The 72,089-nt window shown below is 32.8% G+C and overlaps 1 protein-coding gene across 5 annotated transcripts; it reads right to left on the bottom strand.

Moving 5' to 3' along the window:
- Nucleotides 1-47,906: 47,906 nt before the first annotated feature.
- On the bottom strand, nucleotides 47,907-60,675 carry LOC149556331 (uncharacterized). 5 transcript variants are annotated; one of them, XM_089830594.1, is made up of 5 exons: nucleotides 60,250-60,675; nucleotides 59,792-59,890; nucleotides 53,349-53,494; nucleotides 53,195-53,288; nucleotides 47,907-49,101 (listed from the first exon to the last, which is right to left on the bottom strand). In XM_089830594.1, the coding sequence occupies exon 5, from the start codon at nucleotides 48,677-48,679 to the stop codon at nucleotides 47,990-47,992; it is 690 nt and encodes a 229-aa protein (XP_089686720.1). In that variant the 5' UTR covers nucleotides 48,680-49,101; nucleotides 53,195-53,288; nucleotides 53,349-53,494; nucleotides 59,792-59,890; nucleotides 60,250-60,675; the 3' UTR covers nucleotides 47,907-47,989. The 5 variants fall into 5 exon arrangements, with proteins under 5 accessions (XP_089686720.1, XP_089686719.1, XP_089686722.1 ...); XM_089830593.1 differs by having other exon boundaries at nucleotides 53,195-53,494; XM_089830596.1 differs by having other exon boundaries at nucleotides 47,907-49,011; nucleotides 53,195-53,494.
- Nucleotides 60,676-72,089: the final 11,414 nt, after the last annotated feature.

Here is a 72,089-nt window from a genome sequence, read left to right as displayed (position 1 = left end):
ATATGCCATCTTTGAAAACCTATCAACAACCACAAAATAGAATCATGTCTATCCTTTGTCCTCGGTAATCCAAGAATAAAGTCCATGCTGACATGATTTCATAGATTCTTTGGTATAGGTAATGGTTGATATAACCCTATATTATACTTCACTCCTTTCATCATTTGACATACTCTACAACTTTGTACAAACTTCTTCACATCTTGCTGCAACTATGGCCAGTAGTAATTCTAAACAACCAAAGCAATGGTCTTATCTTAGCCAAAATGTCTAGCCAATCCTCTGCTATGCTTATCCCTGATGAAATTCTCTCTCATTGAACTTATAGGAATGTACAACTAGCTTCCTTTGAACAACATAATATCCCAGATAATGAAACCAACTACTTCATCCTTTCAAGTGTAATAGGTTCTATACAAGCCTTCCATGCTTCACCAAAGTTAGGATCATCTAGATACAAAGTACTAAGTTCCTTGAACCCAACCACCTCTATTTGCATTGTTGTTAGCAAAATTGGTCATCTACTAAGAGCATCTACAACTTTTTTAGAATTCCAACTCTTGTGTTTCAAAACAAATGTATAGCTTTGCAAAAACTCAACCCACTTCAAATGCATTTGGTTTAATATTTAGTATAAAAAACAAGCTCCTTAGGAAGAAGATAATGCCTTTTTTCTTCAATGCTTGAACTATAGCATAAAATTCCTAATCATAAATAAAATATTTTATTTTTCATAATTCAACTTCTCACTGAAATAAGAAATAGGTCTACCTTTTTGGTTCATAATAGCTACTATTGCAGTACCACTAGCATCATAGTCTAGCTGAAACACCTTGTTAAAATTAGGAAGTGATAAAACTGGTTGCTTAGTAATTTTCTATTTCAATAGATTAAAACTCTTACTTGCTCCTACAATACACTTAAAATCTTTCCTATCCCCTCTCATTATTTTAGTCAAAGGTCCACAAATATTGCTAAAACCTCTTATGAACTTTATGTAAAAACTAGCTAGTCCATGAAAAGATCTTACCTATATCACAGTCCTTGGAGTAGGCCATTCAAGGATAGCCTTCACTTTCTTGGGTCTATTTTTAGACCTTTTTCTGAGATTACAAATCCCATGTACACCAAATCCTTCCTTACAAAAATGCACTTCTTCAAGATTATCAACAAAGTTTATTTCCTCAACTTATCAAACACCTTATGAATATGGATCAAGTGCTCCTCTAATGTCTTACTAAAGATCAAAATATCATCTAGGTAAAAATGAAAAACTTACCCAGAACATCCTTTAGTATGTCATTCACGATTTGCATGAAAGTGCTCAGTGCATTGGTTAGCCCAAAAGTTATGACTAACCACTCATATAGTCCTTCTTTGGTCTGAAAGCAATCTTCCATTCATCACCTTCTTTGATAGGAATCTGATGGTACCCACTCTTTAGATCTATTTTGTGAAATACTCAACCCCACTCAAATAGTCCATAATATCATCCATCCTTGGCAATGGAAATCTATACTTGATTGTGATCTTATTGATAGCACAAGAATCTATGCACATCCTCCATTATCCATTATTCTTTGCTGCTAGTATGACTGGTACAACACATGGACTCAAACTCTCTCAAATCAACCCCGTTTGCAACAACTCATGAACCTGTCTATTCAACTCTTCACTTTTTGCTAGTGTCATTTTGTGTGTTGCCTTGTTTGGAAAATTGGCTCCTAGAACCAAATCCATCTGGTGAATGATCTTCATCATTGGGGTCAATCCATCAGGTACATTATTTGATACAATATTAGAAAACTCTCCTAACATATCTACAACTTCTGTAGGCATCTCCTCTACTTCTTTACTATCTTTTGGAATTATAGAAAAACACATATGCTCACACTTCATACCTTTGAGAAACTCTTTTCCATCAATAAAACATATTCTGGCAGCACTACATACCTTTTCTTCTTTCTCCTTCAATGGCTTCAACTTGTGTTTCACTCCATCCTTGGTCAAAGTAAAAGTATTTTCTCACCCACTGTGTACAACATGCCTGTCAAAATACCACAGCCTACCCAACAACATATGACATATGTCCATAAGTATGATATCACATAGAACCTCATCCTGGTATCTTCCAATCTTGAACTTCACTGAGCACTACTCATTGACAATGACCTTCTGGTCATCTTGCACCCAAGCAATAGAATATGGACACAGGTGTTTCTACCTCTTCACCTTCAACTTGGTGACCATAATTTCTAACACTAGATCATTAGTACTTTCACCATTAATGATTACATCACAACACTTATCTTCACATCTACACTTTGTGCGAAACAAGTTTCTTCTTTGATCAGGTTCATTCTAACCACTTAGAAAGACTCTTCTGTTAACTAGGATTTCTCCTCTTTCAACATCTTCAAAATGTGAGGATCTGGCATCTTCATCAACATGTGCAACTCTGACCTGGCCTTTTTTTCTTTGATCTATCCTTCCTTGAAATTGGGTACATTCAAATGCTCTATGCCCTTCTTCTCTGCAACAAAAACATTGACCACATAAGCCTCCTCTTTTAGATCCTTTTCCTCTGCCTCTACCTCTTTGATCTCTATTGTTCTGATCATGGAAATTATTGGAATTGTTTCCCCTCTGGTTCTATCTACTACTTCCAGCCTCATCCTTATTGTTCTAATCATCATTACAACCACCATAAGATCATCCACCAGATCTTCCACTATGACCTCTTCCACTATTCTTGTTGTCAAAATTCTTTCTTAGTTTCTCCTTAACTCTTAAGGAAAATTGGTATACCTCCTCAATACTATTCATTTGAACTAGACTCAACTCATCCTGAATACCTGACATTAATCCATTAAGATGATGGGGTACTTTCTCCTTATCAGCTTCTGTATGGCCAATTCTAATGAGAACTTGGTAGAACTCTTGAATAGATTTTCCTACTTTCTTCAACCCTTGCATCTTCTTCAATAGATCAAACTCATAATCAACAAGAATGAATTGTCACCTAAGTTTAGCTATCATCCACTCAAATCTAGTGATTTTGTCCTTTCCCTTTCTATTTCATTCCAACTGAACCTCCTGCCACCAGATCTTTGCATGTCCCTTCAGTTTTTTCCTTCACAAAATTGACCCTATTAGGATCATCAATATCTTAATACTTAAAGTACGCCTCTAGTTCATTAATCCAATTGATCAACTCCTCTAGGTTAAGATTTCTAAAAAATGTGGGAACTTCAAACTTAGGTCTTTTTTCAATCTTGGAGATGACCCTAAAAAGCCTCTCTTCCTCTGGGTTTAGAATTGCCTCTGCTTCAACATTTTCTTCTACATCATCCTCATCCTCACTTTCATCTCTTACAAAAAGATTTATTCCTCTACACATTTGTTCTTCCAATGCTTGCATATGTCTTTGGAGGGCTTGAAAACCCTCAAGTGTAACACCTATAGCTCTTTTGCCACACTCTCTTCATAGAGGCATTTTCATGCTTCTACTAAAACCCTAGTGCAAATTACCTAACAATCAACAAACTGTCTACACGCTCAGCCCAAACCATGATCCTAGTGCAACCTACCTCACGGTCGACAATCTATCCACACACTCAAGAACTCTAGCTCTGATACCACTTGATGAAAGGTGCTCCCCTTAATACCATAAACACATAATAGAAACAAAGAAACAATAGAAAATGCAAGAATAAAATATGGACTTCTTATTTGCACTGCAAATGCATAATTATAGAATTCATAAGTACAATATGCTAACCTACATGGGCACCTTCACTATAGTAATTAGCAAGACTAAGCTATGAACTACCACCTAGAGCTTTCTTAAACAATGTTTAGGATTTTCTAAAATAGGTAATTTTATGCCACTTGGGAAGGTTCTAGACATTGAAACTTAATACCTAGGGCTGGTAGACCCTAACAATACATATAGAGTTGGCCAAATACATCTTTGAAAATTATTTTAGATATTTTGGGTAGCCCAACTTTGAAAGACCATAACTCATGTAGCATCGCTCTGATTAGCCATTATAACCACTTTTTGGAAATGCTAGCTCCTGATCTATATGCTTGGAATGACACAAGCATCCTTCTGATGAGTTTTTAGACCTCATTCAGGCACTCTAAGGCCTCTAATGGTGAGCCTAAAGATTTTTTTTGCAAATATTTCTATCAAAAATTTGCAATAGCTTCACTGATACTTAAGCTAGAGTAATGAGATTTTTATTGTAGGATTATAACTCTAAAATAAACCTCCATATAGAAAAAGAGAACATTTTGAGCTTGTATGACAAACTTACTAAATAATAGCAAGTTCCCATAAATAATAACCACCGTATCTAATAGTCCTTATCAAAATAGAAAAGATAGAAAATAAAATATTTTTGGGTCATGCAAGATTGCTCTTACACCTAGGATACTCCTGCATCACAAAATATTAACATAGTCTAATGTGTGCTAAGGCTCTATTCTGTATAAGAAGAAATATAAAAGTTTTGTTAGATTGTCAACACTATTGAAATGTTTATACAACCAAACATATCCACATTGGTTGGAAGCATACTCAAGTTCATAGAAAATCTTAAAGTGGAACCCTATCATCATGGTATGATTGAATAATGAAATGCTTATTAATAAAGACCTAAACCATATTCAACATGTGCCTTTTCACATAAGGCACTGGGACACAGGGCCCATAACTTATTATGCATGTATTGGAGCCCTGAGAGCACAATTTTGCACTTCAACTACACTTGGTAAAGTATTCTTGGGGTTAACATCTTTTATGCATATTAATTGTCCAGAATATCATTCTATTCTAAATATTAGAGGTTATGATATATTTCAAAGTAGGAAGGACTTGTGAATTTGAAACCCTTGATCCATAATCGAAGTATGTCCAGTATATTCCAAGTTTTCCTTTTTGTGCAAATTAGCAATATCCAGTATTGAGCACTCTCGAAGCTAATCATGAATGTTGAAAAGATCCAATTTGAAATGCATGGGATGAACAAATCAGATTACATTGAACTCACACATTTGAGACACACTATGTCACTTCTATGGGCATGTCAGTAGAGAGATTTCACAACTCAAGTGTCAAATGGGAGTAGCAACCAACAATCGAAAAAGAAAGGCACTAGATGTGAATAAAGTTTGAATGATAATATTAGCATCAAAATAATCAACTTCATTTAAAAATTAATAGGAATAAAGAAGGATAAAAATCTACAAATGTTTATTAATTATTTGTTAGAGGTAGACCCTTTGAAATATATAGAGACAATACTAGCAATTCGTGAGCCTTAGAAGAATTGAAGCACTCAGGCAAAGTTAAAGTTTATGGGGATAAATCTTGAAGATGATAGGTACAAAACTTATAATCAAGAGACATAAGAGTGATTTTCACATAGAGCACCAAGTGTTGAGGTACGTGTGCTAATGGCATCAAGATGTAAGACTCAAGCCTTGTTAGAAGATGTGCAAATAGATCTCAACGACACCTGTCTAGATTTAAATACCATCCCTAGATTTTATTTTAAAAAATTATGTTTCTAATGTTTAATTAAAAATGGGTTAGCCTCTAAAATGATACTTTGAAAAATTCACTTCTCATTACTAAGAAGGGAGGAAAGATGTAATCTCCAAGATTCAATTTTGTAACTGAAAAGCTACGAGACCAATCAAGATAAATATGCAAAAGAAAGAGGAGCAAAGGATTCCTCTTTTCATGAGGAGGGGAGTCCTGGTTGGTTATGCTATTATGAGATATTATATGCTATAGAAGAGCAAGAGCATAGTTTGCAATCAAGTCAAGGTAGTTTTTTATTGTAATCAAAGCTATTAGTTTTAACCTAGTTTTTAAAAAAAGTTTTCTGCAATTATTATGAACTATCAGTAATATTAAAAAATTGTATGATTTCTAGTTGAATGAAAGTTCCATTGTTTCGAAGATGGTGTGCTTTGAATTGATCTTTTTCTTGATCTATGTGTGGATTAAGGCTAAGTACTAGACACATTCTATTACTGATTTCATTTATTGCAAAAGTTTTCTTGTGCTTATCCATTTCTTGATCTTTCTAAATGTGTATGCGGGTGGAAGGACTATGGGTTTCCATTGTCATATGTGCAGATTGCTTCATTTCATTTATGTTATACTTATTCAGCCCCTATCCAAGACTAGTGAGGGTAGCATTTTATTTCAGGTTAAAATCATCTTTTAATCTCATTCTTTGTATTTATAATTGGGGAGTTGTACCCTGTAAAATTTAGAGGGTGCTTGCACAATCTCATTGCAATGTAACTCAACTATTGGTTTTGTTTTGTCTTTGGATTGGTTTTGGGTTTGAAGAGTTAAACCAAGTGATTTATTATGCAAAGAAATTTTTTTTTACCAACACAACCTATGATAAATTATAATATCTTATCATTTCTATATAGTGGAAAAGAGTTTTGGTCCATACACTTAAGCATTAATGAGACCCTGCTAAAGGTACTCCTAATGTGAAAGTTGATGCAGATCTCAAGAAATTTGTGTGAGAATATAATAGATTCACATTCACTCCACAAGTCATATGATCAACTTAAGGATCTACACTTATAATAATCTTTGAATTTAGATAAAGGTAGCCATCATCAAACTCCAATGTTATTAATGAGAATGAAACTCTAGCTTTGCTAATGTGAATGGCTTAGCACATAGATTTCATTAAAACCACAACATTTGTATGAAGAGTTTGATATAATTATTATATATTGTACACCATTAATGTTTCATCTATACTATAGATTTGCAGTGTCTAGAAAAAAAAAGTCATGTAACTCAAATATGATGAATTCTCTTACTAAGTGTGCCCTACTGCTAATTGTATAACACTGTGCTAATGTCTATTTATAATCTTCTTCAATCGATGTTTATTGAAATACATTGAACTTTTTTCATCAATCAATAATAAAAATATACTCCAAATGTAACTTACTTCCCTCATGTTTTCATAGACATGATGATTGACTTATACCTTCTATGGTCTGTGCTTTCCTTCTATACATGGTATGTCAGTTTGTGATTTAGTTTGATACTTTCAAACTATGTATTATCTGATGCTCCATCCATGTGACATGCCTTGAACTTGGAACTTGTAGTATATCATCCATATATTATGATGGCACGAAAGATTTTTATATTATATTTCTAGAGTCATTCTCAAGGATCAAGTCTAATTATAGTCGCATGTCCAACATTAGCATCATAATAGAAAATTATAATCTCTGCCATTTTCTATCTTTATTTTCTTAAAAAAAACCATTTGCAAGTAGGCTTGGATACCATGTTGAGTAACATGGGTCAATTTCTAAAAATGTACTAACATAGCCAATGTAATTGGTGTGTTCTAAATATGGTTTTGAATCTCATATAAATATTAGAGGAGACATGGCTCATCAAGAGACATGTCTCTAAGGTTTAATAATCATATAATTACTATAATTTTTTGTATAATATATATGTATTATATATAATATAATTTAATATATATTATATACTATAATGTATATATAATAATATATAAGTATATATAGGAAATGATGATTTACCAATAATGACAATGTATCTCAAATCAAATTAATTCAACTGAAGCTACAAATATAATAATTGTGATGTGATCATTAATGGTGGAAGTAATAACAATATGGTGTCAGAAAATATGGTTGCAAATTTAAAGCCGATGAGGCAGAAAATTCCATGCCAATACTATATTGCCTAGGTACAAGATGACCACAAGTTCATGGTCAACGAGAAATGCTTAGAGAAGTTCAAGATTGGAAGGTACCGGAATGAGGTGCTATGTGATATCATACCCTATGGACATAAGTCATATGTTGTTGGGTAGGTCATGGTAGTTTGATAGACGTTTTGTACATGATAAGCATACAAATACCTACACTTTGACAAAGGATGAAATGAAGCATAAGATAAAGTCATTGAAAGATATAGATGAAAACGTATATAGTGCTGCTAGAGTGTTGGGTGATGCGACGCGCTCCCCTGCCCACAGGTGGTTAATTATGTGGTGTTCCATGTTCACTAACAGTCATGGCTTTTGGTGCAACGGCAAATGGGCCCTACAATTGGTATCAGAGCCTGGTTTTGGCTTGGTCATGGGTTCAAATCTCCCCGGTGCCTTCCCAACCCGCATAAGCACCTAGTATGCGCGTCGAGGGGGAGATTGTTGGGTGATGAGACGCGCTCCCCTGCCCACAGGTGGTTAATTATGTGGTGTTCCATGTTCACTAACAGTCATGGCTTTTGGTGCAACGACAAATGGGCCCCACATAGAGTATGTTTTTTTGGTGGAAAGAATTTCCTACAGGGTATGAGACATGAGCATATGTGTTTTTCTATAATTCCAAAAGATGGTAAATAAGAAGTAGAAGAGGTTCTTGTAGAAGTTGCAAATTTGTTGGAAGAGTTTTTGGATATTATATTTGATAATGTACCAGATCGATTACCCTTGATAAGGAAGATTAGTCACCATACGAATTTGATTCTAGGGGAAAGTTTTTCAAACAAGATAGCATACATAATGAAACCAATAGAAAGTGAGCAGTTAAAAAAACAAGTACATGAGTTGTTGTAGAAGAGGTTGATTCAAGAGAGTTTGAGTCCATGTATTGTACCAACATTATTAGCACCTAAGAATAATTAAGAATAGTGGATGTGTATACATTATAGAGCTATCAACAAGATTGCAATCAAGTACAATTTTTTATTACTATAGGTGGATGATATAATGGACTATTTGAGCAGAGTTGTGCATTTCTCAAAGCTAGATATGAAGATTGGGTACAATCAAATTAACATCATAGAAGGATATGAGTGGAAGAATGCAATCAAGATAATGGAAGGATTATACAAGTGGTTAGTGATGCCTTTTTGGGATAACCAATACACCAAGCACTTTCACTTGGCTCATGATTGAGGTACTCAAGGAGTTTCTAGGTGCGTTTGTAGTTGTTTATCTAGATGGTTTTTTAATCTTTAGTAAGACATTAGAGGAGAATTTGGTGCACATTCATAATGTGTTTGATAAGTTGAGGGAAAAAAATTTGCTGATAAATTTGACAAAGTTGTTGGAAATCTTTAGAATAACTTAGGGAGGGGGGGGAGGGGGGGGGGGGGGGGGGGGGGGGGGGGGGGCGGGGCGGGGCGGCGAGGGGTGAATCAATTATCCAAGGTCCAGATGTACAAATAAAACTTTTCAATTCTTAGTAGACCTGTATCCATAAAACCTTGTTATGCATGCATCCATTAAATCATACAATACTTAAACTTTGTAGGTTACTATCCTAGGTCAAAACAACTTTGTATAAATGTAAACATGAAAATTCAATAACACATTTTGACACAAGGATTTTACCTGAAAACCCAATTTGGGAAAAATCACCAGTAACATGCTACCTATGAAAGGCCAACCCTATTAAAGGTTACAATACACACTGTTAAATGTGACCTGAATAGAGGATTTCAATCACCTTGTTAGGAGTGAGCCCTATTAGAGGACTTCATACCATTCACTTGAAATTTCACTAGGTTAAAAGATTTAAAAATGACTGTTAGGTCAACCTTAATCCAAAGGATTTACCTTAGACTAATACAATGATTAGAAAGTAACAGTAAGGATTGATCTGATTAAAAAATACAACTCACTTGCAGATTACAAATCTCTATTTTAATCCTCCATTTTGCTTAGCTTTCATACACTTCAGATCTAATAGCTTGTTCACCCTTCAAGCATTCATACTCTTAAGCCTTCCTTCTTTGCATGCTAATTGTAGCCTCTTTTGTTCAACCGCTGAATGAAGCAATGCCCTAGACTCATTGTCTTCCTTAGGCTCTTGCACATGCCAACCTTTTCTTTTGACCATCTCTCTCTATAAATAGAGATTTAAGATCTTTTGCCTCTTAACCATAATTATTCATTTTAGGGTTAGGTAGGATATAATGAATCTACCCACTTTTCTATTTGGTTCTTCTAGAAACTTCTTCTATAATCTTCCTTGAACTTTCCACAAAATAGTTTATGTTGAATTTTGTTCTACCAGATCATCATAGTTATCTTACACACACTGCACACAATTTAAGAAAATAAAACAGTCAGCTTAGATTCATAAAATATTTGATTTAACTTGGCTTCCACACTTTTCTTCCACTCGGCCAACATTAGTTCACTCAAAAAACAATAAAGTTTATTGATACTCAACATCAACTAAACTTTACTTGACTTACACTATGTTCACTTAACATACATTGAATCTTCACTTTTCTTGACTCTAACTACTTTTCTACTTAGCTTGCACTAACTTTGCTCGGCACCTACTATGCACTCAGTCAAGCTTGGCAGACACAATTCTTCTTACTTGTTCATTTAGAATTAATTAGTGTAGCCAACCTCTGTAGCCTTAAGTAGATAAATAATAAATTATATCATCACTATCTTAACTAATCTTTGTACTCCTTTTTCATACCATAACTCAACCTTTCCTCTAGGTGTTCTTGTTATCGCATTTGATCAAATCATCTTTATCAATCACACAAATGATAGTAATCAAATTAACTAAGAATTTTTCTTACCAACAAGTAGCAGGTTTGGCATTGATGACAAAAAAGTGATTGAAGCACATCCTCATACTTGCATCAATCTTTTCTCAATAGAAGTGTAGTATTATGAGGGAGTTGGTGTACCTAGCATTTGTGGTTTCAGAAAAAGGTCTAAAAATAGGCTCTAAGAAAGTGAAGGTTACCCTTGAATGACCTACTCCAAGGAGTGAGACTGAGGCAACACCTTTTCATTACCTGACTAGTTTTTACAAAAAATTTATTAGAGGAATTATTAGTATTTGTGGACCCTTGACTAAAACAATGAGAGAGGATATGAAATAATTTAAGTGGTCTATAGGAGAATATAAGAGTTTTAATATTTTGAAATAGAAAGTTATAGAAAAGACTATTTTAGCACTTACATATTTTAATAAGGTGTTTTGAGTAGACTGTGATGCTAGTGGTACTGCAATAAGAGTTTTTTTGAGCCAAGAAGGTAGACCTATTGCTTATTTTAGTGAGAAGTTGAATGATGCCAAAATAGAGATTTAAGATCTTTTGTTGCTTAACCAAAATCAATTAATTTTAAGGTTAGGTAGGATACAATGAATTTGCCCACCTTTCCATTTGGTTTCCTCTAGAAATTTCTTCTACAATCTTCCTTGAATTTGACACAAAATAGTTTATGTTGAATTTTGTGCCACCAAATCATCATAGTCATCTTCCACATGCTTCACATAATTTAAGAAAACAAAATAGTCAGCTCAGATTCGTCAAATCTTTGATTTAACATGAATATTGGCACTTGACATCAATATGTTTTCACTTGAATTTCATACTATTCTTCCACTCGACCAACACTAGTTCACTCAACAAACACTAAATTTTACTGATGCTTGACATCAACTAAACTTTACTTGGCTTACACTATGTTCACTCAACATACACTGAATCTTCACTTTGCTTGGCTCCAACTAATTTTCTACTCTGCTCGCACTAACTTTTCTCGGCACCTACTATGCACTTAATCAAGCTTGGCAAACACAATTCTTCTTACTTGTTTGTTTAGACTTAATTAGTGTATCCAACCTTTGTAGCCTTAAATAGATAAACAATACACTATATAGTCAATGTCTTAACTAATTTTTTTACTCCTTTTCATACCATAACTCAACCTTTCCTTTAGGTGCTCTTGTTATCTCATTTGATGAAATCCCCTTCATCAATCACACAAATGATATTACTCAAATCAACTAAGCAGTTGTCTTACCAGCAAGTAGCAGGTTTGACATCAGTGAAAAAACAATTATTGAAACACATCCTCATACTTGTATCACTCTTTCTCAATAAAAGTGTAGTATTATTAGGGAGTTGGTGTACCTAGGATTTGTGGTTCAAAAAAAAGGTCTAAAAATGGGCTCTAAGAAAGTGAAGGTTATCCTTGAATGACCTACTCCAAGGAGTGAGACGAAGGCAACAACTTTTCATGGCCTGACTAGTTTTTACATAAATTTATTAGAGGTTTTAGTAGTAATTGTGGACCCTTGACTAAAACAATGAGAGTAGATATGAAATAATTTAAGTGGTCTATAGGATAATATAAGAGTTTTAATATGTTGAAATAGAAAGTTATGGAGAAGCCTATTTTAGCACTTATATATTGTAATAAGGTGTTTCAAATAAACTATGATGCTAGTGGTATTGCAATAGGAGTTGTTTTGAGCCAAGAAGGTAGACTTGTTGCTTATTTAGTGAGAAGTTGAATGATGCCAAAATGAAGTATTATGTTTATGATCAAAAATTGTATGCTATAGTTTATGCATTGAAGAAGTGGAGACACTATCTTCTTCTTAACGAGTTTTTTTTGTATATCGACCATCAATCTTTGCAATATTTGAATAGTCAAGGAAAATTAAACTAAAGGCATTTGAAATGGGTTGAGTTTTTGTAGAGTTATACATTAGCTTTGAAAAAAAAGACTGGGAAGTCTAATAGAATTGAAGATTCTTGTAGTAGGAGAAAACTTTTATTGGAAAAATTGTAGATTTAAGTGGTTGGGTTCAAGAAACTCAAGAACTTGTATTTGAAGGATCTTGATTTTGGTGAAGCTTGGAAAGCTTGTGCAAAATCTATTACACTTGACAAGACTAAGTGGTTGGATCTCATAATCCAAGATAACATGTTGTTTAAAGGAAGTGAGTCGTGCATTCCAGGAAGTTCTATGAAAGAGAATCTCATCAAGGAGAAGCATAGTGGAGGATTGGATGGACATTTTGGTATAGATAAGACCATTACTTTTGGTTTACCAAGGACACAATGATGAAATGATTCAATATTTATGGTGCATGATAGATTCTCAAAGATGACACATTTCATTCCCTCCAAGAAGACTAGTGTTGTTGCTAATGTGGCATAATTATTTTTAGAGAAGTGGTGATACTACATTATTTTCCAAAGAGCATAGTTTCATCTGAAGATACCAAGTTTGTTGGGTTTTTCTAGCATACACTATGGAAGAAATTGAAGATGGGTTTGAAATTCAATTAATCACATCATCCATAGACTAATGGATAGACAAATGGGATGAACAAGAGTTTGAGGAACTTGTTGATGCAAGGAGAGTTTGAAGAGATAACACCATAGGCACACCTAACTATCCAATCACTTTTCTAAGTAACACAATGGAAACAAATGACATGAAGAACACCAAGGAGAGAAGGAACTTTGAAATGATTTATTAATCCATCAAATTATTGTATAAATACCCATTTGTAAGGCCTTTTGGGTTATGACCAACAAAATACAACTTCAAAATCCATGATCCAACTTCAAATTTTCTATTCTAGGTTCTCTAAGTTATATCTAACCTAAACCTAAACACCCTTATTTATACTTCCCGAAATGGCTTAGAAAAGATTCTAGATCATTACATAATAGAAAGGCCAATATTAAAATGGTCTACACACATCCCAAGACAAGATCTAGATATTAAATTAATGATCTAAATTAATTACATAAGTTGACTCAAACTAAGAACCAATCATAGAAAAACTCAGTCAAAGAAGGAATCAAACATCAATAAATATTAGGCTCAATCAACACATGAGGAGCACTTGGCCAACATTGTATAGCTTGGCCACTACTCAATAGCTTGGCTACTACTAGATCGCTCGGCTAATACTAGATAGCTACAATCACTCAGCCATCACTAGCTATAGTAACTTGACCAATATTGAACAACTCAACATCAACAACTTGGAAACCATTGGCACTTGGCTCCAACATGCAAAATGAATAAAAATGAGCATGATAGCAAGGCAACCTAGGACACTCAAGAATCAAACAACCAAGGTTGAAAGAAATGATTCTCCTAAATCATTGAGATGTCACAACATGATTTGAATTCAACTCCAATTGAGAAATCCACAATGCATAATAAATAGGTCAAATAATCCATTTTACCAAATATTCATGGTAGTCCTTTCCTCTCATCATTTTACCAACTCTCCCATCCAATATCTATTTAACCTCTTCAACCTACTTCTTAGGATAATCATCAGGTGCAACATTTTCATTATCTAAGTCATGATACTCATATAAATCAACAACATTGAATATAAGAGATATATCCATGTCATCAGGTAACTCAACTTCATAAGCATTACCTCTGTTAAATTTTTTCAGGATCTTACAAAGTCCAAACTTTTTCATTTTTACCTTATTGTATGTTCCAACATGAAATATTCCTCTCTTCAAATGAACCATCACCTCATCACCAACTTTAAAAGCATGATGTCTCCTAGACTTATCAACACTCTCCTTATACTTTTAAGTACTTTGTTTCAACTTCAACTTCACTTCCTCAAGAAAAGACTTCATAAAACCAACAAATTATTTCCCTTCAATACTTCTCTTCTCTTCACCAACAACATCTCTCAAATCTGGCAGCCCTCTAGATCGCATTCTAGTAACAATCTCAAAAGGGTATTTTTCTTGTACTCCTATTTACATAATTATTATATGAAAACTCAGCTTGTACTAGTACTAATTACTCAGTTTATCTCCAACTAAACATCTCAACAAATTACCCAAGCTTCTATTCACAACCTTTGTCTGTCCTACTATCTATGGATCTAAATCTCAACTCAATACCCATCTTCTTCCACAAAGTCCTCCAAAAGTAACCAACAAACTTACTATCTCTATTAGAAATAATACTTTTTGTTAATCCATGCAATCTAAAAATCTCTTTGAATAAAATCTTAGCAACATGCACAATATTTGATGTCTTCTTACATGGTATGAAATGTGCCATTTTATAAAATCTATCTGTAATGCCCACCCATAATTTTCTTTTATGTTCTGATTGCCAAATTCTTTTAGGCCGATTTTGTGCATTGATTAGTTTTAGAGATATTGGATTTACAGTATTATGATATTATTTCATGACTTGAATTAGTTGCGTATTAGTGATGATTACTTGGTTGACTTTATTTCACATGTTTTCTAATGACTATGGTTACTAGTGCATTAATGATGCTTTAATGATTCGTAGTTAATAAATGAGATTTCTTTCATAGTGATGTGAGTTGATGTTGTTCATGATGACTATTTCATATTCATAATGATGCATTGTTATACTTGAGCATTTGATGTTTGACTTGTGATTATTATGATACTTACCCCATACTTGCATGTGTATGATGCACATGTTTATTTTATATTTCTGTTTGATGTATTTGATGTGGTTAAGGGAGGGAGTCATAGTCACCTGCTAGTCAAGATCTACATGATGTACCACTCCTTGCCATTGTTTGTTTAGTTTAGATATATCTATATACATGTACATGTTCATCTTTTATGCAGGATGTAGGTACCAAGCATTGACTTCCTTGAATTGCCAGGATAAGCGTGCCCAATTACAAATGCTCTAATGGTAAGAATGGGAAGATAATGACTAGGTCCAATCTTAGACATAGCCTAAATACTTATCCCGCAAGGAGGTCTCGTAAGAGACTGTTTACCCTTTTAAAACCTATGAGTTTATCTTTGTCTATGTTATTGATTTTGAGCTTTGGTCTGTTTTGGTAATGTTGCTTTTATGTGGATTTCACTACGTGATTTATTCAGTAAATAATTTAATTACAATATTTTGGTTAATCATATAATATTAAGAATTATTAAATATTGTTTGATTAAAAAGAAAATATTAAAGCATGATAATATTTAATTAACTTAAAAACTAATTAAATATGTGCTTAAATTTAAAAGTCTTAATTTAGAAAATTTGTTAAAGAGAAATTAGAATATGATGATATTTAATTAATTATAAATTAATTAAATATGTACTTTAGTTTAAAAGCTTTAATTTAAAAATCTAATTTGAGAAGTTGGACAAAAAATAATTAAAATATATTTATTTACTATAATTATTTATTTAATAATAATTAAATTAGAGTTGCATTTAAACAATGAGCTTTGATTATTATTATTAATTTTTTTGTAATAAACTATGCTTTAATTAGTGCTTGCATTAATAAATAAAAAGGAAGAAAATAAAATATAAAATAATGATACTTAAAGATAAAGTTATGGTTCTAATTTAGGCATAATTATATTTATTTTATTTTATTATTATTATTTAGAAGTTTTTTTTTAAATAATATTATTAGTTGAATTAATAAATATATTATTAAAACGTCTCGTGAATTTATTAAATAAAAGAATTCATGTAAAGATAAAATTATAGTCTAATTTTGGGCGTGAAAATATTAATTTAATTTAATAATAATATATTTAGGAGTTCTTTTTTAAATAAATGCTAAATATTATTACTATTTAAGTTAATAAATATTATATTAAAAAACTCTTCAAAAATTAATAAGAGAGAGTAAGCAATTATTTAATAAAGTTTATTTTAATTAAATTGCATAAAGTGTATGCATAAAATTAAAATATAATAAATTAAATTAAAGGGAGAAAGCTAATTAATTTAATAAAGATATTCTAATTAAATATCTAAAAAGTTGTGCATGAAAAAGTAAAAGATAACAAGTAATAAACAATAATGATCAGTGAGTTCCCTCTCATGATTGCACAATCAGAGCCCCAATTTAGGAGAGAACTTTTTATTAGAAATTTAGAGCTCATTTTGCAATTACATAGGTTTTGGGAGCAAAAATTTAGAATTAGATCAAAAGAATTGTTGAAAGTTTCAAGGGTTTGGATTTGCGTGCATTTACAGATTGTCTCAGATTTTAGCTGTGGTTTTGAGCTAAGGTTTGAAAACCTATTCTAAAATTCTATTGAAAAATCTGTCTATTTCGTGTCGTCATGGGTGCTTGGATTATGCTTATTAATTTATTGTATTAATTTTGGATGAAGAATTATGTTGTGAATTTTGAAAAGGAGAATTTATTAATCAAGATAACTTGATTGCAAAAAAAATTGTAGAAAATTATTATGACTGTATTCTTTTAAAAACCCCTTTAGATAATATAGGGAATATTTGATTATGGAAATTTAGAAGAAAATAATAAATTGAACAATTAGGATTTCAACTTTAAATTTGTCATTAGAGCCATCAGATTATCATGAATTTTTTAAATATAGATAAATATTCTTCTTACATCTAAAATAATTTAATTGCAAAATTTATTGTAAAAAAAGAAAGATTAATTGAGAGGAAAACATGTTGTAGCTAAACTTATGCATGCATGTGAAAACAAACATACTAAAAATAGAAGCCAAATATAGTATAGTTGCATGCATGTGAAAACAAATATACTAAAAATAGAAGCCAAGTATAGTATAGTTGCATGCATGTGAAAACAAATATGCTAAAAGTAGAAGTCAAGTATAGTATAGTTGCATGCATGTGAAAACAAATATGCTAAAAATAGAAGACTAAGTATAGTATGCTTGCATGATTTGAGAGATCAAAGACATGCGAAAATATTAATTGCATGTTTATTTTTATTTTATAAAAATATAATTTAATTTTTAGATTTATTTATTTAATAATAATAAATAATTTATTAATTTCTGAAATTAAATAAATATTATTCCTTTAGTTAAAGGGAATGCTAGTATTAGTAATTTTTTAAGATTAGTTAAACTCTTAGTTGCATATAAATGATTTTATATTTATTAATGCAAGAGGGAGGTTAATAAATGAATATTTAAAATTTTATTATATTTTAAGAGAAGTGTGGTAGAGTTGATTTTGCAATCTTTTAGTTAATAACTATTTGACTTTATGAGAGAAATTATAAATAATTAAATTAAATTTATAATTTTATCTCTAGTTACATTATGAATTAAAGAAAAATTAAATATTAATATTAGACTTAAATAGAAGTCATATTAATATTTTAGAAATTGAAATTAATATCAATATTTAAATATAATAATATACATTTGTGTTATTAATTAAATCATTTATGATTTAAGATTATTTAAATTAATAATATGATAATATTGCATGATATTTTATATGCACAAAAAGATTAGATATTTAAATGCTTATTGTTTTAAATAAGTATATTACCATAACAATTTATATTAGCATGTATATTCTTACTTTATTTCTAAACACGTCCTTATAACCCAAACTAAACAAGAAAAATTGATGGAATTAAATCATGTGGCTAAAAACTATGTGTTTTCTAATATTCTATTTATAGTCTTGTGATGTTTATTTTCATGATTTTTTTTTTCTTTGTCGATTGTTTAGTTGGCCAAGTTAGGATGTGAACTAGAGGCATTTTTGAGATTTCTTTTAAGGTTATTTAATGGGATGTCATGATGAACTTTATGATTTGAATTGAGATTTATGTTTTATGACCTTTATGCTATTGAGCATTTATGAGAACTTGGGTTTTGAGAACCAATGTTATTTTTGGGTTGCTTGTTAAGGAACCGAATTTGATCAATATTGCTCCTATGGTATGGGACACTATTGTGGTTAGTGATTTTTGGGGGGTTGTTTAGGTACATATCCTTGGGAGTGGCTTATAGTAGGGGTCTGGGACCCAAAGTGGTTAGTGCCAGGGTAACTTATTGTAAGTTATGTAATAAGTGATAATCTAGTAATTAATATTTTGGGGAAACACATTAAAAAGATAAGTTAGAGATATTTGCCCCACTCTTGCCTTGAGTGCTTGTATAGAATAAGGATATGAATGGGATGACAGTATGACTGGTTTGCCTTGTCTTCTTGAAAGGGTTTTCTGGTTCTGCATGTGTCACGTTGAGGGTCTAAGGTTCAGAGTAACCAGTCCAGGGTAACTCAATGCGTGAGGGTCCAGGGTCTATTGAGATATCAGTCCAAGGTAACTCAAGTAGTTTGAAATGTGATGACACTCCCTAGAATGTAGCCTGAGTCTCCTCCATAGTCTTTTTTTGTATTTTCCTCTAGTGGTGTTGTTATTGGTGATGTACTTATTGTTGGATGTATTTAATGTGGGTTTTTTTTTCACTTTCATTGATGGTGATTGGTGATTTATGGTTGATGTACTTTTGACATGTGGCTTTTGTCTTGAGGTGGATATCTTTCATTGGATTTATCTTATGATCTTGGTATTCAATTTATACTTGGTTCATGTATGATGTTTGGTTATGTGGTGTTGGTATTGGATTGTGTGTTCTTTCTTTTTGGACTATCTTATCTTCTTGAGTAGTATGTGTTACCTTTGAGGTAGTTTTGGCTATTAGGGATTCCTTTCATAGGAATGTTTTATGATTGATTATTCATATGAGGATCGTTCATTACCTTCCTTGCATGGTGGGAGTGAAAGCTTGATTAGGTAACCACATGGTCGGAAGGTAGTGTCTTCTTACCATTTGGGTCCCCCTCACATTACCAGTTGTTGGATGTTCATTGCAGGAGATGTACCTTTATCATTCTTATTTCTTATCTTAGATACTTCTTTTTAGTTTATGTAATAATGCTATTATGTATTCTGACATATTGTATCTATTCTCACATACCCTATGACATATGCAGTGGATGTTATTTATTGGATGTACTTTCATTGTATTAGTTATACTTATGTATTTTCTTATGTGATTATGTATTTGTTATTTCTTTATGATCACGAGACATTGTACTTGAGACTTAAACTAATTAATATCAACTTCTTAACATAACTCAACGTGAAGGAACCCATGAGGAAATGAAATTGTATCTATAATTGATTACATGTTCTTAATGTGTATGTATATATTGCTTCCACTTTATTGTTTTTGATTAAGTAAAATAGGTTTTACAGGGATTCTGAAACCCAAAAGTTTACATCATAATAGAAAGAAAATTAAAAAGTCCAGCTAACAAGAGACTGCTGCTAAAAGCCAAAAACCAACAAAAGGCCTGAGGCCAGGAGGCAAACGCTAGAAACCAAAACAAAGAAAAAAACCAAATGTGAAGAAGACTATTGGTTGTCCTTCTCTAGGTCCTATATAGTTTCTTTTAACTTAAAAATAAAATTGTTCAATAAACATTGTAACATGTTAGATTTATTTCTCTTGGGTTCCCGAGCGAGGCATTACACTATCCACAACAACAAATATTGAATCATACCCTCTTATTGTCTTAGATAATCTAAGAATAAAATCCATAATGATGTCACTCCAAGGTTTCTTAAGAATAGAAATAGATGTATACAATCCAGTATTTTGACTTACTAATAAGTAGGAGATAATTTCCATAGCAAGCCAAATTGTGATCTATTGGTATCAGGATTTAACTATGTGATTTTGAGTCAAACTCATCGACCCATGTTTCACAAGTAGTGATTCAACATGAATCCATCTCTCATGAGAATAAATGGAACACTTAGCATATAAGTGATGCTCACAAGGGTGAAGCACCAGGACTTTCCAAGAGGTCACCCCAGTACTACACCAGCCTGAGCGTGCTTAACTAAAAAGTTTCCTCCATGGTTAAACCCAAAGCTTGCAACCCCATTTGCAAAAATTTCACCAAGTGTTGTACCTTATTAACCATTCATTAGAAATCGCCTTAATCTCATCAATTGATAAGTAGGAGATAATTTCCACAGCAAGTCAAATTGTGATATATTGGTATCATGACTTAACTATGTGATATTGAGTCAAACTCATTGACCCATGTTTCATGAGTAGTGATTCAACATGAATCAATATCTCATGAGAATAAATGGAACACGTAGTACTCATTTGATCTAGGTGGTGCTCATAGGGGTGAAGCACTAGGACTTCCCGGGAGGTCAACCATCCCAGTTTTACTCTAGCCTGAGCACGCTTAACTACTAAGTTTCCTCCATGGTTAAACCCAAAGCTTGCAACCCCATTTTCAAAACCTTCACCAAGTTTTGTGCTGAACCATTCATTAGAAATACCCTTAAGCTCATCAATTGATAAGTAGGAGATAATTTCCACAACAAGTCAAATTGTGATCTATTGGTATCAGGATTTAACTATGTGATTTTCAGTCAAACTCATTGACCCATGTTTCACTAGTAGTGATTCAACATGAATCCATCTATCATGAGAATAAATGGAACACTTAGCACTCATTGGTTCTAGGTGATGCTCACAGGGGTGAAGCACTAAGACTTCCTGGGTGGTCACCAATCCCAGTACTACTCCAGCCTGAGCGTGCTTAACTACAAAGTTTCCTCCATGGTTAAACCCAAATCTTGGTGAAGGTTTTTCAAATGGGGTTGCAAGCTTTGGGTTTAACCATGGAGGAAACTACGTAGTTAAGCACACTTAGGTTGGAGTAATACTTAGATAGGTGACCTTCTGGGAAGTCTCAGTGCTTCACCCTTGTGAGCATCACCTAGATCCAATGATTGCTAAGTGTTCCATTATTCTCATGAGAGATGGATTCATGTTGAATCACTACTTGTGAAATATGGGTCAATGAATTTGACTCAAAATCACATAGTTAAATCCTAATACCAATAGATCATAGTTTGACTTGTGAAACTTATCTCCTACTTATCAATTGATGAGTTTCAGGGGCTTTCTAATGAATGTTTCATAAGACACAAAATTTGGTGAAGGTTTTGCAAATGGGGTTGCAAGCTTTGGGCTTAACCATGGAGGAAACTCCATAGTTAAGTGCACTTAGGCTAGAGTAGTACTAGGCTAGGTGACCTCTCGAGAAGTCTTGGTGCTTCACCCCTATCAACATCACCTAGATCCAATGAGTGCTAAGTGTTCCATTTATTCTCATGAGATATGGATTCATTTTGATTCACTATTCATGAAACATGCGTCAATGAGTTTGCCTCAAAATCACACAGGTAAATCCTGATAACAATAGATCACATTCTGACTTACTCCTTTTGCAACTTGACAAATTATGTAACTCCTTAGAAACTTCAAAATATCCTTATACATCAGTGACCATTAATACTTATCCTTAAGCAAACTCAATGTTTTATCAATTCAAAAATTTCCAACCAAACCACCACAATATTTTTCCTTAATCAAATTGACTCTTAAAGAACTTCTTGGTATACACAACTAAATTCCTTTGAACAACATACCTTCTTGAATGAAACACTCATCAAATTATTCATTTGATCTAATATATTTTGTACTCTACACTCTCTCCATGCCTTAGAAAAACTAGGGTTAGTATAATATAACTATTTCATTTCACCAAAACCAAGAACTTCAACCTTCATCTTGATCAATCAAGAATGTCATTTGCTCAATGCATCAAAAACTTTATTAGTAACTCCACTTTTATGCTTGATCACAAATGTGAAACTCTACAAGTATTCAACCCACTTCATATGTCTATGATTTAACTTATGTTGACTTCACAAATAATATAAATCTTTATGACCAGTATACAACATAAACTCCTTAGAAATCAAATAATGTCTCCACTTCGTCAAGGCTTGAACAATAGCATAAAACTCTTGATCGTATACATAATACTTCATTTTAGCATCATTCAACTTCTCACTAAACAAAGAAACATGTTTACCTTCTTGATGCAACAAAAATCCTATTGCATTGCCACTTGCATCACATTCAACTTGGAATACCTTATTGAAATCAAGAAAATCCAATACAGGTAACTCAACAACTTTTGTTTCAAAGTCTCAAAAAATTTATCAACCCTAAGTGTCTACTTAAATTTCTTTTTTATCTCCTCTCATTGTCTCGGTCATAGCATTACAAACAAAACTAGAATTATTTATAAACTTTGTGTAAAAACTAACCAAAACATGAAATAATCTTACCTAACCCACATTCTCAAGTGTAGGTCATTCCAAATTTTCTTTAACCTTATCAAGATCGATTTGCAAACCATTAGCTAAAATTACAAAACCCAAATGCACAATCTCCACTTGCACAAGGGAACACTTATTCAAATTAATCAACAACTTCTCCTCTTTTAATGTCTACAATACTTGTTTAACATGCTCAAGATTTTCTTCTTTAGTCTTACTAAATATCAAAGTACCATCCAAATAAACAATCACAAACTTACCAAAAATATCTTGAGAACTTCATTCATCAACCTCATGAAAATATTAGGTGCATTAGTCAAACCAAAAGGCATAACCAACCATTAATACAAACCATCTTTTGTCTTGAAAGAAGTCTTCCATTCATCACCTTCTCTAATTATGATATGATGATAACCACTCTTGAAATCAATCTTGGTAAAATACTTTGCTCCACTCAAACAATCAATTATATCATCCATCCTCAGCATAGGAAACCTATATTTTAGTGTGATATTGTTAATAGCTCTAGAATTAGTACACATCCTCCATTCTTCATTCTTCTTAGGTTCTAATACAATAGGTACAAAAAATAGACATACACTTCCTATGATCAAACCTTTCTACAATAATTCTTGCACTTGTTTGTTAAGCTCTTCATTTTCTATCGGTGTTAATCTATATGATGCTTTGTTTAGAAAACTAGCTGCAAGAATCAAATCCATCAATGATTGATACTCCTTAATGGTGGTAAACCATCATGTGTATCTTCAACAACAATCTCCTTGTACATATTCAATAACCATTCAATTCCTGTTGTCACTCAGTCGCTACTACCACAACTTGGTCCCTTAGGAATTACAACAAAACACACTTAGTTCTTCTTCAACCCCTTTTCAAATTGTTTCCCATTGACAACACAAACTCAAAAAATAGTAAAATTAACCTCATATGAACTTTCAATCAAAGACAATAATACTTTCTTTCTTCCATTCACCCAAAGAATATATTGATTCAATCTTCCATCATGCATAGCATATCTATCATATTGCCAAGGTCTACCAAACAAACTATGACAATAATCTATAGGCACAATATTACACATAACTTCATCAAAGTAATTCCCAATCTTGAACTTCACCACACGTTGTTGACTTTCCAACAACTAATGTTCATCCTTGATCCATGAAACATGATAGGGTTTAGGGTGTCTCAATCTCTATAATTGCAACTTTGTAACTAGCTCTTCTGATGCTAAATTTTTTGACCTTCCACTGTCAATAATCACTTTGTAAAATTTCAAGCCATCTTACATCTGGTCTTGAAAATACTTCTCCTCAAGATAGGCTCCTCATCAATTCCCTTATTATACAAAGTTCTCCTTACCATAATATTTCTCCAACCTTGGGTCCACTTGGTGAACACTCAAGATCTTCTTGAATCACAAATTTTTTATTACCTTGTTCATTACCACCATAATATCTAAACTTAAAGGATGTATGCCCTTCTTTGCCACATTTGAAATAATTACCATGAAAACCACCTCTTGAATAAGAATTACCTCTTCCTTGGTAAGAACTAGTACCTCCTCGAAAAGAAATACCATCTTTCCATTTTGTCTTGCCTTTTTCATCATTATTTCACTCAGATTTGCCCTTATCTTGCACAAAATTGTCAGATCTACCACATTCTCCATAAGGTCTACCTCTACCTCTTTAGAATTCTGCCACATCTACAACTTTCTCAACCTCACCATCTACATGTCTAGAATGATGTCCAATCTATAGAATTCCTCAATATAATCTTTCGTAGTCATGTCCTTTTGTCTCAAGTTTTGCTTCTTTCTCAACAAGCTAACTTGGTAATCAATGAGAAGGAACTTCTTCTTCACCATGTTCACCATTTTTAGCCAAGTGTTGATCTTCTCTTTCCCTCTTCTTTGTCTATCAATTTGCATATGCTCCTCCATAGTGAGACATGACCCTTCAACCCAGTGATTGCAATTTTCACCTTCCTATTATTAGGAGTACCTTCAAACTCAAATAAATTCTCCATATTAGAGATTAAATCCAATACAATATTGGTATCCAATTTTCCATGATAAGGAAAAACTTCCAAAATTGGCTTTGAATGTGCCCTAGACAATACTTTCATCAATCTTTCCTCATCCTAATCTTCCTCAGGTTCCAAATTTGGGTTTGGTTCCAATGCTCCATCATCACTCACACCATCAAGATGCACTCCTTTCCTATGGGCTATCTCCATAATATATAATATGGATTCAATTTGACTCAACATGTCTATTATAGCAGTGTCAACATTTCCCCTACCTCAAATCTTCTTTACAAAGAGGTTCCTGCAAGATCATAACCCTCTGCAAGTTATAGGTCAAATTTGTAGATCCATCACACTTCAATCAAATCCAAGTTAGTGTTCTACATGACATAATCTCCAAAAGGATGAACCTATAGGTCTAATACCACTTGACATAAGGAGAGTTTGAAGAGCTAGGACTATAGGCACAACTAACTATCCAATCACCTTATTGAGTAACACAACATAAGTAAACAACATAGAGAACAACACCAAGGAGAGAAGGAACTTCAAAATGATTTATTAATTCATCAAATTATTTCATACATTCCTAGTTGTAAGATCATCTAGGTTACAACCAATAAAATACAACTTCAATATCAATGATCCAACTTCAAATTTGCTATTCGAGTAACATCTTCTCTCAACTCTCTAAGTTATATCTAACCTAAACCTAAACACCCTTATTTTTACTTGCCAAAATGGATTATAGAAGATTCTAGATCATTACATAATAGAAAGGTTGACCTTAAAATGGTTTGTACACATCCCAAGACAAGATTTGAACATTAAATTCATGATCCAAATTAATTACATAAGTCATCTCAAGCTAAGAACCAATAATAGAAAAACTCGGTCAAAGAAGGAATTAAGCATCAATAAATATTAGGCCCACTCAACACATGAAAGAATACTTGGCCAACACTAGATAGCTCGGCCAATACTGGATAGCTTTAGTAACTTGACCATCACTAGCTATAATAACTCAACCAACATTGAGTAGCTCGACAATAAAAACAACTTCAAAACCACTTCCATTCGACTCCAACAGGAAGAATGACCAAAGATGAGTGGGATAGCAAAGCAACCTAAGATGCTCCTACATCACTTGCTAAGATGTTTGGTTGGAGATAAGCCAAAAGGATGGGATCTGATTTTACCATAGGCATTATTTCTATACAATAATTCTTTCAAATAGAGTATTGGTAAATCACCATTCTATATTTTATATGGGGATTAGCTCTGGAAACACTTTTGAATTGAGGCTATTGGATAAATGAGAGATAAGTAGTGCTAAAGTGGAGGATTTTTTTGAACATTTGAAGAGAATTCATGAGGATGTAAGGAAGCACATCGCGAGGATGAATACATAGTACAAGGCTAAGATAGATGTGAAAAGGATGTATAAGGAATTTTGGATTGTAACTAAAGTCAAGGTTTATTTGAGGAAGGAGAGATTGTCTAGTGCATATGCATAATAAGTTAAAAATGAAGAAGTTTGGACAATGCAAGATAGTAAAAAGACATGCTTCTAGAAATGTCTATGAAGTAGAGTTTCATACTAAACTAAATACTTTATTAGTATTTAACATTATATATTTGACAAATCATCACAAAGGAGGTGATGGAGATGAAGTTGTACAAGTGTAGTGGAGTATTCTGGTAGCTACTTCAGCTACAAAGGAGATTGAGGAGATTATGAACTATTGTGTTGGAAGAAGTAAAGTACATGGAACAAAACAAATGAAGAGTGTCTAGTCAAATAGAAGGGAGACTAATAGAAGAATCATATTGAATGACAAGGGAGGAGGTTAACAGTCTTATTTTTCCTCTGAATACTTGAGACATGACAAGGTCACTTCTCAAATTACTCTAGGTGTCTCATGTAGGAGCATCATAGGTGTAAGGGCAATCTTGCATCACACAAAAATATATTTGTTTTGTCATTTTCAATAAGGGATATTTTAGTATAGAGTTACTATTTAGGAAAACTTTCTATTTTTATTAAATGGATCATAAGATATTGGAATATTTTGATTTCATAGGTGGAGGTTCCTCAAGTAGTCACATTATCCTACCAGTGGAGTTACATTTTCATACCATATGTATTACATAAGTTATTGAGTCTTTTGCATATGAAACCTTTAAGCTTAGTTTTGAAGGCCTTAGAGGCTTTGGAATGAGATCAACCTAGGCTGGTTGGCACTTGAATGTGATAAGCGTTGTAAATTAGGAGCCGACATTTTTGAAAAGTACTCAGTTAAAAATTAGACATATGATTTAATAGTTATGGCCTCTAGAAGTTGGGGCACCTAAAAATATAGTTAGGACCGATCCTATGTAATAAATAAGAAAATAATATTTAATTGGGCTTTGGTCAGCCTCAAGGTTTAGGGTTACTGTCTAGAACCTTCCTAGGCGATGAAAAACATTGCCTATTTAAGGAAGGCCCATAGTGATGTTTAGATAGTTCTAGGCTATAATTTTTGGCACTACATTCAAGAATATTGTAAAGAAATTACTTGTGTGGCTTTTCATATTGTATTTATGAAAATATATAATTTCACATTTGTGGAAATAATAAGAAGCCCATTTTCTATTCTTGTTAAAATTTTGTTCTCTATTTTTTTGTATTTGTGATATCAAGGGGAACACTTTTCATCATGGTATTATGCTTGATTAGCATGTGTATTAGCCATGTACGATTGTCTTATGTGATTTTGGTCAAGTCACTATCTCCGTCAACATAGTGGGTGTGGGCTTGAGGGTATTATGTGGTTGGGAGGTGTAGCTATGTAGTGGGCACCCCTGGATGTCCAAAAAAATAATTACTTCAGCAGTATTGACATAATACTCCAGCCCATGCTTTCAAATTTGCTGCTACAATACTTTGTCCTTCAATCAGTCCACTACCTTCATAATACCATTCCCTCAAAGCGGCATAAGCGTCAGACAAGTAGTGAAGAAGATATGAGCAAAATACCAAATCTGCCTGTAGCCGAAAATGCAACTAAACTGCCTGATAATGAAGCCAATAACAAAGAATTCCAAAGGCCAAACCCCAAGGGAATGATGTTTAGAATGTTACAAGAGAGGATAGACGTCCTCAAATGCCAAGAACGGAGCTGCAACTCACACACCAATTTCTTCTCATATTCAACCTGTCTAATGAAGCCACAAATGCTTCCTTTTATTCTATTCCCACGGGTCCGCTCAACTCATATGGGCAATGTGGGATAAAAGATGTGTAATATAAAACATATATTAAAATACCCCTTATGTCTCCTTTGAGTACACATCACCATAAAATAAATATTAAAGTAACACTTTAATATTTTACAATTAAATTAGATGTTACTTTAATAAAACTTCAGGCATTAAAATGTATTAGCAATCGGACTCCGAATAATGCGAGTGATAGCTCATCGGAAAGCTCTCACCGAGGAGTATCGAATCCAATCACCAAAATTGACCTGCACTGTGTCCTGCCGACTTACTAAAAATAGTAAGTATGCCTGAAACTGAGTAAATCAACTTCATTTTGGCCCAAACTGGAAATGACTAGGCCAAAACACTCCAAGATCCCATTAAACCCTTCGTTAGCCCTCGGGACCATGTAGAACAAGGCTAATGCACACACACTTGGTCAACTGCTAAAATGGGGACATCACAAGCTACCTATACCACTACTAAGGATCAGTGTAAAAAGAGTATCTGCTTCCAAAGCTTTATGTTCACTTGGATTCTTTGCCCTTTCAATGTATGTTTCCTTGTGATTTATTTTATTGATTTTATAATTTCATATCATGTTTAGATGACATATCTTATGGTTATGTTTCCTCACTACAATATCCCCAATTCGGGCTTTGGTACGCCAGAATAGGTGTGTTACTGTGTTCTAGGTAACACAAGGATATAGGCATCCCCACTCCATAGGTGATTCTATACTACACACGGGTGGGCCCCAACCTCTATATAATTGAGGGCTCTTATTGGTGAATGCATGCAGGTCCAAGGCTTCTATTATAGATTAGGTTAGAAATTGCACTCTCCTCCTTATGTATTTACTTTATCTAAATGGCTTATTATCATTACTATTGACTAAAGATGTGTTGGTAGAAAAACATGTTAGATTTCCTTGATTATATTGTTTTATGCTCATGGATTAATTGGGATTTAGGCACTCTTGATGCATATATGTACTTGGTACCTTTTTCTTTTCTTGATGATGTATATATTGGCTTAGAGTAGGGATATGCTTATAATGTAGCATGATAGGCCTATTAATCTTTATTTGATGCTCCTAAGTGTTCACTCCTCAATTTACATGGTTTTGGTACTCCCTAGTGTGGAGGTTCATCCTTATTTATATCTCTTGTTAAGAGATTCAGTGTTGTTTCCCTCGTATTATCGTATTGAAGAGCAATGTCTCATACACCAATGTAATCCCTTGTGCGATATAGACATTCTCTTGTGTGGCTTGACAAATCCTTGTACATGGGTTTGTTGTCTTGTTCGAGCCTAAAGAATGATATGCTTGGTTCATAGAGAATGCTCATATAGGAGCCAATCCTAGCTTGCACGAGCATTCAACCTAATTTATCATACATAAAATGAGTATTTTTCCTTGATTCAAGAAGATGCAATTTTCACTTTTAGATACCCTTTTGTGCCCCACATCTCCCTAGATTATAACAATTTCCTTATTAGATGTTTTTGGGTGCTAGTAGTTGTTGTTTCACCATGGTTATGTTTTAGACCGGTAAATGAACTCATATGGTTTAATCACCTAGGAACTTATGTTTGAGTTTTAAAATAAATATTGTTTTCTTAATGCATGTAGTTCGAAATGTATGCCTTTGTTAGTGATGAACACTTGAGGATATTTGATTGGTTGGTTAGTGAAGTCTTTCCTTGTGATCCTTTGATTATATGCTTGTATTTATGCTTTAGTTAAAAAAAGAAACAAATATTATTAGATATTTAGCCTTATTTCCAAGGATCTCAAGGTGGGGCATTAGATATCACACTTTTAGAAAGTAAACTACTTGTTTCTTTTCATGCATGAAGTACATAAGATATGAATTTCTATTATCTATTGTGATAGTTAAATTATGGTTGAATTTTATAATAGGTTATGAGTGCCTGCAAAATTATAGACTTGGCTTGTGGAAATAATGCTCAAATATATCTTATATTGTGTAAGTGACACATGTTGCATATGTGGTGCAATAACTTTGATACTAGATTTGTGAGACTCTTGGAGTAACCTTGTATGATATGTAGGAAGAATATGGATTTCTTTTGAAAAAGTATTGCATGTTACATTGTACAGTTAGGAATGCATGAGATAGCAAAAAGGAAAAGACATAATTATCAAGATGTATTGCACATGATGCATGTTTCTTGAAGATTGGTTGTTAGGCGTTAGGAATAATCTACTCCCTCTTGGTGACTGGTGAGAATCATTCTATTTTATGTGAATTGGATTCCAATTAGTTATGCTATTTTTAAGTTTTCATGAACTTTGAAGTGATGAAGGGATAGATTAATTTTTTTCTTGTAACTACCTAGCCACTAAATTCTCTATGGTCTATCTTGTAAGACCTTCGTTCACTTTTATTTCTATTGATTTTGATGTCCACTTTTTGGGCTTGAATTGAACTTTGATTTTGAGACATCTTTTGAGCTTGAGGTGGCCAGGGTGTGTTTTTATGTTGCTAGTTATGTGATGTGAACTGATATCCTCTATCATGTTTAACATGGTAATATTGATAGGATGTATAAGGGAGTACATTGTGAAAAATATGTCATTCTTCCTTATGCATTGTAATTTCAATATTTTACTTTCTATGTATGCAATTTTGGAAGTTTACATTCCAATGAGGGTGTCGAATGTAGACAAACGTGGAAGGGTAGAAGTGATGCTTTCCTTTTCACTCCACTTACTAGTATAAATTTGTTACTAAAAATTCTTTGGCCAAAGCTTTATGTATATATTTTCTTTATATGATTTTCCATGTCCCATCTCTTTTCCATATTCCTAATTAGATCTACTTATGCATATGTGGAAATTGGTATGTTTTACAGTAGCACTAGATACATCCTACCTTTTTTATTGTGTTAAGACTTATGGGCATTGCACGGTTGGAAATACTACGTGTTAGGTAGGAACCCAAGGAAGTGTAAGGATTCATGGTTGGGCATGAAAGAACCTTAACCATGTTTTTTTATGTCTTGAATTTTTTTTCCAGTCATGATTAAATGACAAGAAATCCATACATCACATCTTGTGGTTTTGCATGGATTAAGCACACTTACACAAATGAAACTAGGAATGTTTAATCATGTTAAAATGTAATGCTTGTTTGAATTAAAATTTCTTTTGAAATATTGTGGTTACAAGATGGTCATGAGGGCCTAGGTCACATAATTGTGAAAAATGGATCTACTTATATTTTACAAGGGATTGATGAGAAGACTTTGACGACTTATTCACTTAGTAAGAAAAACATGTTAGATGACATGTATGATTCATTATTTTTGTTACTTGTGATTAAATGTGCTTAAAGCTAAGTTCAGTCAAGAAATAATAATATTTAGAGGAGATAGTTGACTCTTGATGTTTAAAATTGAAACGTTATCTTCTTGAGTTATTAACATTGTGAATGATCTAAAATTATGGTGAATGTATATATATGAGAATGACAAGTAGATATTAAGTATCTATTAGCAAAGTCAAATCCATGTAATGCCAAGGTATGACAATTAAGCACATGTATGTGTGTGCTATCATGTGATTTTAATGTAAAATGCAACTTAATTATGAGAACCATGAGATAAGGAAATACTTGACTCTATATTTCATTTGATTTATGATATAACATGGATTGATGCTTTGGTGTTGTTCCTATGAATGTAACCATGGGAATGACACATCATAAGAAAGGGTGGTTATTCTTAGAGAGAGGTAGTCTAACCTTGTAAAACTATAGAGTGGTAAAGGAATTCACACACTCACATAGAAAACATTCTTGAAATAATTACTTATACATGTGCTTCTATAAAATGTTTATTATTTTCTTTTAAATATGTTTATTTCAAGTATGTGTTAATACTGTCCTTGAAGAAGATTACTTTCACGTGAGTGTATGTTGACTCTCTATAAATGGATTCAACTTTAAGATTAGGCCTTATTTAAGAATTTGAATCTAACCTTGCTAAGTAGATGAAAGTCAATATTGTTGATTGAATTGAATGTGATAACATGCATGATTGTCCCTAATAAAAGTTGGGTTTCTAGTCCTATCAATTTGATTTTCTTGAGTATCACTACATCTAGGTGATGTATTTTCTAAGTGGGGGAGGATGTCAAAACCTGTGTTTATCACGCCCAAATAAGATGAATATTTAATTACCACTTGGATTTAAGATTTTGTTATCATTTACTTTTTTGGAGAGGAATCTAATGCAATACTTTTTTTTGAAATGATAGTTTGTTCATAAAAAAATGTATAACCTGGATTTTAATTGGGATAACATGCCTTCAAGAAGATATATTTTTCCAAATTGAGTGTAATTTAAAATGACAAGGGATAGTAGGGAAAAAATGGTGTGTGGAAGAGCTTGTTGAAAAATGCAAGGATTTGGATATTTTTAGTTCATTACACATGTAGGATAGTCAACTAGAAGATTATAGTTATTCGGAGCTCAACCGTCTGACTTGGTAGATTGAGCCAACTACCTCTAAGTTATGTTTTGGAGAAATATTTTTTGAGTGATCAAGGGAATCAGACCATTCCCTCCTATGTGGTGTGTATGGATTCCAAGTGTCTCATCAAAGATTGTGAAGCATCAACTTGCCTCGAATCGAACCAACATTATAAATCTACAATAATGAGGCTTGCAATATTCTTAATTTTGTTGGTCATGGCATCTCCAATGACAGCATGTTCTTTAAATTTTATTGCAAATATATATAATTTATTCATGTTTAAATATGAATGGACATGAACCAAAATGTTCGATGCTTAAGATTAAACTTTCCAAAATTAGTTATTTTTAGCAGTTGTTTATTTCCCTATATCATAGAATGGGAGTTGGGGTCTTTGTTTTGTTTATTGAATTAAGATCAATTTTTTTAGATTAAATGTGAGATTGTCGCTACTAGGTCATATATTTCAAGAATACTAGTTTATTTGTTTTGAGTTTGTAGGCTTGGGAGGGGACTACATAGTCAATGTTTCATCTAGAATATTGTTGAGAACAAATTCATGTTGTAACCAAAATCTAGGGCATTTTGTTTGGAACTCTATTTTGTATCCAACATTTGCAATAACTTAGTGAGAGATAGATTTAGGATGGAAGACCTCATTTTGCTTCTACAAATGAGAAAACATTTCTTGCTATATTTTATTACTATCAATTTTCTTTTTTTATCTTTGGTAGCAAAAGATGAGATGGTGGATTTAGGTTGTTATCCAAGAGAGTTTGATCAATATCTATAAATAGTGCCTATTTCTATTTTGTGTACGTGTGTGTGTGTATAAATATATATAATTTAGGAGGTAATTTTTGTGGCTTCCATTTCATTGCATTATATCAACTTGTCAAAAATTATCTTTGTCATTTAAAATAAAATATGTGTACAATGTCTAAAGATATTGACTGCATTTGGAATGCTAGTTTGAGAGGAAGTTAATGTTACGAACAAATATTATTACATTTCTTAAGAGCATATTATTGATGTCACACAATGATTTAAGACAAGCTAGGTATATGTCATGTTAGGATAGGTTCTAGGGAAGCTTAAAAACCTTGTGGTAGGGTTGCAAAACACTCCTACAATATTCTCACCCTTTTGTGTTCTTGAATAGACTTTGGAGCCCTTGTCAACTTGGTTGACATGTTCAAAACATTTTTGTATTTCAGTAAGTGATTTGTAGTCATAGTAGCTTATTAAGTTCATAAATCTTGGTAACAACTATTTTGAATTAGAACTTGTCATATAATATTTTTTTCTTCATACTTGTACATATATATGTATTTTTTAAAAACTTAATGGTAATTATAATTATTGACTTTTTGATGACCTTGTCTCTTGTAGACTTTCCGCATTTTATGAAAATTGTTGATGTGACACATTTTGTGGATGCAATTCTTATAACATAGAAATAACTCTCAACCTTCATCTCTTGCAATGAGAGTTTTGGGTCGCTTTATTTTGGGCTTACTCCTTTGCATTTGTTTTTATTCTAGTTAACACTTGTTATGTTCCTTATGTGTTCTTAATGACATGTTAGAAGTCGTCATTTGATATCAAGATTTAAAGGTGCATTCAATGAGTTCAAGAGAAGAAAGAAAGGATTCACTGAAGACCCTATTTCATGTCATCACTCATACATTTCCTTCTCAAGATCTAGATGCTTTCTTCACAGGAGATATTGGAGTTAGTCATCAAGTAAGGACATCTACAATTCATCAATACTTAAAAAGCATTATTCTTAGAAGCATTCACCCTTCAAGCATTTAAGAGCATATTTACATCCATATATCTATGATTTGGAGCTTGTAGACCAATCCTTTAATAGGGACAATTGAAGTAAATGCATTGTATTGACTCCTAACACGGTTATATCCTTTAAAATGGAACTTATATATTAGTACAATATTTAGTGATCAAGGGTTTTCCTTGAGAACAAAAAATATTATGTTATGTGTTGACTTTATTTTTATTTTTCATTGCTATCATATTGGTGATCAATTTTATAAGTTTGAATTTCATAGTTATACTATTTAAAAAAAGACTCAAATGCAAAGTTATGTTCACGATGAGTTGATGATATTGTTTTCAATCCTTAGATTAGTAATGTTGTCCAACTCAAGAAATGTACTAATTTGATAATATGTAGGGTAGATCCTCATGGACAAGTTATTTCCCAAGAAGAGAAGGAATCTCTTAAATTATCTTGTTGTGGAACTAAATGTAAACTTAAAATAGTTTAGTTCCCATAAACTAATATGTAAAATGGACATTTGGGAGTGTAGTATAACTAAGGATCAATTGACCTAATGTGTATGACCTCCTTAGGTATACGTGTTAGATTTCATATCAATATAAGCCCAAAGAGGAGATTTGATAGCTTCTTTTTAAAAAGCCAAAATTTCTTTACAAAAATGTTTGGGCATGACAAGATGAAAATATTTCATATATTTAACTCAAGGATTTCATTTTTTTAAAATTCCATAAAGTTTATGCATTTATTGTTTTTGTATTTGCAAAAATATTCTCTTTCTTATATCTTTATCTACCTTATGATTTGATCAAATTGGAATAAACAAATTATCTTATTTATTCTTTATTATGCACAATCTTAAGTTCATTCCCCTCTAATGTCCACCATTTGTAAATATTGAATTCTATATAAATCTCATATAATCAATTTAAGCAATGAACTAAATGATGAAAAAATCTCCAACTTAAAAAATTAGTTAAGGCATTAAAATAAATATTCAAAATTTTCAATATATGAATATAATGAAATATTATATAATTTCTTTTGTAAAGATAAATAGAATCATTCAATTTTTTTGAAATATGAATAGAAATATTTATACTATATGTTCAATTTCATATAAGTAATTAAAATATATTACATTGACATGCATACCCACACACACACACACACATGGACCTGGTGAATGTAATCACACATGCACATATGCATGCACTAAATCAAAGTGATCATTGTTGAATTTTTTTATGCATACATTACATAGAAAGTGGCAATTAAGGATTGTTTACACTCTATAAATACAATACAAAATTGGATGTCAGTGGTTTTTCCAACATACCCACAATACTGTGAATCTAAAAGTTAGTTCTAACAAGAGCTCTTATTGAGCTGGAGTCCCTACCTTATGCTAGGGATAAGAAGAAAATGAGACGAATGAATTTTTTTATTTAGAATACATGTTTAAAGGTACAAAAAGATATATGATTGAAAGGTACAAAAAAAATTTCCAAAAAGAGATCAAATCAAACTTACTCAAAATTTTAAATTTTAAATTTAGGTAAATAAACATTGTACAAAGATTCATTAGTCCCAAATTTTCATTCTTATCCAAAGTAATGCATTAATCAAAATTTAGATTAAAATGTGTTTCATTAAGTATTTATATATTTTTAAATTAACTTCAAATTTTAATATAATTGTTTCAATTCTATTTTTAATTACACAAACTACAATCTTAATGAAATAAAATGTGAGTAAAATAAAACTTCTGAGCAAAAAATATCAACTATCAATAGGCTTGTGATATATTTATAATATAGTACAATTATTTTCAAAAAATTAAATTTTAAAAATATATATTCTTCAATTGTTTAAATTTTTTTTATAAAAAAATTCTCTTAAGACATGTAAAAAAAATGTTTTACTACAAGCAATAAATAATGATTTAGAAAAGAAGAATATAAATATAAATTATAAGATAATTATTATAAATTAGAAAATTGTCTCTAATTTTATATCAATATATTAAATATAAAATTAGTTGATGGAGATCTCATTCATTATTCTAAAAATATATTAAAAATTAAAATTAAATTTTAAAAATATAAAATTATTTTAAACTATGTCAAATTTAAAAATGTTTGATATTTTCATTCTAACACTAGCTAAAACCGTCAAACACATTATTAAGATTAGAATAGGTTGTTGGTGTGATAAAATAGTTATTTATCGTCATCATCTAAAACATCCAAACTATAATCTTTTAATTTGCAAGAGCGATGTCATAAAAAGGCAATAAAGTGTACATCAATTTCTGATGCAGTGTTGCACTCTAAGTGATATGACACTTTCCCTTCATGTCATTGTTGAACAATGGCAATGTAATGAACACTTTTTTTTTTCTTTGGTTTTTTATTTCAGATAAATAGAATTTATCCCTAGGAAAATTGTCCCCATCCAATGTGAAAACCAGAATTATTATCTCATAATTCATTTAAAAATTTGAACCTTAGAAATATGAGAAAATGAGATTGTGTTTTCGGATAGAAATAATTTGGGGTGAGGGGGGTGGGGGGTGCTATCAAGAACATTAGTTCCCTACCTTATATAAGCCAGGGACTAATAACCACTGCATTTAAGTAAATGCCAAAACAAAAGTATGCTAAAACCCAAACATTATGTGTGTGGGGTTTGTGGTATATGACAAAGTTTAAAGGCACATGACACCACGTGAATGTTTAATTTAGCTCAAACACCCACAAAACACATTTAAAACCCTACATAGACATACCACAACCCATGAAATTTGTTTAGATGTAAAAATAAATAGAACAAAAACTCCACAAAATGAATCTCAAAGCAAGTTCACACACATAATGTGTATTAAATTTTAAAAGTGTACAAAATGAATGTCGAATAAATGTTAAACACATATATACAATTCACATATAATGAATTTTGAGGTTACAACACATTCACACATGCCAAAAATGAACATGTAATAGATTTTGAATGAACATCTAAGTATGTTAAAGTACAAACACACACATTGTTGATCACATAGTTCAAACTCAATTCTGTGACTAAATTGCAAACATGTAACATATTTTGATGTCTATTTCAAAGTTAGTGCATTAATGCAAAATAAGAGTAAAAGTTCAAATATGCACGTGTGCATGCACACATGCACGCACGCACGCGCACGCGCGCGCGCGCGCGCGCACACACACACACACACACACACACACACACACACACACACACACACACACACACACACACATGACCACACATGCAAGCGCACACACACTGCACACACAAAAAATTTCAAACATGCAACATAAGTTGATGTTAATTTCAAAGTTAGTCCACTCATTAGACAAATTGAGAGTGAAAGTTCAAACACAAATACACAAATTCCAAACTATACATATAAACAAAATGGTTATAAATATGCTTTACAAAAGGAACTTACACACAACACTACATACACGCAACATAAGTGAATGCAAAAATTATTACATTCTTCATACAAAGTGAAAATAAAAATACAAAAGCATAGGCCAAGGTATAAATATAAAAAACTACATGTCAAAGTTAAAACACAATTTACATGAATTTTTCTCATTTGCCAAAAGGTTGTAGCTCAATTGGTGAGGATGTTGCTAAGTAAGAGGAGATAATGTCATTCACCAAAGTTCAAACCCCCAGAGGTGTGTTTGGGCAAGGTTTGACAAAAGAGTCAATTAAATGAGCGGGATCCCTCTACACATGGTTTCTTAGCCAAAGAAAGCTTATAATTTAGATATTTTCTTACTCATAAGATTGTAATTCGCTATATAAAGGTGTACATGTTGATATCTATGTATGCTGAGATGTTTCCATCAAAAAGAAATTGTTTGTTTTAGATTGTTCAAACACGCACTTGAAACATAAATGAAGTGCTAAAAAAAATTACTTTGATATATGATGCAAAATTGTATCATACTCTTTACACAAAGTGAATGTAAAAGTTCAAAGAATATTTTATTTTTTACACAATTCATTCAAACACACATATCACACATAAGTGAATGCTAATCTTAGTAAAAGCTTTACACATCTAACAAAATAAATGCTAGTTCAATTATAAACACTTACAACACAAAGTTAGTTCAACATACGCAAAGTACAATGTCAGTTTCAAAAAGTATTACAAACTATTACTTCAACTACAAATGAAGTAAACATAATAAATATATTTAATGTGCACATGTCAAAAGTTAGAACACATTTCACACTATTTTTGTTCAATTGTCTAACACATACTTTCAATAAAAAATTGTAAACTATCATACACTTGACAAAAAGTAGATGCTAAAGCAACCCTAAAATATAAATATATTTAAATTTAAACACTATAATTTTAGATCTACCTAAAACATTTCATCCTCTTGACAAGTGCATTAGACCTTGTTAAGTGCCATTTTTTTGGAATTCATGATCAATCCCAGGTATAGATTCAGACAAGCACATAAGATTTGAAAATTTTAAGATGATCTATCTTCTCTCTTTTTTGTCATACTTCCATAAATTGTTTATGTAAGATGAATGCTTTTAATTTTCTTTGAAACCAATGGTTTGAATCCAACGAGATGCACTAGTTAAAATCTATAGAGCAAGAAGATACTACTATATGAAAGAAAAAAAATTCAAAAAAATATAAAAACAAGGGGCTTTTATATAGAAATGTATTGTCTTTTTATAAGAATGACAAATAAAAATTTCCAAATATACCTTAGCTATTGTTGGGTTATCTAAAAAACAAAAAAATTAATGTAATTCAACTATTATGTAAACTATAAACAATTTTTTCCCTAAATTGTGGGGAAGGCAAAAATTTACCCCATTTTGAGATTCCCATTACAATAATAATAACTTAGCCACTAAAGCATAGATTTCCTCCATTCCAAGAATTTTATGATAATATCTAAGTCATGGTTATCATTTTAATGATTAACAACCAAAATTCCTTTTTAATTTCCTAAGTGTTCTCTTCTTGCAAAATAAAATGGAGTATACTTTTTGTAAAAGTTTGATTGCTTAAGGATTTATTAAGAAAAAATACTTGACATAGAACTTACATAGTGGGAAAAAAACATGATGATAACACACATGATTTAAAAAATAAAATGACAATGTTAGGTTCACTAACTTCATTTCCCACTATTTGAATACTCAAATATGAATCAACATAGTTTAGAAAAGTTTGTCCTATTTCTTGTGTCAAGACATCACCTATGGTTGTATGTGGTCCTGAGGTGCTGAAATGTAGGCTTCTACTAGAGTCTTGGGTTGGTTGGTGGATTTGTAGGCTTGTCACCCTTTCTCCTAGACCTACATTATTGAATTACCATCTTTGGTGACCTCTCATCTCAATTGACTTTGAGCCAAGGATTTTTTTATTGCTTATTTTTCATCTTCAAATGATCAATGATTTAATTTTGAACAAGGTGTGGAATCAAGGGAATGATCCCCTTTCTACCAAACCATGGAAAATCTCTTTCAACCCTCTCATTGAACCACTCAATGTAGGTTCATCTTTCAAATCTCTCACTCTATTTTTGAGAAATGTCTTCCTTTAAGGCTATTGGGAACTCCATTGGTCATATTTTGGTTGATTTGTATATTTCTTTGTTGCTTGCTAGTGACATGACACTCATGGCCACAGACTCAAGCGTTGGATTATGAGGGACTTTCCTTTTATTGTTGGTGTCATTTTTTGACAAGCTCAATGTAGACTCAACTTTCAAATCTCTCGCTCCATTTTTATGACATGTATTCCCTTGAGGCTATTGGGAACTCCATTGGTCATATTTTGGTTGATATGGATATTTCTTTGTTGCTTCCTAGTGATATGATACTCATGGCCTTGGACTCGAGTGTTGGATTCTAAGGGACTTCTCTTTTGTTGTTGGTGTTTTTTTTTACTAGCCACATGGTGATTGCTTGCACTCTACTTGTTGGAATGTTGCAAGTAACACTCACTTGATAATTCATGTTAATTCTCTTTCTAAATCATCCTTTGAGAGTTCATAGATAAACTATTGATGGTCATGAACCCCAGTGACATATTTTGTTGAATCTATATTGTTGTTTGTGGCTTGGATTCCACGAATGCTCCATGTATGACTCCTGAAACAACTCTTAATACTGCCCCAAACTCTATTGATCCTTTGTCCTTTGGCCAAGGAGAGATATATGCTCCATCTTTTTGTGCCATTTTTTTGTACCATGCTCCTATTGTTGGTTGCCCTAGCAAAACAAAGTCTCCTTCACTGCCATAGTTGTTTGACAACATAAAAAATACTATTTCCCCCTTCTTCTCTTGCAGTGTGAGTTTTGGGTTGCTTTATTTTGGGCTTACACCTTTGTGCTTTTTTCTTATTCTAGTCAACACCTATTGGGTTGCCTATGTGTTGTCAATGGTATGTTGATATGTTATTTGGGTCTTTCTTTGTAGTGGGTCAGCCCCTTTGTCCTTGGTTTCTTAAATTTTAGAAAGCATAGTTTGAATATTATATAATTGATCTTTTTAAATAGTAACTAAACACATGCACAACAATGCACACACACACACATATGCCATAAATACAATCACACATGCACATATGCGTATTATAAATCTAAGTGACCACCATTGATGTTTGTTTACACATATATTCCATACAAAATGTAAATTAAATTGTGTCCAAACTCCACAAATACAATAGAAAACTAGATTGCAAAATTAATTCCAACATGCACAACAATGCGCACGCATATATGCCATAAATGCAATCACACATGCACATATGCTAATTATAATCTAAGTGACCACCATTGATGTTTGTTCACACATACATCCCATACAAAATGTAAATTAAATTGTGTCCAAACTCCACAAATACAATAGAAAAATAGATTGTAAAATTATTTCCAACATGCACAACAATGCACACACATATATGCCATAAATGCAATCACACATGCACATATGCGTATTGTAAATCCAAGTGACCACAATTGATATTTTTTCACTCATACATTCCATACAGAATGTAATTTAAACTGTGTCCAAAATCCACAAAGACTATAGAAAAATAGATTTCAAAATTATTTCCAACACACACAACAATGCACACACACATATGCCATAAATGCAATCACACATGCACATATACTTATTATAAATCTAAGTGACCACCATTGACACACACATATGCCATAAATGCAATCAAACATGCACATATGCGTATTGTAAATCCAAGTGACCACAATTGATATTTGCTCACTCATACTTTCCATACAAAATGTAAATTAAATTGTGTCCAAACTCCACGAATACAATAGAAAAATAGATTGCAAAATTATTTCCAACATGCACAACAATGCACACACACACACATATGCCATAAATGCAATCACACATCCACATATGTGTTTTGTAAATCTAAGTGACTACAATTGATGTTTGTTCACACATACATTCCATACAAAATGTAAATTAAATTGTGTCCAAACTCCACAAATACAATAGAAAAATAGATTGCAAAATTATTTCCAACATGCACAATAATGCACACACACGTATGTCATAAATGCAATCACACATGCACATATGCTTATTATAAATCTAAGCGACCACCATTGATGTTTGTTCACACATACATTACATACAAAATGTAACTTAAATTGTGTCCAAACTCCACAAATACAATAGAAAAATAGATTGCAAAATTATTTCCAACATGCATAACAATGTACATACACATATGCCATAAATGCAATCACATATCCACATATGCATTTTGTATAATAAGTGACCACAATTGATATTTGTTCACACATACGTTCCTTACAAAATGTAAATTAAAGTGTGTCCAAACTCCACAAATACAATCAAAATAAATAGATTACAAAGTTATTTCGAACATGAATATGTTGCCATGAATGGAAAAGGTAGTTTAAATAAATACCACATATCAGAAGATGCTAAAAGCTAAGTTAAAACTATGTTTGGAATAAAAAAATATGCACAAACATTAAAAAAAAGTGAACTTACTTAAAATGATATACAACCATGCACCTAAAGTGAATAGTAAAGTTATAAAACAAACACACGCTAGTCCAAACATGATGCAGATGAAGTTTATTTGAAAAGACTAACTTTATAGGCACACCACACCACACCAAGTTAATGGATAATTTAGTTCAAACACTCATGCACACCACAAATTGAATATCCAAATTGACTTTTAAACACTACAAACACAATCACAAGACATGAATTTTATTTAAAAATGTCAAAATTAAAAGACACTCCACAAATTGAATCTAAAAGTTGATTCAAACACATATAACATGAATCGATTGCTCAAAAATGAATGCCAAAAGTAACTTTCAAACATATACACACAACTCACAACACATGACTTTTATCTAAATGTACGTCAAAATAAAAATGTACTCCACAAATTGAATATCAAAGTTGATTCAAACACATATAACATGAATCGAATGCATGAAAATGAATGCCAAAAGTAACTTTCAAACATACACACAGCTCAAAACACATGAATTTTATTTAGACATGCCAAAATTAAAACACACTCCACAAAGTGATTCTCAAAGTTGATTCAAACACATATAGCACAAATTAAATGCAAAAAAAGTGAGTGACCACCATTGATGTTTGTTCACACATACATTCCATACAAAATGCAAATTAAATTGTGTCCAAAATCCACATATACAATAGAAAAATAGATTTCAAACTTATTTCCTACATGAATATGCTACCATGAATGGAAAAGTTGGTTCAAATAAACACCACATAAAGGAAAATGCTAAAGCTAAGTTAAAACTATGTTTGGAATAGAAAAAACATGCACAACCATTGATGTTTGTTCATGCATACATTCCATGCAAAATGCAAATTTAATTGTGTCCAAACTCCACAAACACAATAGGAAAATAGATTGCAAAGTGATTTCCAACATGCATATGCTACCATCAATGGAAAAGTTGGTTCAAATAAACACCACATATAAGAAAATACTAAAGCTAAGTTAAAACTATGTTTGGAATAGAAAAAACATGCACAAAAAAAAAGTGAACTTAATTAAAATAATATACAACCATGAACTTGCTTAAAATAACATGAATCAAATGCACAAAAAATAAATGCCAAATGTAACTTTCAAACACATGCTCACATAAAATAAAACTTGACGTTATAGAACATTCACACAAGCCACAAATGAACACATGCTAGAGTTTGACCAAACATGAAATAAACATGCAAATTTGGTTGTCATGTAGAGTTAGCTCAAAAAACTATATTTTTTCATAATTTATAATAAAAAAATTGAACATACAAACTAAAATTAAGTTTAAACATATGAAGGTACAAACAAACAAAATGGGAATGCTAAAATTGAAAGACACTTCAAAGTTGGATACACTCTTTTCACACAAAGTAAACATACTCTCAATGTTAAAGTACAAATAGGAAAAAATGGTTTCCAAAGTTAAAACACCTTTTTTCACAACATTCACTTTGCACACAACTTGTTCAAATGCACACTTCACACATATGCTAGATAACCCAATATAATTAAAACTTATATAAAGCTAGTTCACTTAACAAATGGGGTTTGTTCAAAAAGGTCAAAGTAAAAATACACAAAATTTATTATGTGGCCCAATTTTAACATATTTCACAAAGTTATTCTAACCATACAAATTAAATAGTTAGGTTCAAATAGGAAAAAGTGGTTTCCAAAGTTAAAAACATTTTTTCACAATATTCACTTCGCACATAGCTTTTTCAAATGCACACTTCACACATATGCTAGATAACCCAATAAAATCAAAACATATATAAAGCTAGTTTACTTATAAACAAATGAGGTTTGTTCAAACATGTCAAAGTAAATATACACAAAAGTTATTATGTGGCCTAATTTTAACATGTTTCACAAAGTTTTTTTAATCATACAAATTAAACACTTAGGATCAACCATGTAAAGGTATATACACACAAATATGAATAACAAAGTTTTAAAAAGTAACATTAGTGAATGCCAAAATTGAGAGTGGGTGAAAGTTATAAACACATCTTCACATTCCAAATTATAAATATAAATGAGTTGGTTATAAACATGTGTCACAAAAGATCAAGATATAAGCACACAAAATATGAATAACAAAATCTAAAAATGCAACATTAGCGAATGCCAAAATTGATACTTCTCATAAAGTGAGTTAAAGTTAAAACACACATGCACATGTAAAATTACATATATAAACAAGGTGGTTGTAAACATGTTTCACAAAAAGTCACTTCAACCAAATGCAAAATAAAAATCTAAGTTTAGATATGTTAAAGTACACACACATGATGAAGGTCAAAGTTTGACACACTTCACACTAAATTTCAAACATGCAACATAAGTGGATGTCAATGTCAAAAATAATATGCTCTCTATACAAAGTGAAAGTTCAAAACATAAGACCACATTCTAACTATAAATATAAACAAGGTGGTTCAAACACAAATGCTTATTCCAAATTATAACTAGCACTTGCACCCAAAAGTAGGTGCAAGGGTAGCCGATAGGATTTTTATTTGAAAGAATAATTAAAGATATATATATAATAGAAGGAAGCATATAAAATTGACATTATACAAATATTTGTTACATCATTAATAAACAAATAGTAGATTAATATTGCATAGTTTTTGTACTTATAGATTTTAGAATGCATTATACATCATTAATATTAGTATAATATCATATTTATTTATAAAATTTAAGGAAGCATATAAAATTGCCATTATATTTTTCAACATAGTGATTTAAGTTGGGGAGTGTATTAAAATCTATCTAGGTGATACCCACTAAAATAAACCATCATAACTTTCTGAGAGGTCCTACTTATCAAATCAATAGACATAACTATAATGACAACAAGGGTGAAATGATCATTTTTACAAAATTTATTAAAAAGATGACATATAAATATTAATAAAAACCAATGCACAGCCAACATATCAAGATAATAAATCTATCAGCTTATCCTACAATCTCAAACCAAGTCAGACACATTATGCCTAAACTCAGTTGGGCCAACAAATTTTCCATTTATTTTCAAATATTGCGGATGGATGAGATATGTTGACCATAGGATAAAGTTTCTAAGAACATAGATTATGTAGTACCTTATAAGATCTATTGAAGGGAAAAATATTTGGAGAACTTCAATGATTATTTAATACCTTAAAAAATCTAGTGGAGGAATGAAATATATGTAAGTTTGAATTTTTTTTTTTAATTTTGAAGTAAACATTACCAAATTTTGAAATAGCTATCATTGATAAGAGTCATATGGTAAGCAAGGATTATGATAATATTTGTATTATAGTGTTTCCCATATTTTGTGTTAAGGGCACATGTAATGGAAAAATAAGATCAGGTGTTGGCTGAAACCCACAAGATTTGACATGTATCCAAAATGTCAAAATAATAGATAATACGTGGATTCTTTCAACCTATGTCATATTGAGAGGCTAGAAAGGGGCATTAATCACATATTTCTTACCTGTAGCCATATGCAAACCATTGACATTTTAAAATTTGTTAAAGGGATTCCATGCTTCCAGCTTGAACTTTAGGTTGAAAGCAGCACAAGTCATGAGTTGAAATAGGTAGCCAAAGAGTCCAAGAATTTTATGCCTAAATTGAAGACAACTAAGGTGTGAAAGAAGCATCCCCACTTCCCAAAGACATGGAATTGCTCTAGATTTTGAATGACCATAATTACATGTTTGGTGTGTATTGTCTTTGAAGAAATTAAGATCAATTTTGGATAGTCACTCATGAATTCAAGTCTCCAAAAGCTATTAGTTGGGACTCTTGATAAACAAAGAGTGGCAGCTGGGTAATTACGCCTTCTAGCAAAGAGGAATGTTGATAACAAGATTTGTATAGCAGAGGCTGGGGCCATACATTTTCTAGTTAATCTTCTCTCTACACCCGATGGAATAACACAAGAGCATGATGTGACAACTCTACTTAACCATTCCATTTATGAAAACAATAAAGGGGCAATAGTGATGGTTGGGGAAATTACTCCAATTGTTGAGGTTTTGAAAAATAGTAGCATGGAAGCAAGAGAAAATGTGGCCACAACTCTCTTTAGCTTGTCAATTGTTGATGAGAACAAGATAACAATTTGTGCATCTAGAGTAATACTTTCTTTGGTTGGCTTGCTTTGTGAGGGGAGCCACAGAGGTAAGAAAGATGTGGCTACAACACTATTTAATTTATCAATCTACCAAGGTAACAAAGCAAGGGCTGTGAGGATTGGAGTTGTGGCTCTTTTAATGCAATTACTTGTAGATCCTAGTGCAAGGATGGTTGATGAAGCCTTGCCTTTATTGGCTATTCTTGCAAGTCACCAAGAAGGGAACATAGCCATTGGAAATGAAATGTTGATGCTATTCCAATATTAGTGGATACTATCAGAATTGGTTCACCTCGAAACTTGGAAAATGTAGCAACTGTCTTACTTGCATTGTGCACAAATGATCCCCAAAATCTGATTGTAATCAAAGACCTTGGAGCTTAGGAACCCTTAACCGATTTGGCTTAGAATGGCACAACAAGATCCAAGAGCAAAGTTTTCTCTCTATTAGAGTACATGAAAAGCACAAAATCTACATTATCATTTTTGGAAGCCGCTAATAAACTATTTTACATTATCTAAAGAAAACACACAAAATCTTTGTAACTAAAAATACACACACAAAATACCACTGTAACTTTTGAAGAGCAGAAAATAAAAATAAGAAGGAAGGTGGAAACAAACATGTGCAATGGAGATGGAGATTGATAAGGAGAAAGGGTGGAAGACATGATGATTTATAGCACTAAGACCTGGTAGATAAGATTTCTCTAAGATTTTCTCACCTTTCATGATTGTAGGATCACTAAATCAAATCAAATATGCCTTTTATGATTGTAGAAAGATATGCTCGCAAAATCAACTATACAACCTCAAAAAAAAAAAATCTTATTTTGAAATCATTCAATCTGCGTGGAAAGATTTTTTATTACCATTTTATTATTACCTGAATTATTAGTTTTAGTAACCACATAAATGATAGTTGCAACATCTATTATATTCTATTGATATGAGCTTTGATGCATCATATCTATTATTATATATTTGTATATTTAAGTTATTAAAAAAATTAAAATACTATTATAATAAATATCTATTATTAAACATTACATTTTATAATAGAAATCATTACATCTTTATAATTAATTTATAAGATACCTAAAAATAATAATATAGATAAATTTTATGATTTTTAATAATTTAAATTATTTATAAACAATATAGTGTTTCTACGTGTAAACAATAGTGAGATTACTTCACTAACACGAGTGCCTCGATATTTAGATTTCATGACTCATATGTTGGTGTGCCATTATAATCTATTGTTGCATGACCTGAGTGTTCGCATTCACATGGCATTGTTTGTACATTTTGCAAAAATGATAAATGCAAATAAGAAATGTCATAGAATCGTCTGCTACTTCCAAAACACATTTTGAGTGAAAAAGATCTTTGCTTGCCAAAATCGGAGCTGCTTTTGGAGTGATAAAATTTCCTCCAACATTAAGAAACCTTAAATATGGAGCTGTGTCCTTGAGGCTACGGACAATAGCAATCACCCCTTTATCCTGAAGATTCATATAGCCTAAATTAACTTCTGTGAGACCGAGATGTCCAGAGATGACTTGACTCAGAGCAACCCCGCCTGCTTCCCCAAACATGTTAACTACTAAACAGAGCGATTTCAACCTGCTGCACCTCCCCAAAGCTTCCACTAAAGCCATAGCACCATGGATACCTATGTAGTTTCCCGAGAAAACGAAACTCTCTAGAGAAATGCATTTCTTAACAAGCTCTGAAATGGTCTGTGCTGCATCATCTCCTGCCTCGGTGTAACTGAAATGCAAACTCTTAATCGTTTCAAAAGATGGAAGCAGCTCACAAAAGGCTCTAGCAGCTTCTCCGGAAATGTTGCTTAGAACGAATTCCAACTTTTCCAGTGTTTTCTGTGATTTCAAGAGTGGTGCAAAAGCTTTGACGCCCTTCGATCTGCCTATGTCAAGAGTCATGGATCTAAGCAGATCTAAGGGTATGAAAATATTGACATAACTTCAAGTGCCTCATCTAAGAGTTTTCCAGAGACAATATGTGCAAGTTGCACATCTCTTAAAGTTGTCTGAACACCCATCAGCGCTCTTTTTGCAACAAGGGTTGCCTCCACTCCGAAAATGTGGTGGGCAAAACATATCTTGGTACAAGAATTCTTAAGCCCTTCCAATGGCCTGAAGACTTGTATGGCCAAGCCTTTGTCCAGAATTTCGAAATAATCCCCGTTCGATATATCCAAAACAGTTTCTCCCATGACAAGTTTCTCAAAACTGGAGCGCTCTGGTTCTCTGATCTGTAGCATAAAATTCAATAAACCTGCGATCAAACCCTGGAGCACTCTGGTTCTCTGATCTGATCTCTATGAACAAATTATGTTCTTGTCCTCCACACCAAAAGCATGCAAGGGTTAGCCCAGATTTGATTTTTCACATACAATTCGTTTACTTTATGATATAAAATATACTTAACACAAAAAAATAAAAATTAAATAATAACTAAATAATAACTAGCAGTCACATGCTTGCAACAATGCTTACAATATTGCTTACAAAAAGTGTTCAATAATTTCAATATTTTACAATTAAATTCAATTTATCAAATATGAAAAAAATCATTTTAAAAAAAAACTATTAAAAAATTTATTGCGAAAAATTAATAAAAGAAATACAAAAAGAAAAATAAACATAGCGACATCTCTAACAAATATTTAAAATAAAACTAAACTAATATTAAAAAATAATTTAAAGTAATTTAAAAACCAAAACCTAAATCAATTTAAAAAATCTAAAGTTTAATAAATAGAGATCACAATATATAATCTAATGTGGAGATCACAAGTAATTTTTTTAAAAATAAATAAGAAAAGAAAAATAATATTTAAAATTGGATATTTAAATTATAATCTTATGTGAACAAATTAGATTATTAATAAATTTTTATTTAAATAACATAATATTTGCTAACATCTTTTAAATAGATTAATAAATATTATTTATTTAAATTAAATTTATCAAATATGAAAAAATAATCATTAAAAGTTCTATTATGAAAAATTAACAAGAGAAATACCAAAAAAATATGTCTAATAAATATTCTATTCACTAAATAAATTATAGAAACTAAAAAATAATATTTAAAGAAAAGATTAAACTAATATTAAAATAATTTAAATAATTTAAAAACTAAAATCTAAATCAATTTTAAAAATCAAAAGTTAACTAAATAGATCACAACATGAGCTAATGTGGAGATCACAACTAATAAATAGAAAAAGAGAAAAAATAGTTAAAAGTGGATAACCACTAATAAATATCAAAACAAGAATTAAAAGTGGAGGGAGATAAAAATTGGCGAGTAAATAATTAATGAGAAGAGTTCCAATTTTCTGGCCAAACTCTTGCAAATTTTCTGTCAGCTAAAAAGATAAACAAAGTGGTTGAAAACATGCTTCACAAAAAGGGATTTCCTCACACATACACAAGCTTACAAACAGACAAACACAACAATACCTTTCAAACATGTCACATAAGTCAAATGTTAAACATTTTACACTCTCCATGCAAGATGAAAGTGAAAGTGAAAGTGAAAACACAAAAGAACATGCTAAAATACAAATATAGCAAAGTGGATATGAAGTAAATGCTAAAATTTAAACATTCAAGTTTACTCTTTTCACAATGCAAATGTTAAAGTTCAGAGAAACTTCATGAAAAGTTAGTTCTCTTTACAAGTAGTTCATTCAAACACACAACTCACACATAAGTGAATGCTAAAGTTTATAAAAAATTTACGCAAAGTTCAATAATAAACACTTGAACAAAGTTCAAGTACACATGAAGTAAACTTTTAAGTCAACATACACAATAAATATGTCAAAATAAAAAATAAAAAATTACAAACAACTAGTTCATTCTAACACACAATTCACACATAAGTGAATGCTAAAGTTTATAAAAATCTTATGCAAAGTTCAATAACAAACACTTGAACAAAGTTCAAGTACACATCAAGTAAACTTTTAAGTCAACATACACAATAAATATGTCAAAATAAAAAATAAAAAATTACAAACAACTAGTTCAACCGGAGATGAAATAAACACCACAAGCACACACTCCATGCAAATTCTATTAATGTCCCAAAACATACTTTTAATACACAACAAATAAATCAACGTACACTTTACAATTAGTGGATGTCAAAGCGAACATAACAAATAGTTTAGTTTAAATAATCACTGCAATTTTATATCTACCCAAAAAATATCATCCTCCTTTGAGCAGACCAATCTTGCTAATTATCATTGTCTAGAGGTCAAACCTCTGAGATCAACTACAAATACAAAGTGGGGTGAGCACATCAGATTTGTAAGTATCATCTATTCAAGACCATAATTTTCTAAACTGTTCATGTAAGATGAATGATTTTAATTCTCCTTGACCTACTTGACTTACCCACTTAAAAGATGAGATTACACATGAATGACTTCAATTGGGATCAGATACATTAACTACAATCCATAGACCAAAAAATAATTAAAATATATGAGTCTTTTCTACATAAAAATGTTCAAATATACCTTAACTAGTGCTCAGTTATTCTTAAAAACCAAATGTAGTTCAACCCTACAATAAACAAGTTTTCCCTGAGTTGTAAGGAACGCAAAAAATTTCTGGGTTTTGGGGACAACTATTAAAATAGTAAGCTAGTTAGGTGCCCTTGGATTTATTTACCCACAATTTCAATACTCAGTAGAAACAGACATAGTGCTTTGATAATTGATCTCTTAGAATAGAGTAACCAACCAATGATATAGGGGAGAGGACCCAATACTTGAACACTCTAATTTTGCGCTTCTCAAAATCTTACGTAAAATTTTCAAATCGCTCCCAATTTTTTACAGCAGCTTACTTTGCAAGTCGTCTACTTATAACTAAAGTTTCAAGTCCACGTCACCCATTATGATGCCACATCAGCATGTTTTTTGTCAAGTTGTCCAAAACAACTCAAAAAAAAAAGCAAGACCAATGGTCGTGCATAAAGGGTACCCATAGTTGAACTGCTGATGTGGCATCACATCATTGGTTAATTTTTATAATTAAGGGTACATTTTATTCAATTTTGGGTAGTTATCATTGTAGTAACAACTTTAAAGTCACTAGTATTGGTACAATGTTGTCAAAAATATTGGACATTATGTCAATAAATGTAGGTATTAAGTGAACAACTCCATTCACAACTATTAGAACGCATTCAAGTACTGGGTCCTCTCCCCTATGAGGTACGACATGTGTGATAAATTTACATACCCCGACTAAAAGCATTAAAACACATGTAGGATAAATCTACAATATAGAGCAAGACAAGAATTTGGAGATAATGGTCTATATCAAAAATCTGTTTGGAAGCCTCTCAATACAGGAGTTTTGCTTTCCCGTGGCTTGTTTTGTCCCATAATATTAAGGTAAAATTTAAGAAAACAAAATCTAAGAATACAAGGACAAAGTATATAGTAGAATCATAAACATAATAAAAATACAATAAGCATGGCCATGCTAAAGACAAAAAGATACATCAAAAGAAAACCAAAAGACGTTTGAAATAGAATCAAATATCTAACATTCCAAACAGTCATTGAAGTGGATCTAACATTGGCTACCAAACCAAGCATAGGGATAGTGGTTTCCATCCATAGTCTATGATATTAGTTTCCCTGCTGATAAGAAAAGGTGCACAGAGTGCAACAGAAAGAACCAATAAATGTAGGTGGTTCATGGCAGTGTAAAAAGGAAGGCCAGTAATATCCATGTTTTTTTGAATATATCATGTGGGGCAAGAACAACTTTGGAAATACCAATAATATCTAAGTTCCGGATTATTTTCTAGTGATTTTGCCTGTGAGTTGCTGTTGTACTTACCTGGAATTCCATTATGGTGATTGTTAAATGAAAATCTATTGCAATCAGCTTTCTATTACTATTGAAATGGTCCTATTGCTCTCAAGTAGAAGCAATCACCTCTGGCTCTGCCCTGTGTTAAACTAATTGATTGCTAGATAATATGCAGAGGATGCCAACTTTCATGCTTCAAAATGGAAGTTCTTATGTAAAGGATGCCACCATATCTTACTAGAATCACTAACTCAATTCAGACAATTTAATTTAAATAGTCATTTGAGGTCTACTGGAAAAAAAGTTAAAATTTGAAAAGCCATTCTAAGAAAAAACAGTCATTAACTACATATTCATTCTATCTTCCTGCGTTTTGGATATTGATTTGTAATTTGCCTAGCTAATTTCTGAGCTACTACTCTTCTATCCTTTAGTGCCTCTGCCAATAGTTCAAATTGATCTTAGTAAACATTGAAGTCATTAGTACCCTATTAAAATGTATGGAAGAGCTTTGGCTAGTTCAAACTTGAAAAGTCTATATTCATTGATATTATTTAGAAATTCCAGGGTTCAAAGTACAAATACCTTAGGACCATCTCAAATTCTCTTTCTGGATCATCTACTTGAGAATATTTGTTCTGCGTGTGGTAAAGCTGCATTTGTTCAGGGTTTAGACCTCCTGAAAATCCCAACAAATTGTTAAAAATTCTAAAAGGCTTGGCTGCATAACTGCCTCTACCTTTGCATTCTCATTTCAGTTCTGTAGAAATCTCACAATTGTGATTGATGAGAATGGAATGGAAAGCTCTTCCAACTGATAGGGAAACATAAGTTGCTCTGTGCTAGCTCTTGGGTAAGAGTGTCTACCTGAAAAAAGTCATCTGCCTGACATGCACACCAAATTTTGTTAATTGTCGACTGACTGGAGGTCACTAAGATTGACTGCAAGTATAGAAGGAAACAAGAATTAGGAGATAATGGTCTCTATCATAAATAAGTCTGGAAGCTCTCTCATTACAGGACTTTTGTTTTTCTATGACTTGTTTTGTCTATGACTTGTTTTCTCCCATAATATTAAGGAAAAATTAATGGAATTCCTATTTATCTTCTAATATTGTCATCTGAAAAAGTTTGAACCATTCTAATATTGCTATCGGTCATAAATATTTAGTATTTATAGAAAGAAATCAGAAAGGATCATAAATTCCCATTATGCTGTTGGAAATAGATTGTAAATCCCTATTAATCAATTGGGAAAGGATCGTAAACTCTCAATAATCAAATGGGAGAGCATATGCAATCTTAAACGAGGAGAGGGCCTGAAGGACACCTAACTTGCTCTAGCATGATATTTTCACATTATACTATATGGGAGATGCATCTCCAGTTTCTTTTTCCATAAAGATCAAATCTTTTCAGGCTTTGCTGTTCATAATTTTATGGTGGCATCCAGGAACATGATTGCAGCCAGATTATCCTGTAACATTGCAGATGCAAAAAAGCTGAATTCTGGTTGGATTCTTGGCCTGGCAATACCTTGCTCACTAATATACAAGATTTAGATGAGTCAAAAATAAAACTATCTCAGGATTGGGGCATTAAAGGGAAAGCTTATTGAGAGGAATGACACAACTTTGACCTCTGCTGCATTCTAGACAGCCAAAAAAAACTTTTTAAAAGAGCATTTCACATCCATTTAAGGAGAGCAGCCTTTTCTAGACAAGGAAAGAGATGCCGATAATAAAGTCAAATCTGGCTATCATTTCATGAAACACAGTTATGTTCCATAAGTCATTGGACTAGCATATAGATCTCATGTGGCATGCCTCAGCATCCACATTCCCAACCCTTCCTTTGAATCTAACACGATTGGATTAGTGGAAGCTAGAAATAAGGTTCTAACCTTCAGTCAAGTCATCGGACCAAGGGTTTCTTCCCATCTTTCATTGATGGGGTTTGGGGTCCTGGGTTTGCTTGAAGCAATGGTTGAAGAAGATGGGGTTCTAAACTATCTGGCCAAGATACATTACAGTAAATCGGCCCCCCCTCCAAAAAATTGATGGCAAACTTCCAAATCAGAATCAAGCTGCACGTCCCTCTTCCGGCATACTGATTATTGGGTGGTTTGGTTGAGCAGGCAGCGACAGCCATAGAATTTTAGGTAGGTAAATAATAGGCGCAATACAAATAGCCAGTATAGTTCCCACCCGTTAGTTCCTATTCCCTACAGAAAACCTGGATATAGATTAGGATGCGGATATAGATTATGGCGGGAAGCCGCCCAGAACAATCTAAAAGGGGCCATTGTTGCCCATCTTTACATAGTTCATATTATAAGATCGATTAATAGCCCTTCTAGTCCATTATGCTAAATGCATACGAGACAGTAGATCATTTGTTGTTGCATTGCAGTATCTCAACAGGAATACAACATATTTTGCTTTCTAAGCTTTAAATGGAGTGGACATTTCTGAAAATGATAAGGCAACATTATTGTTGCTGACTGAAGGGCACTTCATGGCTACAAGTTCTATGGAAAAAACCTTCATTGTCTGTTTTCTATCAGATTTGGCTTGTGCAGAACCATGAAGTATTTACTATTGAGAACCTAGACTTTTTTTGAAGGACGTTCAAACAAATTGACCATAAACTTCAAGAGTATATGAAAGAAAAGATAATTAAGAATGTGAGCAAAATGTCCAAATCTGAGATATGAACAATAAAACAATGGAATTTTACATATAGTATTCCTGTTGATGAGTTACTTACTCTTCAAAATAGTATAAAGATGCAAAATGCAAAGGTCCGCTAGACCTAGGGGGTTGATAGAATTTGGATGATGCAGCACAAGGTGATCCCCACTTGAGCACATGTTGATGTGCTTCATGAATTCAAGGGTGACTGTGTTGGGAGAAACTTGACACGTAGGCCATAATACTAATAAGGAAGCAGAATTGAAGTAACTTCTTGCAGTTTTGAATATTGCATATTCTGAAAAATGTCAAAATATAGTTGTAGAGGGAGATTTATGGTTCTGGAAAATGAATTGAAAGTGAAAGTGAAAGCATCAAATCATCCTAAAGGAAATTTTAGTGTACAATTTTTTTCTGAGAAACTTATTGTGGCCCACTGTTAACAGAAGCAAAAAAGGTAGCTAATTTTTAGGGGAACAAAAGGAATAAATATTTTATTCCTTAGCCCTAAAATGTAAGGACATTAATGAATACTAAATAGAAAGTTCTTTCCAAAATTATAATTGATGATCAGCCACTATGATTAAAAGATATCACAACATTTGGCCATAGGCATGCTATTATGGTGTTGCTTAAAGCCAATTTGGATTGGATGGTGACTAGAAGGGGGTTGATAGAATTTTGATGATGCAGCACAAAGTGATCCCCACGTGAGCTCATGCTGACATGCTTCATGAATTCAGGGGTGACTGTGTTCGGAGAAACTCAACACTTAGGCCATAATACTAATAATGAAGTAGAATTGAAGTCACTTCTTGCAGGATTAAATATTGCATATTCTGAAAAAAGTCAGAATATAGTTGTATAGGGAGGTTCATGGTTCTGGCAAATGAATTGAAAGTGAAAGTGATCAACACAAAGTGATCCCCACGTGGGAGCATGCTGATGTGCTTCATGAATTCAGGGGTGACTGTGTTGGTAGAAACTCGACGCTTAGGCCATAATACTAATAATGAAGTAGAATTCAGGTCACTTCTTGCAGGATTGAATATTGCATATTCTGAAAAAAGTCAGAATATAGTTGTATAGGGAGATTCATGGTTCTGGCAAATGAATTGAAAGTGAAAGTGAAAGCATCCTAAAGGAAATTTTAGTGCACAATTATTTTCTGAGAAACTTATAGTGGCCCACTGTTAACAAAAGCAAAAAGGGTAGCTAATTTTTGGGGGAACAAAAGGAATAAAATTATCTAATTCCTTAGCCCCAAAATGTAAGGACATTAATGAATACTAAATAGAAAGGTCTTTCCAAACTTATAACTGATGATCAACCACTATGATTAAAAGAAATCACAACATTTGGCCATAGGTATGCCATTATGGTGTTGCTTAAAGCCAATTTGGATTGGATGGTGACAGAAAGGTGATTTTGGTCCTTTGTACATGTTGAGGATATGGATGGCTATAAGTTTAATATATCAATATGAAAAGGAATGAATGATATGTATCCACTATTAGGTTAAGGGACTTCTCTACTGGTGCATTTGTGATTTTGGATTCAAGATCACATTCTTCCTCACTGCCCCCTCCTCTGTTGCCCCCATGTATTTTGTGGATGGAGTTGCTTTCTTGGGTGGGTGGAGAGGCTCTAGGGAACAACCTTGCAACTAGGGCATGTTTCCAATTGCTGTTTAAAGAAGATTTTCAATTGCTCAAGCATGATCAACCTGAAAGTGTTTAAGGCAAGGAAACAGGGATGTTGCAGCCACCTGTTTATTTTGAAGGATTTCATGACAAAGCTAGTGGTAGTTGTACTGAACTAGGGTGCAGGACAACATTTTACCAAGTCAGATACAACAGACAAATAACATTAACTCTCAGTAAGAATGAGGCACAAGAGACAAAAAAAGCATTTAACTCTCAGAAAGAAACATAGTTCAACACTAGAAATAGTCATACTTAAAACCTGTCAGCTGATCAATTATCAATATCAATCAGCATTTATAAAGTCAGCAAATATTTATCAAATAGTACCAGATTTTGGACAAATCGGCACCAAGACAGTGCCAAAAAAGGTGCTCAATTTCAGCTGACTGACTGGTTTTAGAACTGCAGGACTTTTTAAATACTCGTTTTATTCCCTAAGGCACTCACTTAAAAGTTATTCTCTTTTCGAACTTATGTGGCACATGCTGGCTCTTTCAACAGTATAACTGTAATAAATCTTGTCATTACTGCTACGTCAGCCAGGTAAGAGAAAATGAGCATGTTTATAATTAAAATTTCAGTAAATTTGTGACAAATACAATGAGACTGTTATAATGAGGCTATAAGTAATATTAAATGTCATCGACCTAAGTTACCATGTCCTCCTAGAATTAATCCCATTGCCATACCAAACACTAACATGATGGCTATGGGAATGGGGGCAGTTTTGAAATGTCTGAGGCACTGCCATGCTGTCTCAGGCACCCTATGATATATTATATGTGCAATGTCAGAAGAACCCACAGCTAAACATAAAAATATGTAAGACTCATGATATTTTTAAGTTTGGGAACTTTAGATCTCTAGGAGAATCTAGCAGATTTGGCTGTCTTTCTCCGTGGAGAAACAGGTGCAGTCAATAATTAATATAAAGCTATTAAACAAAAAGAAACCCAATCAACAATCAAGATGGTCTGAAATTAGATCTAGGGGCTGGAATAAATTTTTTTATATCTTCTAGAAGAAGTACTGAATCGAATGAAAGAGCAAAAAAATCCAGCTTCCAATGCGATTGATATGATGGGTATAATCTGCAGAGACTTTATGCTGGGTAGCTACTGAGGCCTGACAGACAGGAAATGTACCAGCCATCTGAACCTTCAGTCATAAACAACTGGTATGTCAACCACAATGTGCAGATTCTTTGTATTGAATGACTTCTAATGAATTGGAAATGTGTTAATCATTTAGTAATACAAATTTCCATGTAAACAGCTGGATTACTGTATACAAAATACAAATTTTGTTGCTGATGACTTCTAACAGATGGGAAACATGTCAGTTGTTTAGTAGAGGATCAAATCTTGACATAAACAACTCATATACTGAGCACAATGTCTAGACTCTTTATATTGAGTGATTCCTAGCAGTTAGAAAATATATATCATTTAAGAGTAACAAACCTCCAAATAAGCTACTTGTACATTGAAGATAAGTTGCAGATTCTTTTGTGTTGGGTGACATCTAATAAACAAAAACTATGTGAATCATTTATTAAAAGACCAAACCTCCATTAAATAACTGATATGTTGTACACAACATGCCTGTGAGTGGCTGATTGAGTTCAAGTATGTCAAAACCCACCCAGTGAAATTCTTTGTGATGGAAAACGCTCTGATTCTTTAGCAAATCTACACCAATCGCTGTTTTTGAATGTCAACTTTCTCCAGTGTGCAGTGAGGAATCCATTGATTATAACTAAATTCTATCCATTAGACAAAGGTGATATCTAGTATCTTCCTCACCTATAGTAATGTACTCTAGAGAAGATGAATTAATCACAACTGTGCACTCCTCACTCGCTATGTTATAAGGCACATTTGATACCGATATTGAATTGCTCATGGGTATAAACATGATCTGCAAAAATAATGTCAACTTGTAAGCCATAATTCAAATTAGACTCGCATAGTTTTCCCTTCCATGAAGTGGTAACTATTTCCATTGTATCATGGCCTTTATAATGAAGTTTCTGATTTGTTAACAGTTGGAGGCTTTTCCCTAAGCGACTGATACTTGGGAGTATACTTTCAATTCCAGAAGCAAAATAAATATCATGATTTCCTGCCATCCATATTCAAGCTTTATATAAAATTTTCCTCAACTTCCCCATCTCCTATTGTCAAGCAATGGATAGTTATCAGTATAAGAGAGATCTCCAACATACCAAACTGCCAATCATCTTCTCTTTAAATCATATTGAAAGGTTCTATTTAAGTCAAATGTCTGAGACTCTGATGGAGACCTACCTCAAATGTTTATGGGGTGCTTATTGGATGTAAGGACTTCTATTTTGGTGGTTGTTGATTCTATTGTAATCAGCCTTATTTTAATGAACTGAAGAAAATTACAAATATGAAAACCGAAAAAAAACTCACTCAGACATTCCAAAAGGATTCAATAACATTTTTCCTTTTCTTGATAAGTTTGGATAAATTCTGCCCTCTTAACTTATATGATGTACTTTTTGTATAGTTCTGTAATTCATCCATTTTTCAAATTACTTTTTTTTAAAGATTTACATCTCTGGCCTCCTTGTCATCAACCCTAAACTGTCTTAACAAGATTCAGTATCTAAAACTTACTAAATGTTTCTGGGTGTTTCTACTTCTCAAAACAGAAAATTAAATGTTCATGGGTATCTCTACTCCTCAAGAAATAATTCAAATTAGAATTAAAATAATCAAAAATTAATGAATTGGTCAATGTATAATCCATGTTACCTGTTACCTATCCATAGAATTCTCCTGTGAGAAACCTATCAACTGCCAGCATTAAACCATCTGAAGTGGGTGGCCCATGCCACCTTTCTCATTGAATGTCTGCAAAAGACCATGATTAACATGAGAATTTAAGCCTTATAATTTACAGAGAATACCGAGACACACTAAAAAGAGACATACATCAGAAGAAAAAGAGATGGATAATGAAGAACCAAATCAGACATTCCAAGATTTCACTGCCAGGGCATGGTCAATCATATCCATTTCCCTACCGATATAAGAGTAGAGTAGCCAAACATTCAAAACATTTTACTAATATTACCTAGAGTGCAACAGGAATTGCCAGCAAATGAGATGAAGGGGAAATGTTCATGCCATTCAACCGAATGGATGGAGAAAACCTACAGTACAATATACACCAAAATCCTCTGCAAATGAATTATTTAAGATGTACTCACTATTTTCTGACCTCGTCTCCAATCAGCGCAGAGTCCTTGCTGCTGTCTACCTCCATTTTAAATTAAAGAGTGAGCAACAATATTTAAAAAGAAGATACACATGATACCAAAACAAATTGCAATTCAAACACAGAAATGAGGCATGGCAAAAGCATACAAAACTTTAAAAAATAAAAAATTGAAGCCAAATCTCAGAAATTAGGCATGGGAAAAGCATAAGAAACCTCAAAACATCAAAAATCAAAACCAAATCTCAGAAATGAGGCATGTCAAAAGCATACAGAAGTGCAGGCAGATCAAACCAACACAAAAATACAGGAGTGACAATTACAAAATGCCCTGCTTCTCACTTGAATCGGCTATATAACAGAAGCGAATTCCTGCTTTTATCAACGGTCATGCTTTCTTTCTTCAACGGTCATTGTTTTTTTTGGCTTATGGCGTTGATCTGTTTTTTGGGGGACGCTCCTGGGATCGTTCGAAAACATGCACAATGGACTTACATGGCTCTAAATTTAGAGAAAAAAACAAATATTGTCATAAATCATGAAGCAAATTTGATTTTTCCCACCCGTTATTATTATTCCAAATAGTTCTTCGAAATTCTTACTCTAAGTAAATTTGTATTATAAAATAGACATGTAGTTATTGTTTGCGAGGTATATAGGGGATGCATTTTTCTAATTTGATTGTGATTTTGTTTTAGAAATTTAATTGTGTTGTTTATTGATTATATTTGAATATTTAAGGATATGTCAATTATTTAAAATTATGATTTCTGATATTTAAGTTTAGAGGTATTTAGGCTAGAGTCTTTAACACAATGGTAAATTTTGAGCCTCTTATCTGGTAGGTTTTGAGTTCGAGCCTACTCAACCTTAATAAATAATAATAATTAATCACACATTTAACTCATCATGCTTTCCAAGTTAGATTCTTACTTTGTCCACACCCATTTCATCACTTTAGTCAATAGTAGGAATCCCAAAATTGTCAACTTGCTTTCCTTCCCTATAGGTATAATTTCAATAACAAAAAAATCCAAGTCAAGCAATTTTATCTTATATCCCCCATTATACCCTCAATGGACCAATTGGTTTTAATCAACCCCTTGGCAAAATTCACTACAACTTTTGATTATCCTTCAATGGCAAGAGCTTTTATTACTATAGAAAGAGCAAATTTGATTTCTCAATAGAGAAGCTTACACTCCAAGTCAAGCAATTTTCTCTTATATCCCCCATTATGCCCTCAATGGATCAATTGGTTTTAATCAACCCCTTGGCAAAATTCACTATAACTTTTGATTATCCTTCAATGGCAAGAGCTTTTACTATAGAAAGAGCAAATTTGATTTCTCAATAGAGAAGCTTACACTCCACCTAGTTATTGGTAGAACTATTGAGGCAGGTACTAAAGTTAGTTGTTAGTTCCCCATTGAAAGAATTAATAATACCCCTTATAGCAATCTTCTCCTTTCTAGTGGCTCCATCAAATTAAGCTAATATCATCAATTGTTAGGGGATTCCTTTTAGTGTTTCTTCTTACTAATCTTTTGGAACTATCAAATTTAGCATAAGCCTTGGGCAAATCCCATTTTTTTGTGATTTTTTCATCAAAGGGAGGTAGATTGTAGGTTGATCTAAAAGAAAAATCTCCCTTGTGGTCTTTTTTCCAAATAAACTTATCCTCTTTGGAGAATAAGGGAATTCTTTAACTTTATTTATTATCTTTTGCGCTCAATAGTATTTTGGATCAAGTTAGGCTAGTTTAGAAAGCATTGAGTGATGTATTTTATTTATTATTTTTTATCAGTAAAAGGAAAATGTCCTATATATATTATATTTCAAAATAATTTACAATGATTTTTAACCTCGTTCAAAGTGCAAGCACTGGGGGAAAAAGAGAAAGGAAGAAACCCCTCGGTAGAGCCTGGGATGCTTGGGGTTGTCCATGTTGGCATGTTTCTTCTTTGACCGAGTTCTAGGACCGCCTTAGGCATTCTCGTTTCAGGTCCTCTCTTCTTCAGGGTGCTTGGGATATTCGTCCTTCCCTTATTCTTTGGCATGTTTGGCTTGAAAGAAACGAAAGGATCTTTCAGGATGTTCATTTTGGAGTTGCGCACCTATGGGGGAAAATTACTCATTCTACTTAGGAAATTGTGAAATGTCCCTTTACTGGTTTTGTATGATATTTCCAACCTCTAATCAGATCTTTAAAATCAAACAGCTAATATCCCAAAGATCCACCAAATTCCTCAAGAAACCCCAAATCGGGTATGCTGAAAATAGTGTGTAAACACCAAACTCATACAAAAACACACCCGAAAACTCACAAATCTGCACTGTTCAGCACAAAGGCAAACTCTGTATGAGCATGCACATGGAATGGCTTCAAACTCCCGTCCTTAGCCTTCCCGGAAACCTGCAAACTCCCGTTCTTGGGTCTCCTTGGAAACCTGCAAACTCCCGTTCTTGGGTCTCCTTCTCCATAGGTTTGGCAGCCTCTGAAGAATAACAAAGAATGAACAAAAATCAAGTTCTGGAATGAGCCCAAAATGCCTCCAAACCCCTTAAAAGAGGGCATAACTGTAACTCACGTCCAAGAGAGGTTAATGAAACTTATTTTAATAATAATTTTCATTTATTAGTCCAACGGTTTCCAAAGATTAACCCCCTTTTTCCGAAACTTCACTTTCTTGGGCTTGCCTGCCTTAGCAAAGATTTTCTTTTTTTAATTATTTGAAAAGGGGACATGACAAATTGTCCTGGCAAAATGTGACTTGTTGGGTAGCATGGAATATGAAGATGTTGACATTTGCACTCACTTGTCCTTTCCTCTTCAAGCCAATGCCCTTAGGTTTTTCACTCACCGTTGTGGGAAAGGAACTAGAAACCAGGCTCAACAACCTACCGATATAGGGGGAGTTGGGCGTAACAACTCGAGGGAAGTTTAGGTTTTTTTCTCTATAGAAAAGGGTATCATACCAATAATCTCATGGAGGCCATGACTATCTTGGCTGGAAGTTGGAGCAAGATCGTTTGCGAGATAGATTCTCAGGTAGTTGTGAAGTTATTGAATAAGCAAGAGCTTGAAGGTGTTGTAGGTCTCTTGACTCTGTTATTTTCACTCATATCCCTTGGGAGTGGAATGGTGTGGCTAATTGCTTGGCTAAAAGGGCTTCCAAGCATATGCAAGATTAGAATATTGTTGATCAGAGGTTTCTCCCCCCTCTAACTTATCTCATGAGTTGGACCAATTTGTGGCTCAAGATAAAGCTCATTAGAGCTCCTTGTATCTTTTGTTGTTCTCGTCTCTTTTGATTTCAATAAAAATTTACCCATGATATTTTATTTAAAATAATAGATATATGTCCTAAAAAGTTTAGATCATTCAATACTTTCTACTAGAATTTATGATTTTTTTCGGAGCAATAATGAGAGGTAACAGTCAAACATCTTTAAAGATTAAATTTCTTATTTTTGTGTTTCTTGCAAATTCTCCATGAGAAGAATCCATTTTTCCTTCAGCAATCAAGGGGCAACGAGAAGTCTTAGATCCATTCTATTTATTACATGTTTATGTTTCATAGTATTGAACTATTTAGTTAGAATAGAGTAACTTCTAATTTTCTATTTTTTTGTTTTCAATATTTTTCATTGGGTTTATGCTTTTTGGTTTTATTTTTAAAATAGGGTTGTAAAATCAAATTTATATTTGTATGGGAGACTCATTGACCAATTTTTAAAAGTGTTTATATATACCTCTTCGTTATTTCTCTTTATTATTAATGTTGATCCATTCCATCATAATAGTTTTTGTCATTAGTGTTTTACTATAACAAGATTAATATCATTAGTTTTGTATTTCACACCAGGGAATTCCATTTTAGAATTGTTAGATAATGTAATGAATGTCATTGTTCGACTATGATTTTTTAATTTAAATAAAAAAATATTTGCACATTAAAAAAATACTCTAGTTTTTATCAATCTTTAACTATTAATATATTAAAAAAAATCAAAACTAAAAATGTATACGAAACATAACATAAAAGCAATGCTGCAAAAATGCTAGCATTTGACTATAATTTATATTTTAATAATATTTGATCTAAAATATAGATAAGTCCAATTGCATTCTAAAAAACATAAAAATTAATGATAGAAGATATTCAAGGTTTAATGATATTATAACAGGAAATTTCTAATTTAATTGTTATAAATTTAAAAAATCTTAAAAGATTTGCAAGGTGCATAACGAAAAGACCCCTACAACCATCTTAATATTGTATAATTTATACAGTGTTGTATTGACAATAGTTATCAAAATATAATTATCTAGCATGAGATTTAAATCAAAAATTAATAAAACTTAATAGTCTACCTAAAATCTACCCAAAAATAAATCAACATGGAGGAAGCGGCTCCTATAAGACCAAATGAAATATATCAATTATAATTTAAATAAATAGTATAAATAATATATTAGAATAATAAAGAAAAGAGCCTACAATGCATGGGTAAATTGTGAGCCTCTCATTGGAGAGGTCTTAGGTTTGAATCTACTCTAGATTAACCATATATTTTATTAATCACATAATATTTCACATTCCATATAATTAATGGTAGATAATATCAATGCACCCATACTTCTTGCATTGTGTAAGTTGGTGGGCTCATCACCAAGCTATCACCCTTATCTATGATTTATAAGAATGGGTTTAAAGGGTCGAGCCAATTAAAAGGTTTCCCTCATATTTAGGATTGCTTGTTAGTCCGGGCTGCCTAGTACTAATGTTTTCATTGCACCCCCTTGCAATTAATTTTCAAACTGACAAAATTTTATAGTCTAAAGTTTGGAGAGGGTTTATTTTTTAAATTTTTTTTTTTTTTAAATTTCTAGTTTCTGATTGGCCAAATCTAATTTTGCTAGGGGTTTAGTTATTTTTTAATTCAAAAAATTCCAAAAAAAATTTTACAACAGAAAGCTCTAGAATCTTCCCTGTCGTTATTGAAACTCTAGATTCTTAAAACTCTGAAACAAGATAAAGGACGTCTGGTCTTATACCAGAGGCGTTATCAAGCTTAAGCTTGAGCATTTGCCCTTCATACATGACATGATCCTCTGCCCAACTGGGATAGAAGAAATCATTGAACTCAGCACACTGCAACCCCTCCAATCCCACCATTAAAACAATAGTAATACTCAGAGCCCACCAAAACAAACTAGTTACTTTTCCCACGCCCGCCATGGAAGCTAAAATCTTATAACTAAATCCCCACAACTACGCTTGAGACTGAATTCTGATGGTCATGAGCAATACATGAAAGATCAATTTATATTAGTTGGGGCAGTGAGACTGACTTAGCTTGTAGGACACTAAACCAGATTAAAATAAAAATAACCAAAATGGTTAAAGAGGAATTTCTAGTCTTTACCGAGTCACGGGCAAAGCCAGGTTGGAATCTGCAGTACAAGTTGCCATTGCTGCCCAACAGACACCATCAATAATTTTCTCTTCCCTTGTGCAATGCGCCATAATGTTAGTTATTCAATTCGACCATAGAGATTTGAGGTTGTCCCAATTGACGGCAGCCGTTGATTTAGGGTTCAGTAGAAATGGGTTGCAGTCTCAGGCTTCAGCCTCCAATAATGCCCTGAAATTCCTGTAAAGAAGCTTTATGAATCTATGGATAGCCTAGACATTATGCCAACTAAATTTTCTCTCCAAGATTTTTATAATGTATTTATTGTGCTCTCGATGATCACCAGCTGGGCTATTTAAACTTGTTGAACAAGAAAAAATCTTAGGATTGACTGGATTTTAGGGTAGAGAATAGTGAAGCCACGCACTCTGCCTTCTCCAATATCACGCTCACAACACCCTTCTCCTTCAGACATGCAGCCATTGCCAGCCCTGAAGGACCCGCTCCCACAATCACAGGGCCCTCCACCTCCACCACCATCTTCTTCTTCACCCTCACACAACTCTCTTCCTCCTTCACCCAACTCCTCTGTTTCTCCACATAACTATCATGCACCTCTTTCGCCATTGCCTTCGATAAACAACACCTCCACTCCATCTCCATCTCCAACACTTCCAACTGGATCTCCTGCTATTGATGTCTTGGGCTATTCTTTAAATATACTCAAAGATATCTGTGGATGTGAGGATTCTCCTTCCTCCTATGCAGACATACAACAAAATCAAAATAATGGAAAATCATATCCGAAAAACTCTCTAGTTTCATTTGATCTTATACAACTGATGATAGGTATGCTTTGGGAGCTTGGTCCTCCTGAGGCTATAAAGAAAGCCACAAGGCAAGAAAGCACATGAAGTTAAAATCCTTGCCCGACAGTTCCCAAAAAGTTTAAAGAAATGACATGCAAGACTCCTAACAAAATCATGACAAGCACTTCAACAAATATGTGCGAAGACTCTTGTTCATTTCATGAAGGCGACAAAGAGAGGGCAGTTCATGCTCATCAAATAGGGGAATTGAAAAAAATGAATGACACTTTTTCATATAATTAAAAGAAATATTGTTAATCAATGTCATTTATTTATAATTTTAAAAAAGAGTATTAATTGTTAATAAAATTAAATTGTTTTTTTTTTCATTTTATTGTTTATTAAAAAAAAATGGCGAGCAGAAAGCATATTGTGAAAAATGCGAATAGCGGACATCATGCTAAAAACCCTAAGCCCTTTGCTAAGATCAATGCAAGGAAACATTTAGGGTGCTACCATCAGACATCAAATTGGTCTAGCAAGTCTTTGCTCAATCATCATGTTCGAAGCAAGGCATGAGATCTCGGCTATCCTGACACAGAGAAGATTCAGACTTCAAACTTCTATGCACCTCTGGCAGATTTGCAATTGGAGAAGGAGCACACGACAAGAAAAACTTGTCAAGATATACCTCCCAAAATCTTCTCCATTTCAAACCTAGACAAGTAGATTGAAGTGTTCAACTCAACTAAGTATGCCAGGATGAATTGAATTTCGCCTTGTCCAGGGTTTGAGGTTTCTTCCCATCTTCTTAATTCAGTCATGCCATCTCATTCACTGACTCACCCTCCCATGGTTTTATCTCCACCCTACATCCCTCTGCATCGCAAAGCTAACAAAAACTTCCATCCAAACCCTAAATTCTCCACTTCCATCCATCATTCCTCAACGGAATCCAACGACATGGTTCTCATCATCAGCAATCAAGTCAGTGAAGAACAATGGGAAGAATGTCAAGAGGTAGGCTTTTTTGCCTATTGAAATGGCCCTACTTCTAACTTACACAATTTGATCGATTGGCTTGATGAGTTCTGTGGCGCCTAGGTATGTATCTCTAAATTTTTTGATAAAATTATTTATCTTCATTACTATGATGATTTAGTTAAGAAAGATTTTCTTAATGCCTCTGAATGCATGTTCAAAGGCCATGTTGTTCATTTTTTTAATTGGATTCCTAACTGCAATGTAAGCACTTTAGATTTCACAATTCCTTCATGGTATGTAGTTCACTCATTACCCCCAGAATTAAAGCACATCAACATTTTAAAAAGAATTGGTAGATTTTTAGGAAACCTCATCAGTTTGGATTTGGTATATGAAATAACTAATAATGTGAAACTTCTAATCAGTGGTCAAATCAATGAATCCAAGACCAAACATTTAAAACTCATTACAAATAGATCAAAATATGATCTAGAATTTATCAAATATGAGGGAAAAATCTTGGATATCATCAAACTTGATGATGAAAGAAGTCAGTCTTTCAATATGATGGATGTAACATTGGATCTTTGTGAGTCCCTTCCTCTAATCAGAAGAAGACATCTCAAGATGCTTTGAGGAGATCAGACGCCCAAGGAATGCCTTATAAGAATTGGTACATATTTGTTTGATTCTACTCCTTTTAAGGAAAATCATAGGACAAGACAAAGGGTAAAGCGCCACAAAGGCAAAGTAGATAGATTAACAAATAAAGAAGATAACTTTTCCCCTCTAGATAAGAATCCAATGGGCATCAAGGACATATCCTCCCAAGAGATTGTTTCCAGGAATAAGGACAGTCATGGTAATAAATATGCCAATTCTTCCAGCAGGCCCAGGTTATTGAGCACCATTCTGGACAACAGGAAAGAAAGTAAGAATGAAAGGAGAAACAAAAGAAGGAAAAACGGAGACAGGTTAATACAAACATCTTAAGGTCAAGAACCTTCTGATAATAGGGAGGAAACTCCAAGGGCTAACTCTCTCTCTCAAAAGAGACTAGTAGAGACATCTTATGAGAAGGGCTCAGACAGCTCAGTATATCCAACAAGTGAAGACATTCATCTGGAAGAGATCTCTACCCCTCAACAAGTAGGTTCCTCAGAGGATAATCAAGGAAGACAATTGGAGGAGCTTGAAAACCTCATGTTGTTCACTTCATGCAGGGCAAGTAGCGAAAAAGAACATCATAAGGATCCAATCTCTCCACAACCAAATCTACCTCAAGTGGAAGATAATATAGTGGAGTCTCCTATCAAACTTAATAAGTTTTGACAAACTCCAACTGCTACTAGCAGTTCACCTTTCACTCCGAGCAGTAGGCTCCAGTATGAAGTCAAAGACAGTGTACAGGCAGTTGAATTACCAGTTAAGGAACTTCAAGAATTTTTGAATAAGGAAAGCATCACAGACCCTTCAAATGCTAAACTAGATATGGCAGAAATAGAAAGAGTGAAGATTGATCAGCTCACTGATGATTTAGTCCAAGCATTCTATCCTAACAATATTAACAAGACTTCGGTGGCTCGGAAGGAAGAACTTATCTAGAGGATCCTCCAATTAGGAGGGGAAAACTATTCATGTGAAGATCTTAGAAGAGACATATTAAACATTCAAATGGAAGACATGGCTTTAGCATTCTCCAAACAATCTAATCTTGCTAAACAGATTATTTCAAAAGTTGATCTAGAGGATTAGGAATGGTTTCTATCAGGAAAGATTGATATAGTACAGACAACAGAAGTTAACCTAGATCAACTAGGCATCTACATGTCTCAAGAAGGGCCTAAGTCCCCATCTTGTGGCAAGATAAAAGGCAAAAGAGGTAGGAAGTCTCTAAAGGAACTTAGAGAAGCAAAGGGTCTCAGTAAGGAACAACAGAAGATAGATCAAATTTTATACAATAGGAAGGAGAAGTGCCTTCTCGATCAGGTATGAAGCTCACTACTTGGAATGCTAGGGGCCTCAATGCCCCTAGCAAAAAGAGGTTACTAAAACATAACCTCAAATCTTTTAATTCTGATGTTGTTTTTATCCAAGAATCTAAATTAAATTCATTAGAAATAAATAAATTAAGTAGGTTTCTTGGAGTATGGTGTTCTACATTTCAGGAATCTTCAGGGGCATCTAGGGGTTTGGGCATCCTTTGGGATCCAGGGAAGGTTGGTATTAGTATTCTCAATAGTTCTAATAATTGGATAAGTGGTAAAGTTCAAAGTCTAAAATCATATCTTAATTTCATAGTCATAAATGTATATGGTCCGGTTAATAATATTGATAAAAAATTAGTCTGGAATGAAATTGGTCAATTCTTGAATAGTCAAAAGAATGATTTTTTTCTATTAGGAGGTGACTTTAATACTATTTTAGATATTAATGAAAAGGTAGGAGGTACTCAGGTACTATCACAAGCATCTAAAGAATTTAAAGAGTGGTGTGCTTTGCATAATTTAATTGATACTCCTACCAATAATGACACTTATACATGGAACAATAGGAGAAAGGACTTTGGTTACATCGTAGAGAAACTTGACAGATTTATGATAAAGGGTGAGTTGGATATCAACAATTTAAATATTTAGTCTTCGATCTTACCCATAGCTGGATCTGATCACTTCCCTGTCAGATTTGAATTCTTTGAGCCCCTCAAATTGGCTAGAAACCCATTCAAGTGCGAGAAGATGTGGTTCCTAGACCCAAACTTTCTCAATAACATCAAAATTTGGTGGGCACAAGATAGCTGCAAAGGGTCTAAAATGTTTGTCTTCATTAATAAATTAAAGATTCTTAAGGAACATATCCTTAGGTGGAACAAAGAACAATTTAACAACATCTTCAAATAAAAGTTGGACATAGAAAACCAACTTATATAGTTGAACTTAAAAGTAATCAGCAAGGGCATGGATAACAAGAGCTATCATCTCAAAAAGGAACTACTAGCTAAGCAAGAAGATATTCTTTCCAAAGAAGAGATATTCTGGAGACAAAAATCCAGAGAAAGATGGCTGGCAGAAGGTGATCATAATATGAAATTTTTTCATAACTCTACCCTTTACAATAGAGCTAAGAGCATAATCACACGTATAAAAAATCAGCAAGGAATTTTAACTGAAAAACTAGGAGAAATAGCGGACACCTTCGTTAAATATTTCTAGGATATATTGAATAACCATAAAGGTTCAAATTATGCTGCACAATCCAGTCTTCTGAAAGTTATCCCTAAAGTTGTTACTCAAGAAGACAACAAAAACCTAATCAAGCCCGTCACTTTAGAAGAAGTTAAGAAAGTGGTCTTCAACATGAATCTGGATAAATCTCCTAGACCAGACAGATTTCAGGCTTTCTTCTTCCAAAAGGGTTGGGACATTATAGGTATTGACCTTTGGAGAGAAATTGAAGCATCTAGAAGTGGAGGCTCTCTACTTGCTGAAATCAACGACTCTTTTATTACTTTGATTCCTAAGAAGTCTAATCCCGAATCACTAGGAGACTATAGATTGATAGCTTTGTGCAATACAGGTTGTAAAATATTTTCCAAAGTTCTAGCAAACAGGCTAAAAGAGGTCCTCCCCAAGATTATCTCTGAGGAACAAACTGGTTTCATGTTGGGTAGATCCATCCTTGATGGTATCATCACCATTCAAGAGACTATTCACTCTGCATGTCATAATAAGGAAGCCTGTATGCTCATAAAATTGGATATTTAAAAAGCATATGATGTGGTTGATTGGAGGTTTCTATGCAAGACACTAGAAGCTTTTGGATTCTCTCATCAATGGATTAATCTAATTTAATTTATCTCAACACCTAAAATCTCATTTCTTATCAATGGTATGCCAAAAGGTTTTTTTGATATTTTGAGAGGCATCCAGCAGGGGGACCCTTTATCCCCTTCTCTTTTCATCATCATGGTAGAAGCCTTTGGGAGAGCCATGATGGATGCATGTAATAATCAAAGAATTTTGGGCATTACAATCTCTAAAAATCTGCCTAACATAACCCATCAACAGTTTGCCGATGACACAATTCTTCCCGGGAAGAGTACGGTTTCAAAAGCTCTCTCTCTCTCTCTCTCAAGAGCATTATAAATATATATATATGGAAGCTTCAGCACAGAAGGTTAATGATCTCAAGTCTGAAATTTTTTTCATAAACACTAAGCCAGAAATGGAACAACAAATTTGTAGGATAATGGGTTTTAAGAAAAGAGCCTTTCCCTGCAAATATTTGGTATAACTCTAGAGAAAGGTTTAAAATCAGGAAAGGTTTGGGACAACACTTTTGAAAAATTGGATTCTAAGCTATGCTCTTGGAAGGACAGATGGCTCACAAAGGTTGGGAAATGCACTAAGATTCGTGCAGTCCTATCAGCCATTCCAACTTATCCCCTCTTGTGCCTTCCTCTATCTAAGATGAATCGTAAAAAATTTGAATCTAAGATGAGGAATTTTTTATGGAACGATCAAGATGATGATAATAAGTTGGCTCTCATCAAATGGGAGAGCATTTGTAAACCTAAAGTATTAGGAAGTTTAGGGATCAAAAACTTACAGTGGCAAAA

The sequence above is a fragment of the Cupressus sempervirens genome, chromosome 5 (assembly GCF_028749045.1).
Source record: "Cupressus sempervirens isolate cs-2001-9-10 chromosome 5, ASM2874904v1, whole genome shotgun sequence".
Lineage (NCBI taxonomy): Eukaryota > Viridiplantae > Streptophyta > Pinopsida > Cupressales > Cupressaceae > Cupressus > Cupressus sempervirens.
This window is presented reverse-complemented; position numbering and strand designations above follow the sequence as displayed.

What these genes read in the sequence shown, in the direction of transcription:
- LOC149556331 (XM_089830593.1), bottom strand. Translation starts at nt 48,679, where the DNA reads ATGACTCTTGACATAGGCAGATCGAAGGGCGTCAAAGCTTTTGCACCA.